Here is a 61,394-nt window from a genome sequence, read left to right as displayed (position 1 = left end):
CAGAGACTTTCTACTCCTCTAGTTTACACTTTAGACCAGATTCCTTTTCTTGTTTCTCTTTCCTTTGTTTTGTATTTCCTGTAAAACATTTTGTGTCGCCTTGTTGCTGAAAATGTGCAATAGAAATAAAATGACCTTTAACTAACGAGGGGTCAGCACTGAGGTACAGGTGGAGACTAACAGTGACCTTTACTGGTGACCTTTACTGGTGACAAGGGGTCACCAGTAAACTGTAAATAAATGTAAATAAATGTATCATTTAACCAATGAAGAACCCTCCAAGTGTTTGTGAATGTGTGTGTGAGTGTGTGTGAGTGTGTGTGAGTGTGTGTGTTTGTGTGAGTGTGTTTGTGTGAGTGTGTGTTTGTGTGAGTGTTTGTGTGTGTGTGTGTTTGTGTGAGTGTGTTGAGATGTCCTTGTGTCGACATTTTGCATCATTTTCTATTACAGTTGATTCATCCTGAAGTTCATCTTAATCTACAGAAATATTAAATAATTATTTATTAGTTTATCCTTAGAATTATTTTATGAAAACGTTTTTATATTAAATCTGTAAATGAAACTAAAATCTATAAAGAGATTTTTGAACAGAGCTTGGGGATTTTAAAACTTGTTCTTCAGGGTAACTTCACCTTCTTCCGTCATAAGCTGTAATATTTGGGTGCGATCTGTTTCAGGCAGGGTGACCTTTGACCTGCAGGGAGGATTTTTTGATACTACAGCAGTTTGTTCATTAAAAGTGTTTCGGTTCAATTCTCTGTTTGTATTTTGTGAGCAGTAAACTAAAGACTAAATGAGGTTTGGTGTCACTGAGGACAGACTTTCAGTCCCACCGTGTTTTATTACCAGGTGACGGCACAACAACGACACATTACTGCTCCTCCACACCAACAACAACTCGTCTTCAGTCAACATTTACAACCGTCTGACATCATGGAAGAGTCCAAGCAGGACGTCTGGGTCCCGCCTCCAGTTTCCCCAGAGTTCCCAGTGTCTGAATCCGTCCTCCCAGACAGCGAAACAGTAGGATGTTGACATGGTTGTAGCTCAGTAGTCGTCATGGTAACCCTGCTCTAAGTTTTTTGGTTGCGTTGCCGTCGCGGCGCGACTGTCGCCTCCAGGATCCGGATGTTATTCCAGACAGCGAATGAAGTTCCAAAAGAATGAAAACCCCAGATGGAAAAGTTCTGGAGCTCGTCCAGAACCAGGAAGAGTCCAAACAGGTCGGACCCATCGCCCCAACAATTTCCAAAAGGTTCTGTGACGTTCTCCATGGGAACTCTGATGGTAACAGAAGGTGCTACATGGAGGAACCAGAACCGGCCGGGTTCTGTTCACAAAGAAGCTCCAGAAAACTGAAATCAATAATCTGTAGAAATTAATTAGAGAGAAGCAGCAACAAGAAACTAAATCTAACAGCACCTGAAAATAGGAGAGTTTATTTAAAACGGCTTAAATAAAACATGTAAGAAATGCTTCCCTCTTTCACTTCATATCTGGAACATTTTTGTACCTTTTATTAACTTCAGGCCGACATTAATGCACATTAGAAACTGTTCATAGTATTTTGCCTGGTGAAATAAAAGTTTAATTTTAGCTAATGCTTTCAAAAATATGAATAGCTCGGCATTTAAAATTTAATTTACATTTTAAATTTGAACATTTTCCAAAATCAAAGTGCTGAAAATGTAAAGAATCGGCTGAACAGGTTCTGAACAGGTTCTGAACAGGTTCTGAACAGGTTCTGAACAGGTTCTGAACAGGTTCTGAACAGGTTCTGAACAGGTTCTGAACAGGTTCTCCTCCACAGAGGCTCCGCCCCCTTCACACCTGCAGTCTGAGCCAAACGCAGCAGGAGAGAAAAAGCTTCCTGATGTCGGTTTCACTCAGAGGTTCGTTAATATTAATAATCCAGCATAGAGACAAACAGCAGGTCAGACATGAGCTGCAGGTTTAAACCCAAACTTCTTCCTCTGGTTCTGGTTCTGGTTCTGACATCTTCCTCAGGGTCGTCTTCCTCTTTAAGCCCCGCCCACTTTCAGATGCTGTAATCCGGTTCCTCTCATCAGAACCATCAAACCTAATAGCAGAAATAAACTAAACTTCAGGTTAGGACGTGAACACCTGACCTGCTTCCTCAGGTCTTTGAGTTTAAAGCTGCAGTTCATTGATTCAGAAAAATATCCGGAAATTTCTTTTCACAGCAGAAAAGTCTGAAAATTACTTATGTAATTAAAGATTTTAAAAGTTGAATGATGATTGGCTGATTATCAGAGCAGCTGATCAACATATGGTACCGCCGAACAGCGCCCCCTGCTGAGGCTCCAGCAGAAAGGGAAGTAAACATATGATCCGTGTGGAACCGACAGAACCCTCCTGGTTCCGGACGTCGAGCTCCGCAGCATTTTGTTGGGATCCTGGAGGCGACTGACAGTCCCTCTCCTTCCCGACAGCGACGCCACGCTCGCTTCAGTCCAGCTGGTCAGTGATGACATCAAAAAGGAGGCGGAGTCTCCTCATCCCCTGTCCCTCGCCTGGCGACTCCCTGCGAGCCAATCAGAGGAGGCAGGATCATCTGAAACCCGCCCGGATACCGGACTGAGCGGAGGGAGCCCATTGGCCGCAGTCAGAGTCCAGATTGACAGTTTGAACGTCCTTCAGTGTTCGAGTCCAGAGAAAGAAAAGACCTGCAGGAAGAAAACAGCATTAGAACAGACAGTGGACACTTCCAGAACCAGAACCAGAACCAGAACCAGGACCACAACCAGAACCAGGACCAGGACCAGGACCAGGACCAGACCCAGGACCAGAACCAGAACCAGAACCAGAACCAGAACCAGAACCAGAACCGGGACCAGGACCAGGACCAGGACCAGGACCAGAACCGGGACCAGGACCAGAACCAGAACCGGGACCAGAACCAGAACCAGAACCGGGACCAGAACCAGAACCAGAACCAGAACCAGGACCAGGACCAGAACCAGAACCAGGACCAGGACCACAACCAGAACCAGAACCGGGACCAGGACCAGAACCAGAACCAGAACCAGGACCAGAACCAGAACCAGAACCGGAACCAGGACCAGAACCAGAACCGGGACCAGAACCAGAACCGGGACCAGAACCAGAACCGGAACCAGGACCAGAACCAGAACCGGGACCAGAACCAGAACCGGGACCAGAACCAGAACCAGGACCAGGACCAGAACCAGGACCAGAACCAGAAGAACCAGAACCAGAACCGGAACCGGGACCAGGACCAGGACCAGAACCAGAACCAGACCCAGAAGAACCAGAACCAGAACCAGAACCAGACCCAGAACCAGAACCAGAACCGGGACCAGGACCAGGACCAGGACCAGAACCAGAACCAGATCCAGAACCAGAACCAGGACCAGGACCAGGACCAGAACCAGAACCAGACCCAGAAGAACCAGAACCAGAACCAGAACCGGGACCAGGACCAGAACCAGGACCAGAACCAGAACCAGAACCGGGACCAGGACCAGGACCAGAACCAGATCCAGACCCAGAACCAGAACCAGAACCGGGACCAGGACCAGAACCACATCCAGAACCAGAACCAGAACCAGGACCAGGACCAGGACCAGGACCAGAACCAGGACCAGAACCAGAACCAGACCCAGAAGAACCAGAACCAGAACCAGACCCAGAACCGGGACCAGGACCAGAACCAGAACCAGACCCAGGACCAGAACCAGAACCAGACCCAGAACCAGGACCAGAACCAGACCCAGAACCAGGACCAGGACCAGAACCAGACCCAGAACCAGACCCAGAACCAGAACCGGGACCAGGACCAGGACCAGAACCAGATCCAGACCCAGAACCAGAACCAGAACCGGGACCAGGACCAGAACCACATCCAGAACCAGAACCAGAACCAGGACCAGGACCAGGACCAGAACCAGGACCAGAACCAGAACCAGACCCAGAAGAACCAGAACCAGAACCAGATCCAGAACCAGAACCAGAACCAGAACCAGACCCAGGACCAGAACCAGAACCAGAACCAGACCCAGGACCAGAACCAGAACCAGACCCAGAACCAGGACCAGAACCAGACCCAGGACCAGAACCAGGACCAGAACCAGACCCAGAACCAGGACCAGGACCAGGACCAGACCCAGGACCAGAACCAGGACCAGAACCAGACCCAGAACCAGGACCAGAACCAGACCCAGAACCAGAACCAGAACCAGACCCAGGACCAGAACCAGACCCAGAACCAGAACCAGAACCAGACCCAGGACCAGAACCAGACCCAGGACCAGAACCAGGACCAGAACCAGACCCAGAACCAGAACCAGGACCAGGACCAGGACCAGAACCAGACCCAGAACCAGAACCAGGACCAGGACCAGAACCAGGACCAGGACCAGAACCAGGACCAGACCCAGAACCAGAACCAGGACCAGGACCAGAACCAGACCCAGGACCAGGACCAGAACCAGGACCAGAACCAGACCCAGAACCAGGACCAGGACCAGGACCAGAACCAGACCCAGACCCAGGACCAGAACCAGGACCAGAACCAGACCCAGAACCAGGACCAGAACCAGACCCAGAACCAGAACCAGACCCAGGACCAGAACCAGACCCAGAACCAGGACCAGGACCAGAACCAGACCCAGAACCAGAACCAGACCCAGGACCAGACCCAGGACCAGAACCAGGACCAGAACCAGACCCAGAACCAGGACCAGGACCAGAACCAGACCCAGGACCAGAACCAGGACCAGGACCAGAACCAGGACCAGAACCAGACCCAGAACCAGGACCAGGACCAGAACCAGACCCAGGACCAGACCCAGAACCAGGACCAGAACCAGAACCAGGACCAGGACCAGAACCAGGACCAGGACCAGAACCAGAACCAGGACCAGGACCAGAACCAGAACCAGAACCAGGACCAGAACCAGAACCAGGACCAGACCCAGAACCAGGACCAGAACCAGGACCAGGACCAGAACCAGGACCAGACCCAGAACCAGAACCAGGACCAGGACCAGAACCAGACCCAGGACCCGGACCAGAACCAGGACCAGAACCAGACCCAGAACCAGGACCAGGACCAGGACCAGGACCAGAACCAGACCCAGACCCAGGACCAGAACCAGGACCAGAACCAGACCCAGAACCAGGACCAGAACCAGACCCAGAACCAGAACCAGAACCAGACCCAGGACCAGAACCAGACCCAGAACCAGGACCAGGACCAGAACCAGACCCAGAACCAGAACCAGAACCAGACCCAGGACCAGAACCAGACCCAGGACCAGAACCAGGACCAGAACCAGAACCAGGACCAGAACCAGGACCAGGACCAGGACCAGAACCAGGACCAGAACCAGACCCAGAACCAGGACCAGGACCAGAACCAGAACCAGGACCAGAACCAGGACCAGGACCAGAACCAGAACCAGGACCAGGACCAGAACCAGAACCAGGACCAGGACCAGAACCAGAACCAGAACCAGGACCAGAACCAGAACCAGGACCAGAACCAGAACCAGGACCAGAACCAGGACCAGGACCAGAACCAGGACCAGACCCAGAACCAGAACCAGAACCAGGACCAGGACCAGAACCAGACCCAGGACCCGGACCAGAACCAGGACCAGAACCAGGACCAGGACCAGAACCAGAACCAGGACCAGAACCAGAACCAGAACCAGGACCAGAACCAGAACCAGAACCAGAACCAGACCCAGGACCAGAACCAGGACCAGAACCAGGACCAGAACCAGAACCAGGACCAGAACCAGAACCAGGACCAGACCCAGAACCAGGACCAGAACCAGACCCAGAACCAGAACCAGGACCAGGACCAGAACCAGACCCAGGACCCGGACCAGAACCAGGACCAGAACCAGGACCAGAACCAGAACCAGAACCAGGACCAGACCCAGAACCAGGAGCAGAACCAGAACCAGGACCAGGACCAGAACCAGGACCAGGACCAGAACCAGGACCAGGACCAGAACCAGAACCAGAACCAGGACCAGAACCAGAACCAGGACCAGACCCAGAACCAGGACCAGAACCAGGACCAGGACCAGAACCAGGACCAGACCCAGAACCAGAACCAGGACCAGGACCAGAACCAGACCCAGGACCCGGACCAGGACCAGGACCAGGACCAGAACCAGACCCAGACCCAGGACCAGGACCAGAACCAGACCCAGAACCAGGACCAGAACCAGACCCAGAACCAGGACCAGAACCAGACCCAGAACCAGAACCAGAACCAGACCCAGGACCAGAACCAGACCCAGAACCAGGACCAGGACCAGAACCAGACCCAGAACCAGAACCAGAACCAGACCCAGGACCAGAACCAGACCCAGGACCAGAACCAGACCCAGAACCAGGACCAGGACCAGGACCAGAACCAGGACCAGGACCAGGACCAGAACCAGGACCAGAACCAGGACCAGAACCAGACCCAGAACCAGGACCAGGACCAGAACCAGACCCAGGACCAGACCCAGAACCAGGACCAGAACCAGAACCAGGACCAGAACCAGGACCAGGACCAGAACCAGGACCAGGACCAGAACCAGAACCAGAACCAGGACCAGAACCAGAACCAGGACCAGACCCAGAACCAGGACCAGAACCAGGACCAGACCCAGAACCAGGACCAGGACCAGAACCAGACCCAGGACCCGGACCAGAACCAGGACCAGAACCAGGACCAGGACCAGAACCAGAAACAGGACCAGAACCAGAACCAGAAACAGGACCAGAACCAGAACCAGAAACAGGACCAGACCCAGAACCAGAACCAGGACCAGAACCAGAACCAGGACCAGAACCAGAACCAGGACCAGAACCAGAACCAGGACCAGACCCAGAACCAGGACCAGAACCAGGACCAGACCCAGAACCAGAACCAGGACCAGGACCAGAACCAGACCCAGGACCCGGACCAGAACCAGGACCAGAACCAGGACCAGAACCAGAACCAGGACCAGAACCAGGACCAGACCCAGAACCAGGATCAGAACCAGAACCAGAACCAGGACCAGAACCAGAACCAGGACCAGACCCAGAACCAGGACCAGAACCAGGACCAGACCCAGAACCAGAACCAGGACCAGGACCAGAACCAGACCCAGGACCCGGACCAGAACCAGGACCAGAACCAGGACCAGAACCAGAACCAGAAACAGGACCAGAACCAGAAACAGGACCAGAACCAGAACCAGGACCAGAACCAGAACCAGAAACAGGACCAGGACCAGAACCAGAAACAGGACCAGACCCAGAACCAGAACCAGGACCAGAACCAGAACCAGGACCAGAACCAGAACCAGGACCAGGACCAGAACCAGGACCAGACCCAGGATCAGAACCAGAACCAGAACCAGGACCAGACCCAGGACCAGACCCAGAACCAGAACCAGAACCAGAACCAGGACCAGAACCAGAACCAGGACCAGAACCAGGACCAGGACCAGGACCAGAACCAGGACCAGACCCAGGACCAGGACCAAGACCAGAACCAGGACCAGACCCAGGACCAGACCCAGAACCAGAACCAGAACCAGGACCAGAACCAGGACCAGACCCAGACCCAGGACCAGAACCAGGACCAGGACCAGAACCAGGACCAGAACCAGACCCAGGACCCGGACCAGAACCAGGACCAGAACCAGGACCAGGACCAGAACCAGGACCAGAACCAGGACCAGGACCAGGACCAGAACCAGAACCGTCTGCTCTCCTGCTGGACCCACAGAATAGTTCTGGTCTCATCATGACGACCTGCAGGATGTTCAGTTCACCTGCAGCCGCCGTTAATCTGAGGCGCTGTGACATCACAGAGGAAGGACTGCTGTGATTGGCCAACCTCAGACTCCTGTCAGCTCATTGGCTGATTGAAGTTTATTTAATGTGTGAGAGAAAAAAGGTCTGCAGAGATAAAAACTGTGATTTTCATCTCTAACTAGAACTTAGTAATAATTTCTTTTTGCCTTTTCTTCACTTTCATGTTCCTGCAGCTCATTTTGCTGTTTGCTGCATGTTTGGCCCGTCAGCCTCCGTTCCTCTGGCTCTTTCTCAGCGGTTACATCTCCAAACAGACTCAACGTCACGCCAAGCTGCAGCAAAAACGCTGCATCGACTGAAGTTTGGTAAAGGATGTGCGTCTGGACAGAGGAGCGTCCAGCTGCTGCTCTCAGGCCGTTTCTCTTTCTGCTCTGATGGGAAACTTTTCACACGTTGATCAACCAACCAGTTTCCCCAAGATGGCTGCTGAAATTCAGAGGAGACCCTCTGAGACTGTTAGTCTGAGATTCTTCTATAATGAGAGTTTATGGAATATATTTGCATTTGTTTTAACCTCACACTTAAATGTCTTTTCTTCTTCTTCTTCCTTTGCTTCACTTTACTGAACGGCGGAGCCTCCTGTTCTTATGTCCTTTAGGCTGAGGTGAGGAAGTGAAGGTCATGTTGTGACCTTCAGGCATCCTGCAGGTGGACCACCTGACCCTGTGAGTGAGGTGTGCATGGTCAGAGCCCCCCCTGGTGGTCAGCAGAAGGTCATGCAGTCAGTGCCCAGCATCTGTTTCAGTGCAGTGAATAAATCGCAGTGACTTCGGGTCGTGCTGCTGTTCTGAACACGTCAGGCTCCTCTGTTGCTCAACCTGAACGGCTCCCAGTGAAACCAGTAGAAAACCTGAAACCAGGTTTTCTCAACAGCAGCAGCGTTTGAGGAGCCTGAAAATAATCCACATTCCTGGAAGCTTCATCTCTGTTTCAACCCCTGGAAAGGAAACAGGAAGTGCAGACGGACTCTGGGTCGGGCTCTACCTGCGGGTGGGCTCCAGGTGCGTCCCGGTCCGGCCCGGTTCCGGTGCTACGTTTGGGACCGGACCCCCGGCTGGCCGCTGGGCTCCCTGGCCTCCTTCCCGTCCGGCAGCGCCGCACTGATCTCCTCCTCCGGGTCGTAGTAGTAGAACTTCCTCAGGTAGGCGATGAGCGGCCTGGAGGACAGAGGGAAACGCCTTTTACCTGCAGCACAGGTAACGATCCCACCAGCCAATCAGCAGCTCTCTGAGCTGAGCTGCTGCCGATTGGACGATTTGACTTCCTGCCTCCCCTGAGTCCGGGCCGGGGGCGGGGCTTCTGCAGGTACGTACGTCGGTAGCGGCAGCTCCTGGATGTGGTCGATGCGAACCAGCTGCCTGATGCAGAAGCGACAGAGATGCTGCAGAGATTTAACGCTGCTGAACCTGGAGACCGGATACAGGAGCTGGACCGGAGTGGGAGGCAGACCTGGACACACACACACACACACACACACACAGGTAAACACACCCATTCAATAAAGGAAACAGGAACTTATTGTGTCTCCATGGCAACAGAGAGAGGCAGCATCCAGTTCAAACAAGCTGGCTGAGTGTTTTTGCTTGGAGTTTGGAGAATAAATGTTAAAAATCACCAGAGAAACATCTGGAGTCCAGAAATCCACCGACCCAGAACCGGGCCGAAGGACAGTCTGCACTCATCAGAGTGAAAACTGAGACTGAGAAACTTGGATTCAGGATTCATCGTCAGTTTTTCTGGTTCTGGTTCTGAGGCTGAAACCGACCCAATACTTCCATCTATCGAAGCTCAGATAGAAACCCAAATCCCTTCATTATTCTAATTAAAGGATATTTTACCGGGTCAGCAGTATTTTGGATTTCCTCCAAATGCTTCTAAATTTTGAAGTTAAAAAATCCCAGAAACGATCCTGAAATCCTGCAGGAAGCCACGGGAGCAGCTGCAGGCCGACGGGTCCGGTTCTGGATGGGAAACGTCTTTGGAGGTTCTGCGGGTGACGGGTTGGTTCCTACCTGGGACTCGGGAGCGCAGGAAGTAGAGGAACTTTCCGTTCTTGGAGTGCATGATGGCTCTCTCGATGAACTCCACCACGGAGTGGCAGCGGTCCTCGAACTTGGGGTGGCACCACAGACTGAAGGTTCCTGCCGGACAGACGTCAGCGGGTCACAGGTGACCGGCGGGGTCCTGGTGTGTGTGTGTGTGTGTGTGTGTGGTACCTCTGTAGTGCTCCATGCGTGTGTGGTGTGTGACTCCCTGCGACCGGAAGCTCAGACTCAGGATGTATCGTGGATCCGAACTGTCCCGCACCAGAAACGACCCGTCCGGTTTCCCCTTCAGCTTCATCTCTGCGTCTTCCCAGTTCATCGGACCCCAGTACCAGCCGCACTGCAAACACGCCCCAAACTGTTAGGCTCCGCCCCCTTCCTCACCACCAGCGTCCAATCAGAGTGCAGGAAGACGCCCCTACCTTCTCCAGCTCCCTGAGGCTGGTGGCGGCTGCTGAGGGGGCAGCGTGTCTGGGCAGAGAAACAGACCCGAGTTACAATGGGACCAGATCGGGTTGATTAATATGATCAATCGATTATTTATTAATCACAATCAATAGGATTGATTGGTCAGAGATCAGCTGATTATAAATATAATAGTATTCTTTAGTACCAATTAATTTTTTTACAATCAATTATTCCTGATTAATTTAATTAACGGATCATGATTAATCGATTCTAAAAATAACTGTTGATTATTTTTATTAATCGATTAATCAGCAACTGGAGACCAAAGACAGATTGTTTCCTGGAACCACAGAGCAGTAATGAAGTCAAAACTGGACAAAAATACAAACACTTTGGATTCCAATAATAAATAATAATATTAGTTTTCTGTAAATCTGACCAACGAGTTCTGACTGCCAATAAAATCTTTACCTCACTTTTAACAATTACTCAATTATTTGTTTTCACTTTTCCAAAGTTTCCACGTTTTTCATCCATTTTTAGCTGGCAGGGTGTCATTCCGGACTCGGATTCCGGACTCGGATTCCGGACTCGGATTCCGGACTCGGATTCCGGACTCGGATTCCGGACTCGGATTCCGGACTCGGATTCCGGACTCGGATTCCGGACTCGGATTCCGGACTCGGATTCCGGACTCGGATTCCGGACTCGGATTCCGGACTCGGATTCCGGACTCGGATTCCGGACTCGGATTCCGGACTCGGATTCCGGACTCGGATTCCGGACTCGGTCCCGGTCCGGTTCAAGTGAACTCTTAAAATGTTGAAAACGAATCTGAAAGCAACCCGACTAGAAACGCTCCAAAAGCAGGAAGTGAGCTACAGCGCAGGGCATTCTGGGTAAATACAAACACACATTTCCACCATTAGAGGAAGAAATGGTTTGTGGTCAGAAGTGGAGTAAAGGAGGTAAAAGAAGAAAATATATGGCAGCTGCTTGTATCCACTCACATAAACTAAGTTTTCAGGCTAATCGGTGTGAAACTGGAGGAACTGAAGCTTCTGGATCACAGAAACATCAAGACTAAAAGGCTTCAGGAACAGAAACATGCTGAGTTTCCTTTTCCTAGGTCTGAAGAACTACAAGCTGGTCTTGGGACTCGACCAGCAGCAGCCTGCAAAACGATCCTCCGCTCTGTCTTCTTCTGAGGCCTTTGATTCCTTCAGTAGGTCTTGGTGCAGCGCCCCCACAGGTGACGGGAGGAACAGCTTTTTCAGTTAGTTTCAGTCGTTTGACTCGGTGCAGCGTGAATGCAAACTACAGTCCTGAAAATGTAACAAATGTTGCAATTTTGATCCCCAATCGAACCGAATCTGTTGGACGATCCGGTGGGAAAAGAACCATAAACTAAACTTTAGGACTGCAGAACAGTTTCTCCTTATGAAGGAAAAACTCCTGGATTTATTTCCTGGCTCTGGTGGATAAAAGCCTCTGCAGAGGTTCTGAACTGATCCGGGTCAGTTGGGCTTTGGACTCAAACCAGTGGGCCCATTATGATTGGACCGCTGGTTCTGGTTCTTCTTTGGTTGTAGAGCTGCTGGAAGTAGAAGTGCAACAGAACCAGGGGGCGGAGGCGGAACCGGGGGGGCGCAGTGGTCCGGGTCTCACCGTTGAGGCTCAGGCTGTGCTGGATGGTGCTCAGGGTCGGGTGCAGCGCCAGCGGCCGGGGGGGCAGAGACTGCATGGAGGCCCCCGCGCTGCGCTCTGTGAACGGCCCCTGGAGCTGTGGAGGGCCCCCGAAATCATCTGCAGGTCAGAGACAGACAGCTGTGAGAGGAGGCATCCGGACCGCCAGGTTGGTCCAGATGGAAACATTCCAGACTTTCACTATCGGAGCCTGATGGCAGCATTCCCATCTCCCTGATTAGCATCCATCACTTCCTGAAATTCACACGGAAATAGTCAGAAGAACTGGAGCTAAAGGCGGTAAAAATATTTCTCGTGTCCCTCAGAGAGGAACAGGAAGTTCAGAGATGAAAAACGATCCAATCACCTCAGATCTTCCTGCTGCTCCACAGGTTTTTGATTCAACGTAAGGCTGTTTAACACATTTATCAACTAAATGTCGGACCTGCATCACGACAGAAATGGACAGAAGAAAATGTTCAATTTTAGACTCTATTAGCGCTGATCGATTAGCACAGGATGGACGTAGCATCACGGAAACATCGTCCAGCAAACTGACGATAAATTTACACATTTCCATGAGTGACACAAAAAATGTCAGCTAGCTAGCTGGCTGGTTAGCTAAGGTACATTAGCAGCTAGTTAGCAGTAGCCTCAACCGCCTTGAGTCACAGAACAGACTGAAGAGTCTGAGACCAAAACTCTGTCTGACTGAAAATCGACGTGAGATGAAATAGTGACAGTTAAACTCAACGCTCATGTTCTGTAATAAAATGTGAATAATTTTAGGCCTTAATTGTGAACAAATGAATTTAAGTTTTTCTAAGAGTTTCAAGGATGTGTGACGGTGCGACAATGAGAGCAACCCGATCAGAGAGGAAGAGGAGGAAGAGGAAGAGGAGGAAGAGGAAGTACCGAGCAGGCTGAGGCTCCGCCTGGGAGGGGGGGGCGGCGTGGGGGGGTGCTGAGTGCCCCCCCCCCTGCGAGAAATGTCCACATCGACCAGAGAGACCGTCTCACCTGGACAGAGGAGGGGTTAGTGAGCAGAGAGGAAGAGCTGAGTGATGAAGATGAGGACAGGTGATGAAGATGAAGCTGCTGAGGGCCCTTCATCCCCAGTTCCTACCTGCGGTTCTAAAGGAGAACCTTGTGGAACCACAAACAGCCCAGACGTGTTTAACCCATCTACCCTTCATGGGGTCGTTGTCATGGCAACTCAACCTCCTACAAAACCGACTCAGCATCGGTACCAAACGTCCAGACCCCAGCGACGGCTGGACGTTTCAGAACCAGCTAAGCGACAGAACCGAGCCGCCGTGGGGTTCCTCAGGGCCGCGGCCCATGTTGGAAATCTCCATGGTTACCAGGCTGCAACACAAACCGCTTTATAACTTCATGAGCCTCATCATAGCCACTAAAACGTGTAAAAACAAACCACAAAGTGGACCAGGAAGTAAAATCTGACCAATCAGCTAACAGCTCCAGGGTTCGAGTTGCCATGGCGATCCACTAGCAGTCCTCCATGTTTCTGAGTTATAAAATGTTGAACATTATCAGGAAATGTGAAAGCATGAAGAGGAAATGATGCGTTATTGAAAGACATGAACTGCAGATCAACTAGGAGGAAAATAAAATGTAACTAAAATAAACGGTTAAAAAACTAAACTCTGTTTTTAGACAAACTGATGGGAGAGAGAGAGGATGAGACTGACAGAAGGTAAATACATCAGCCCCGCCCAGGAAACAGTCATCAATATAATAAGAATCATTAATCACAGAAATATTTCACCTCTTGCTTTGGTCATTTCTTCCTGGGTGTAAAGTTAAAACACTGGAACAAATGAATCCACCAGTGGATCTGAAGACCAGCCACTTGCTGCTGGACACCGAGTCAAAAGGAACTTGGAAGGAAAATCTAAACTGGACGATGACGAGTCGGCAGAAATGTTTAAATCATGAAAATGAAAGGATTGACTGTTTGAGGTTTTCTGGTGTTTTGGTGCCGTTCTTTCATCTGGTTGTTATTTATTCAAGCGGATTCAGTTGTTTGCTAGGAGTGCTCTGATTGGATGGAAAGGCCAAGTAAAGCCTGGCGGTCCGCCATGTCTACAGAAACCGGAGAACCCTGATCTGCAGCACCGCCTCCAACCAATCAGCTGCAGCGGCTCGTTAACGTCTCACAAACACTCGGCCCACCAGAAACCCCAGGATGACTCCACGGCTGAGCGACAGGCTGTAACACCGACAGGCTGTAACACCGACACCTGGGCAGGTGAACTCACCGGTGAAAGCAGGAGTGAACGGCAGCGGGGCGAAGGCACTGAGAGGCCTGGAGAGCTGCAGCCTGCAGACACAGAACACACAGCATCAACCCTCCACGTTTCCACACCACGAAGCCTTCGGCCTGACGGCTGCTCAGATCAATCAGCCACTCTCAGGCCGCCATCTTGGAAATCTCCATGGTTACCAGGCTGTGACATCAGTCATACCTGACCCAAACCCTCCCTGGTGGGAACCCCAAACTGCTGCCATGGAGACAAGCTTTATCTGAGGTCTGAGAGAAGGATGCTGTCGCCATGGTTACCTCCCTTCTCTCTCTCTCTGTCTCTCTCTCTCTGTTGAGCAGTGAGACTGCTGGTCACCATGGCAACAGCTGCAGGGAAAAGTTGCGCGGGAGCCGAATGAAGTTGGGTCGGATCTGAGAGCAGAAATAGAAACGGAGACGAACCATCAAGGTCCGGTTTCAGGCAGAACATCTGGGTCTCAACTGATGAACAGAACCTTGGACCGGACTCTGTTACTAAACAGAACCAGATAAGTCCAGAATCAGATGAGCAAAAAGATTTTAGAAAGCTAAAACTAGAACAAGCAGAGTCAGAGTCCAGATTCAGACCCAGAACCAGCAGAACCAGCAGAACCTCCAGAACCAGCAGAACCTCCAGAACCAGTCAGCAGTCCTTACTTCAGTTTCTGGAAGTTGCAGCTGGACTCCCTGAAGGTCCAGACCAGAACCGGTCCGGTTCTCTGGAACGAGGCGACGGTTTGTGGTGAGGTTCTGCAGGTTTAACGACCCAAATAAACCAAACGGACCCGTTCAGAACTGCTGCTCAGATGGCTGAAACAAAGAGATGTTTAGAAACAACTCCAGTCATCAAAAACACCAGTTGGTGTGGAAACTAAAGGACTTTGACTAGACCACTGAGGCCGGTGGTTGGGCTGAGTACAGTCCACCAGAACCACCCTGGTTCTGGATCGAAAAATGTTCAGTTACTAAAGTTTGGAGGCAGGTGATGGATTTGGAAGTAAAACCAGTCGATCTGTTTTCTGTTACTGGTGAATAACAACATTCAGCCTGGCGGGCCGAACCGGACCGGTTTGGACTTTGGTTTGTTCCAAAGGTCTCGTCTCTCCTTCTTCCAAGAAGCCGGACTGATACGGTGCCCTGACCTTTGACCTTTAACCTGTTACCCGACTCCTGACGCGTCAGGCCTTGAGAGGAACAGCGATTAGTTTGGAGAAATCAGATCGGCCTCCACGAGGCTCTGGAAGGGACCGTCGTCATGGCGACAGAGGGATCTTACCTGTCCTGGTCGGTGCTGCTGCAGGTGGACCCCCACACGTCCAGCAGGCTCCCCCCCGACGAGGTGGAGGACGCCAGCGACGGTCGCTTGTCCAGCAGGCCGCCCGACCCGCCGCTGGAGCTCTTGGTTCTGAACAGCTTGCTGAGCCGGACCTTCAGGGACCCCCCCTTCCTCGACTTCCTGCGTGGCGTCCTGTCGCCCCCCCCCTCCAGGACCGTCAGGGGGGAGGCAGCGCGCCCGGAGCCACCGGCCGCCACTCCGAGCTTCGGGGTGGCGGCGCGGCTCTGCGGCTGGGACCGGGACCGGTGCTGCGGGCACGGGCCCGGGTCAAGGGGAGCGGCACCGGTGGCCGGGGGGCCCTGAGGGGCCGCAGGGGGGGCGGCGGCAGCGCGGCACGCCGGCTCGGTGCAGACGCCCGCCTCCTCGGCCAGTCTGTGGACCTGTCGCATCAGGCCGCTCAGCGTCCCGCCGCCAAACACGGTTCCGGTTCCCCCCGGCCGCCCCCCGACGTCGCCACCCCCGGGCTCCTCCTCGCCGTCTCGGCCCCCCCCCTGCGCCAGCTCTCCGACCTGATCGGACCCCAGGCCTTCCAGAACCAGCAGAGCATCGCTGGTGTCGCTGGGGTCGTCTCCGGGGGCAACCGGACCCGCTGCCAGGATGCCATGACAGGAGCAGCGAGGGGGGGGCGGCACCCCATCTCCCCCGCCCACTCCCTCCCTGCCCTCGCCCAGCTGACCCAGCTTCTGGGCCAGCACCAGAACCGGGTCCTCAGCCCCAGACGGGCAGGTTCTCCTGAGCTCCAGCAGGCCCAGGCGCAGGGCCTGGTCCAGCAGACCCGGGGGCCACTTGGCCAGGCGGTGTCGGATGGACTCCGGATCCAGGGCAGGGACCGGCGGGGGGTTCTGAGGCCCGTCGGACCCTTTGGATAGTCTGACCACCGGGTGCCACTGCAGGTTCTCCTCCGGGGATGGGACACAGCCAGAGTTCTGCTCCTTCCCGCCTCCAGGTCGGGAACCAGCTGTGCTAGCAGAACCCGAACCTGGACCCGGCTCCAGCTTCTGTCTCTCCGGTTCCTCCTGCAGGAACCCAGCTGGCGGCGGCTGCTGCTCCAATCCGGACCGCAGCAGGTTCTGTAACACCATCAGCTGTGCCCTGGATCCGTGTCCGCCCGAACCGTCCACGAACCGCTGCGCCGCTGCGGCAAAGTCCTCAGGCGGCGGGGACAGCGGCGCCTCGGAGCTCGGCGGGCCCTGCGACAACCCCAGACCGCCATCCAGCTCTCCTTTCCCGGGGAGCGGCGAACTGTAGTGCGGGGATGCGGATCCGAGGCCTGCTGAGGGGCCGCTGGGGTCCACATCGAACCCGCCGCCGCGGTGTCCCAGCGCGGCCTTCACCGGTCCGAACCCGCCGCCTCCGGACCGGATCAGGTCGTCGGGCTCGTCCAGCCGGTCGTACTCCGCGGCCGAGACGAGCCGCATCAGGACGAAGTCCGGAGACATTTCTTGCTGCGCGTCATTCATGGCGGCGGGCTAACGTTAGCGGCTCCGCTCTTACATAACAGCTGCTGCATCTCCGCGCCGAGCTCCGGGCCGCTCCGGGCGGCGCACTCCTGCGGTCCGGACCGGGTTGGGACGGGGACGGCTCCACGGGACCACCACGGAACAACAAGGGGCATGAGAAACCCGCCCTGTTAGCCGCTAGCCTCCAACCGAGTCATCCTCCAGCGAGACAACGGGATGTGATGAAGAGGAGGGCGGGGAGCGGAGCTGCGCAGGCGGCTTCGGTGATCGATCAGAGCCGATCGATCCGCCGGGCTGGAGAGCCGATCAGCTGCTATTATTATTATTATTGAACAATTGAACAAGAACTTACTTTTGTTTTTAAATAGGTTTTCAAGATTATTTAAAATGTTAGGTAATATAATATTATGTATTTATAAACAGAAGGAAATTAATTTTATTTTATTTTTTACTCTTTTATTCATTTATTTTTTCAGTGTTTTTTTAGTGAAATAATTTCTGTTTCTTTCTTGCTTGTTTATTTGACAGAAGTTAAACTGTCTTTATTGATGGTTTGGTTTATTTGGAGGGCATAAATAATTTACCAGTAAACAGAAGTTGATGAAGCGGAAAAACTTACAGCCAGGTTCACTGGGATCCTCCAGGATGAGCTGTGTGCAGGAATTTCTAAAATATGTTTAAGGTTTTCTGTTTATTAATTTAGTCCATTTGTGATGGTACTACACTCTAAACCAGAGGGGCCCAAGGTGGGCCCTCGAGGGCCGGCATCCTGCATGTTTTAGTTCTGCCCCTGGTTTAACTCACCTGGATCCAATGATGGCTGTTAGAGGCCTAAGAAGAGCACTGACCTGCTGAAAAGGGTTTGCGGGTTGAGACAGGTTTTCATTGGAATTAAATTAAACACAGACAAAAATAGATCACTGTGACTTTTTTTTGCGTATTAATCTGCTGCATGACAGACTTTATTAAATGCAGCAACAATGTGACACCAAACTGCACAGGTCATTGAAATGACAGGATATGATTCACAATCTTACACGGCTATCACTGCTTCAATCCCACATTGTATCACTACCATCTATTTAGCAAAGTTTAATAAAAAAGAGTATATTGAAACTAAAATATTTTAAAGTATAGGGACAAAAAAACAAAACAAAAAACAACGTATTTTGTCCAGATTAACCGCCAAATAACTTATTTACAGTAGACAGTGTTGGTGCTGCACTGCTTCCCCCTCCTGAGACGCCGGATGGTGGACCAGAATCGCCTTGAAGCCGTATGGAAGTCTTTCTCCATGGCCTCTCCAAACTCCTCCCACGCCCGAGTTTTTGCCTCAGCAACCACCCGAGCCGCTTCGCCCGCCGGTACCCATCAGCTGCTTCCGGAGTCCCACAGGCCAAAAAGGCCCGATAGGACTCCTTCTTCAGCCTGACAGCTTCCCTCACCGAAGGTGTCCACCAACGGGTTCGAGGGTTGCCGCCACGACAGGCACCGACAACCTTGCGGCCACAGCTCAGATGAGCCGCCTCGACAATGGAGGCAGGAACACGGTCCACTCAGACTCCATGTCCCCCACCTCCCCCGGGACGTGTTCGAAGTTCTGCCAGACATGGGAGTTAAAGCTCCGTCTCACAGGGGATTCTGCCAGACGTTCCCAGCAGACCCTCACAACACGTTTGGGCTGCCAGGTCTGACCGGCATCCTCCCCCACCAGCGGAGCCAACTCACCACCAGGTAGTGGTCAGTGGACAGAACCTCTCTTCACCCGAGTGTCCAAGACATACGGCCACAGATCCGATGAAACGATGACAAAGTCGATCATCGAACTGCAGCCTAGGGTGTCCTGGTGCCAAGTGCACATATGGACACCCTTATGCTTGAACATGGTGTTCGTTATGGACAATCCATGACCAGCACAGAAGTCCAGCTACAGAACACCACTCCAGTTCAGATGGGGGGCCGTTCCTCCCAACCACGCCCCTCCAGGCCTCACTGTCATTGCCCACGTGAGCGTTGAAATCCCTCAGCAGAACAAGGGAGTCCCCAGGTGGAGCACTCTCCAGTACCCCCTCTAGGGACTCCAAAAAGGGTGGGTAATCTGAACTGTCGTTCGGCCCGTAAGCACAAACGACAGTCAGGACCCGTCCCCCCACCCGTAGGCGGAGGGAGGCTACCCTCTCGTTCACCAGGGTAAACCCCAACGTACAGGCGCCGAGATGGGGAGCAACAAGTATGCCCACTCCTGCCCGACACCTCTCACCTTGGGCAACTCCAGAGTGGAAGTATGTCCAGCCCCTCTCAAGGAGACTGGTTCCAGAACCAGAGCCATGCGTCCAGGTGAGACCGACTATTTCTAGCCGGAACCTCTCAACCTCTCACACACTAGCTCTGGCTTCTTCCCCACCAGAGAGGTGACATTCGACGTTCCAAGAGCTTCTGCAACCGAGGATCGGACCGCCAGGGCCCCCTCCCTCGGCCGCCACCCATCACACATTGCACCCGACCCCTTTGGCCCCTCTCACGGGTGGTGGGTCCATGGGAGGGGGGCCATGTTTCCTCTTCGGGCTGGGCACGGCCGGGCTCCATGGGTAAAAGCCTGGCCACCGCCGTCGTGACCCCCTCCAGGCCTGGCTGCAGAGTGGGGCCCCGGTGACCCACGTCTGGGGGAGGGAACACCAAGTCCAAAGTTCTTTCTCATCATTGGGGTCTTCAGGCTGCACTCTGTCTGGCCCTTCACCTGGACCTGTCTGCCTTGGGTGACCCTACCAGGGGCATGAAGCCCCAGACAGCAGAGCTCCTGGGATCATTGGGGCCCTCAAACCCCCCCACCACGATACGGTGCTGCCACCACCTTATTGGGGCTTTATGTCTCATAAAGTGTGACACACTTTATGTAATAATTTTAAAAGGCAGTATTTTTATGATAGTATCAGACCAGCCCAATTATTAAAGTCATGTAATTATAATCTTATATTAAATATGTCCATCATAAATACTTGGTCTGTAATGTCTTGTTATTTAGTGTATTTTTCTAAAATATTTCCAATTTAGAGCAAGAGTTGCTTTACAATGTAGCGGTTTTCCAATAGTGCATATTATATATTCAGTGTAGTTGTGTCCAGTCAAAACTCATTTTAATATATGTGAAATATTAATCAGAAGAAAAAATAAAAGATTTTATGGTATAACAACTTGCCATAAACAGCCTTAAGACCCAAACCAGATAGAGAAATCAGGCCCAGTGGAAAATGTTCCAGTTCTCCCAGTTAGCCAACCCAGGCCTGACAGCCTCTCATTAGAAGACAATATTTCAAAAATACTGAGTATCTTTACCTCAACTGAAACCTCATTATGACGGGACACCGGACTCGGAAGAAATCCAGGACAGGATTCAGTGTTCCTGGATCTGGAACGACCTTCAGCCCAGAAAGTAAATATGGAATAAAAAGCTGCAGAGTTCTCCTGTAGGTTCTGTCCAGGACCCGTTTTGGTCCATCAAACAGCCGGAAGTTCTGAGCGGGTTCTTACCTCTGCAGCAGGTTCTGCTGCTCATCGTCGCTGTGCAGCTGCTCTCAGACCAACTTCAGCATCAGAACAGGCAGCAGGAGGTTCAGTACAATATAGACTTTATTAGCTCACTAAAGTTTAATATGAAATAAAAAGCAGATTGGCTTTAAATCATTCACAATTCAGTAATCGAGTTTCCAGGATCATCATGTCGACACAGGAAGTCCATCCTGCCTGCAGCGGCTGCAGGTTTACAAAATAAGAGCTGGAGAGCGACCTTCAGCGTCGGACGGCACTGAGCGCGCTCACAAACCCAGAGGAGCGCGCCTCAAACCGTGAAGTTACAAAAAACCCCAAAAACAAAAACGAGTGAAATCATGGTTCTTTGTGGCGTTGAGTAAACAGACCGACAGCAGGAGGCGCCAGAGTTCAGCTTCCAATCAGAGTCCAGAACGATCGAGTCCAGAAGAAGAGCGAAATCACCAGAACTGCTCGGGGAATGTTTCATAGCATTTTATTGTTTTTAACTGTATTTTCTCATCATAGCAATGGAAAAATAGAACCTTTTACAAACGTCTTCAATTTTCTGAAATCTTTGAAACAAGCAAAAACCGGTGAGTGACCCGATCCCGACCCAGTGCAGCGGGGCAATCAACGTGAAGCAGCTCACAGCACGCGCTTCCAGGCCTGCAGCTAAAACTATTCCCATTTGGCACTCGCTCCGCAGCACCGGGCTTTTACTCTGAAGGGCTCCAGTGCTGCTGTCGCCAGGTAAGAGCGCGGAACGCCGGAGTGGGCGGAGCCATTCGGCCCGGGTCGCTGTTTTAGTGCTCAGAAGAAGAAAAATAAGAGCAACAAAAATCTAAAGTTTTCCACAGAAGAAGTCCACAAAGTCGCTCGTTAATCTGATTCCACAAAAGTTTCTCCCTCCCCCCCCTCCCCCAGCGTGGGGGCGGTGGCGGGTCTGTGACGTCATCATGATGTCATTCGAGGGGCCAGCTACACGGCGAGAGGGCGAAGGAGGGGCTTGTTTCTTTAAGGGGGAGGAGTCAAAGTCCAGTCCACAGGCCGTCCAGGAGGAAGAGGAGGAAGAGGACGGGGCAGGGGGGGAGTCGCCAGCTGGAACTGAAGGTGGTGTGATGTCATCATCTCTCGCGCTCACACAGACACTCATCTCACTTCATCTCACGTCACTTCCTCTGCTGCAGCCAGCGCTGCCACAGACGAGTTCATTCCAGACGAGTCACTGACCTCACGTCGCTCCGAGTCCGGACCGCAGCCATCTGAGGGGAGAGCCAAAAGACCACAGCCAATCAGAACAGAGCTCCAACATAAACAGTTTCTACATCACTTCCTGTTTGTTCTCCTTGGATTAAATTAGGGCTGAAACGATTCCTGGAATGACTCGAGTACCTCGGTTGTTAAGGAAAGCTAAATTTCCATAAACAGCCATATTTAGCCACCGTGTTCCAACCAGGACATTATTTGCGTTGCGCGGAGCTCTGACTTCCTCCTCTGAGTTGTCGACCAAAGCTAAGTGTTAGCAGCATAACGTCCAGTGTTCAAGTTCGGCCCGAGGGGATTTTACTGACTGGTGATGACGCCCGGGGGTTTCATGGTTTTTGGGGACCAATAAGCATCTTTACACTGACCGGCTCCATGCCTGGAGAACGGCAGCCTTTCTCCTCCAGAGCTGCAGGTTCAGAGCTGCAGGTATTTACACAGGTGAGCCGATGGACTGAACACGGCGGGCGGCCGATGGTTACAGTGGAAGTGCAGCTTTACGGACGAACCGCACAATAAGTTCATATGATCCCGGTGTGAAGAAACGGCCGGCAGAGCCTGGTGGCGGTTCGTGGCTGTAGACGAGTTCCTGACTGTGAGGAACTAAAGTATCATCAACATCCCGTATCGATCCCCCAGCTCTTACCTTCGTCCTCTGCTCTACCCGTCGTGTCTCTGTCCTAACCAACATTAAGTTTGTTCGTTCGTTTTTCTCCCCCTGACTTACGCCTCTAATCTGTTACTTGATTACTAAAAGATTCGTTTACAACAGCCCTAGATTAGACTGTTTATTTTTCTACCACTAAAAGCCTCCCTACAGACTGAGTTTGGGTCGGTCCTGACCCGGTTTCAACCAGAACTCAACTGCTGGATTTTAGATTGACCAACAGATTCTTCCTCTGATTGGCTCCCCCTTGTGGTGACAGTACTGAACCACAGCCAGGAGGCGGTAAAAGACAAACTAAAATGAACTTTATTAAACCAATAGTTGGAAAAAGGTTATCTATATCAGAAAGGTCAAAGGTCATATCAATGCATTTCTGGTTGAATTTTAACATTGTGTTATTTTTAACTATTTAATTAAATATTCCTGTTTGAACTTCAATTTAACTCCTAGAGCAACAAGAATAAGTTCAGTACTTGAGTCACTAACCGGATCAGCGCTACGGAGGGCTGATGCTTGAGACAAAGAAGGAGAGAAAAAACAAAACAACAAATAAAATAAAAAATGCAAAAAAATAAATAAATAACAAAAAGTAGAAAGAATAACCTCCATAAATATACAAATATATGCAATTTTTTGTTCCCACATTCATTTATGAGTGCATGATTTACATTTTATTTCCTTAGTAATTTTTAATTTGGCATGCTCAGGCCTCCATACGTTGCTGCTAACTGAACTCTGAAATCAGCAGGTTCTGCTTGGCAGAACCTGCTGATTTGGGTCGAGTGGTTCTGCTGTAATCGGGTCGATCCGTTTAACATCAAACAACAAAGCTGGAGAAAATCCAGTTGAAGACGTTCGGTTCTGCTCCGCGCTGCCCGCAGACAGGACGGGTCAGAACTCTAGAACCGGCTCCCGGGCCTCAGAACCTCACCAGGCTTGGCTCTTGAGCTTGCGCAGCTCCTTGGTGGCCCAGGTGGCCAGCGTCTTGGTCTTGACAATTTTGGAGCGCCGGCCCTCCGTCAGCAGGTCGTTGATCAGCGGACGCATCTCCACCAGCTTCATCATGTCCTTCCCGAAGGCCGTGCAGAGGTCACTAAGGTCACACACACACAGATGAACACACACACGTTTCCATGGCTCTTTGTGGGGACTTTCCATTGACTTCCATTCATTTCTACAGTCTAACCCCAACCCAACCCTTTACATCCCCAACACTAACCAACCAAAACTCAGTTCACGCCTTAGTCCTAAATCTGACCCCTGACCCAAAAACAGTGTTTCCCCTTGTGGGGCCCAGGCTTCGGTCCTCACAACGTGGTCAGGAAAATGGTCCCCACAAGGTATTAGAGACAAACGCACCACACACACACACACACACAGCAGCCCAGAGGTTCTGACTGCAGCGGGTCTCAGATGTTGTGGTCTGGTTGTGCATCACACCATCAGCGTGGTGCATGATTTCTCCTCACAGACCCGATCGGTTCTGGTTCTGGTCCCGGTTCCGGGTCTTACCCGATGAGTCCGGCGGCGTTGGCCACCACGCCGTCAGAATGGTCCTCGTCCTCGGCGATGTGGTGGATGAAGGACAGGATGAACTCCACGCGTGGCTGAACTAGCATCACGTCGGCTGAAGGGGGGAGCAGAGGTCAAAGGTCACACAAAGGTCAACGGTCAAACTCAGGTCCAATTTAGCTTGTTGGGTCCCGCAAAACCGGGAAGCTGTTGGGTTTGGGCCAGAGCCCGGAGCTTCCCGGGTGAAAACGACCCAGTTTCTCTGCGCCGGCGTAAATCCTCCTGCTGGGCTGCAAACAGGAAGAGGAACCGCCGGCGCCAGACAGGAAGTGCGGGCCTTACGGTGGACGTTCTCCTGGTCGCCCTTCAGGCCCTGGATGATGCCGGTGTAGGCCTCCAGGCAGCCCTCCCTCAGCTCGTTCAGGTAGTCCACCATGTCGTAGTCCGTCTGGAACAGAACCCGATCAGAACCTCAGCAAAAATCAAGAAACCTTTCCAGCATGAAAAATTATAAATAAACTAAAGATTAAATAACTAAAGACTCAAGAACAAAACTAATAAAAATCCACTAATGTTGTTTAATATAAACTACAAACAAAGTTTTGATTCAGTTTCACAGATCGATACGATTTAATAGTGATAATCAATATTCCTCACATTCATCCAAACAAATCTGTAAAAACCGTTCCTGCCAAGTTTCCTGGGATTCAGCAAATAGAAATATAATTCCTTTATAATTTCTATCATCATTCTAACGACCAGAACCAAGAAACGTTTCATCAAAATATCTGGTTTCAACCGTAAATAATGTTTTTCAAATTCAGCCTTTTACTCCAATGTTAGGATTTATTACCAAAATGAGCAGCTTGAAAATCAAGAACTTTCAAGGACTTTACACAGAAATCAAGGACTTGCCAGACCTTGAAAACCCTAAATGAAATTCAAGCATTTTCAAGGACTTCAGTGACTCATGGTGGGCTGAGCCCACAGCCAGGTGAGCTTACCTTGTCCACCTGAGCCTGGCTGGCCTGCTGCAGCGTGTCCAGGACGATGTCCAGGTACTTCTTGAACTCTCCTCCGATGGCCAGAGCGATGTCTCCGAACGCAGAGAGGATCTGCGGCTTCACCGAGCGATGGACGTTCTCGTTCTGCAGACACAGACGGAGCGATCAGACGGTTCTGCCGCACGCTGGAGGCTTGGCAGCGTTGCCACGGCGACGTCGGTCTCAGATAGATGTGGAGGGTGTGCATCACGATCAGAGTGGTGCATGAAGTGTCATCACAGACCGAACAGAAACCGGGCCGGCCCGGCGCCGCTCACCCCCAGGTTCTCCAGCAGCAGCTGCATGATCTCGTCGCAGTAAGGCAGGATGTTGGACTGCAGCGCTCGGCACAGGTCGCACACCAGGCCCACCGCCGCCAGACACACCTGCAGCACAGGACAGGTAGCTGAGAACGAGCCCTGCAGCGCCGCCACAACGTTGGAGGAAACATTTAACTTCTACATTTTCTGATGGATTTCAAACTAAACCTGATTAAACATCTTTTCATGTCTACATTAATACATTTTCAGCAACAAAAATGTATTTAGTTTGAACTGCAAGAGCAGTCTATAAATGTCTTGGAAGCTGATTGGCTGCTGACCAATCACAGCTCAGCAGTAGAAACTCATTACTGGGGAGAAAAACACAAATATACCCGTCCCTAATTCACATGAATTATTATTTTTAGATTTGATCATATTTAATCCTTATTTTTTCATTATTTAATTATTTTCTAATTCTCTGAGGTTGTCCTAATTTATTTGGTTTTGAAATAAATTGTTGAATTTTCTCCTATATTTATTTATTCGTCAAGTTAATTTTGGCAGGATCAGTCCTCCATACTGATCAGCAAATTAATTCTGGAATAAATAAATAAACTAAGAGATGTGAAGCCAACAGCGTTGAGTTCAGTGGAGAAGCTCTGGAGGATAAATCTGGTGACTCTTTTTATTCCAATTAAAAATACATCATTTATGTTTAGTTTACATTTTTATTAAAAATTATATTTTATATAAAAGATAAACGTCAAAGGAATCCCGAGAGCGTTCTGACAAAGGATGAAATTATAAATCTTAGGAAATAAAAACGCACTGATGCCTGACGTAAGCAGGAGTAGCGCCTGAAGCTAACGGCCGTGCAGAGGCTCCGCCCCCTTCCTACCTGGTACTCGGCGTAGTTCTTCAGTCCGATGGCCAGGAATGGCTTGAAGGCATCCATGTATTTCTGGAAGTCGCTCCCCAGAACTGAAGTGAGCAGCAGAGAGAGTGACGTGTGTGTGTAGGAGGGTTATCGCTAGCGTTAGCATTAGCATGAGCAGCGTCTTCTGCCTACCTTCCACCAGCGTGGACACGGCCATCAGCGCGTCCTCCTGCACGCCGCCGGAGCCCGCCGTGCTCTGGAACATCCTGAGCAGAGACGCCATCACCACGTCGGAGATCTGCAGCGCGTCCTGATGCTGCACCTTCCGCAGGACGTTCTGCAGAGACAGGAAGCGCTCAGCACTCCTTCACAATAAAAGCGGCAGCGGCCGAGCTCAAGCGGCGAGACTCACCTGCAGAGTGGCGCAGAGCAGCGACTGCAGGTCGTTGAACTGGATCCGGTCCGAGGTGCTCTGGATGTGAGACTGCACAGGAAGGCAGCGTCAGGCGGGCCGTCCTTTCACAGTAAAAGCCTGGCCGGCGGTACTCACCTCCATCTGCAGGACCTGCTGCAGCCGCTCCATGATGACCAGCGTGGTTTTCTGCACCGCCGGATAGCAGTCCTTAGCGCTGTTCTTCACGATCTCCATCAGAGCTTCGTAGGCGGCCGAGCGCAGGTTGTTCTGGTGGCCGTCGGGTCTGGAGAGGAACCAGAACGCAGCGGACATGTTTCCTCACGCCAAAGACACCGCAACACACTCAGTGCAAAGGGTCAAAGGGTCGGATTTAATTTGATTCACTATCGTATAATATTTATTACTGTTAACTTCTTCCTGTTTTCTACAGAAGCTGATAAAACATTTTCTGTTCAATCCGCTTCCACACGACTGATCTGACAACTAAACACTAAAAAACCTTCAATTTCAATAACCGTCTGACATACAAAACATAAACAAACACTAAAAAACACTCAGTTTTATATAATTTAGGGAATTTAACTGAAATTAAATCAGACCGAACTTTTCATATTTTAAGTCAAATCTTTTTGTTGTATGAAAATATCTGGCTTACACTGTAAATAATGTTTCCCAATTTAGGCCTTTAATAAAATGTTACACTTTATTACCAAACCGTGCAGCTTGAAGATCAAAACTTTCCAGACCTTGGAAACAAACCATTGAAATTTAAGAGCCAGAGGTAGGACCCGGTAGAACCTGGTAGAACCTGTAGAACCTGGTAGAACCCGGTAGGCTGCACTCCTACCTGTCGGTGGTCTCCAGCAGCTTCTGGACGATGATCTCGAAGGACGAGGACAGGCAGTAGGTGCTGGGCTCCTCCTGATCCTCCGCGGCGTCCGTGGCTTCGTACGCCGCCTCGGCCAGAGACGAGAAGGCCTGGAGGAGAGCAGAGGACCCGTTAGCCTCAAAGCGGTCCGGTCCAAACCAGAACACGGACCGGATCTGAAACGATCTGCTTCTGTTAACAACTGCAGCCATTATTCTTTTATACATCAAGCTAACATTTAAGCTTTAGCGCATAATGCTGACAACAGTTAAAACCAATGCTAGTCATTGTTAGCGAGCAACTTTTGCCCCCCAGCAGGGAGGGGGCGGGGTCTTGCACATGTGACATCACACAGCAGTGGGTCCATGTGAACACGGTACGTATCAGAAGCTAACGCTAAATTTCTGTTCTGGCTTGATATTTAGCAGAAGTGCTATCACAACAGGGTGTTTCCAAGAAGCTAACGCTAATTAACCCTGAGCCAATCAGAAGCTGAGGATGCTGAAGGCCAGGGCTGAAATCTGCCTCATGACACAAACACATAAAAACAGTAAATTAAACTCCATCAATCCATCGTCTCAGGAGAGTTGCTGGTTCCTCTCCAGGGCGAGAGGCGGGGTCACGGGGTCACCCTGGACAGATCACCAGTCTGTTGCTGGGCAACACAGAGACACACAACCATTCACACACACTCACACCCAGGGAGAATTTAGAGAGACCAATTAACCTGACAGTCATGTTGTTGGACTGTGGGAGGAAGCCGGAGAACCCAGAGAGAACCCACCATGCACAGGGAGAACATGCAAACTCCATGCAGAAAGACCCCGGGCCGGGAATCGAACCCAGGACCTTCTTGCTGCAAGGCAACAGCTCTACCAACTGCACCACTGTGCAGCCCTAAATGAAACTCTATTGACTTATTTTATATGCAAATATCCATCAGTTGCAGCAAAAATATTAAAGAGAGAGAAAACCTGATGCAGTTTCTGACACTGGGAGATTCTGACACTGGGAGCAGCTCACTGGGTTCAGCAGCTGGTGTCAGTCGGTTATGGCAGATCTGAACTTTGGACTGAAACACGAGGAACTTCAGAGCTCCGTTCGGCTGAAGACCATCTTGTGAAGTTTATTTCTGCTCCAACAGGATCCAGAGGAATCAAATGTTGGACTGGAATTTATTTCATTTGTGAATGTTGCTCCTCATTTCCAACAGTGGAGCTGTTGGAAATGGTCACTAGTCCAAGTTATTTGTTTCTTGAATGTTCAGAAACTCCAGCGGCTGACCAGCTGTAAACCATGACGACCTTTTCACTCTCTGTCATTTTAGCACACCTGTTGCCATGGTAACCGCCTGCAGCCCGCAAGCCGAGCAGAGATTACGTTAAAACATACCATCCAGTCCGTTACCATGTCAGGTTTCCAGGCTTGATGTTTGTCTAGTGATTATTAATAATGGCTCCCTGACGGTCAGTCGGTCAGTGAGTCCATTTTCCTTAGCAGAACCAAAACGCACAGATTTGCAGAACACCTCATCGAAACTGAAACTACTGAGATCATTGACTTACTGAGTCGTTACTATGAGCAGGTTTTGCTCTGGTCCCCCCTACCCCTCCCCCGCTGTGGAGGAAGTGATGTCATAGCTCACCCAGCAGACGTTGGAGGCCACCCTGGGCTCGGCCCCCAGGCCCTCGATCAGACACTGCAGCAGCGGCGCCAGGTAAACCTCGTGGATGGCGGCTTCGGGCTGCAGCTCGCAGATGCGTCCGACGGTCCAGGCCGTGGTGTCCCTCACCACCACGCTGGGGTCCTTCATCAGCTCGATCAGGGTGGGCATGGCCTGCGGGGGGCAGCGCGGTCAGACCCGGCTCCACGGAACCGGGCCGACCCGCGGCGGCGGCTCACCTGGATGACGAGCGGTTTGAGCTGGTTCAGGTCGGGCCCCTCCAGGATGGAGCCGAACGCCATGATGGAGGCGTCCCGGTACCGCCAGTCCGGGTTCTTGATGTTCTCCTTGATGAAGGGCAGAACGTGGGGAACCACGTCGTCCTCACAGCAGGTGGCCAGCAGCATCAGACACACGCCCGCCGCCTTGCAGGGGTTCCAGTCGTCGTCGTCGTCGTTCTCGTCCTGCGGACACACGACGCACCGTCAGCGGGCGGACTCGCACCGAGCGCGTGCAGACGGGCGACGGGGCGGCACCTGCTTGGCCAGCGTCTGGGTCAGGATGGGGACCAGGTACTGCAGCGCTCCTTTGGCGTAGAACTTACTGGTGTGCTCAGGGGGCCGGCCCTGCTCCGAGGCCTGCAGTCGGACGAGGAGGCAGGAAGAGGCGGTCAGCGACACGGAACCGCACGGCGGGCCGACGACGACCAGAACAAACGCACCTCTGAGGCCTCGATGGCCAGGTCCATCTCCTCGTCGCAGACGTTGGACCAGAACTCGATGCCCTGCAGCGCCACCTCGTCGATGTCGCTCTTCATCGCCTCGATGGTGATCTGGACCAGAACACAGCGTCAGGGTTTCCACCTGAGGGGGGCGCCGTCGCTCTCAGGACGCCGACCTCCAGGCTACATCCACGACCAGAACCTGTCGGGTTCTTCAGCACCTCAACGCCACGTTTAGCAGGACATTAAAGAACTTCCTGAGAATATTCAGCAGGAAGTTCTGGTTCTGCAGGCAGTAGAACCGGAACCGGAACACACCTTTAATGAAGCCTACCAGCAGGGGTCAGTAGTGAGCCAGTGACAGGAACACATGAACCTGGAGTTATCTGCCTGTACAGAGGCCCGGTTCCTGATCCGGTCCGGTTCTGAGGCTGGCCCCAAACCCGTCTTCATCGTTTCCTGTTTGAAGAAGGAGCAGCACTTCCTGTTTCTTACCGCGAACAGGGCGGGGCCCATGTAGGTCTCCATGTACTGGTAGTACAGCGACATGATCTTCACCAGGTTCTGCAGCGCCGCCACGCGTACCTGAGCACAGGTAGAGCAGAGGGGCGGAGTTACAGGCGGCTCAGCAGAGGGGCGGAGCTTCAGCGGCTCGGTCCGATCGGACTCACTCTGGTGTCGGGACACTGCGTGGCTTCACACACCACCTGCATGATGAAATGTCTCTCCGTCTGAAAACACACACACAGGTCAATCTGCCGCTCACACACCTCAAGAGCAGCGACCGGTACCGGTTCTGGTTCTGGACCTCCTTGTCGAAGTTGGCTCTGGTGAACTCCAGCGAGTTGAGCAGCGCGTTGGTGGCGGCCAGCTTCACGTTGTTGCTGGGCTCCTCCTTCCTCATGCCCTGGATGATGGCCGTCAGGATCTGGTTGGCCGTCTCCTGCAGCTGCTCCGGGTCCTGCGGGTCAGAACCAGAACCGTCAGGCACAAACGGAACCGGGCAGAACAGGCGGCCGGTTCTGACTTCAGGTCTTTATGCTGAAAAACTTTCATTAGGAAACTTTGTTTAAATATAAAAACAGAATCAGTTTCCTTCCTGGAAACATCTGGATGGACGTTTTTTAGTTTTTTTTTTAGGTTTTTGTTGAAATTAAGCAAAATCAGAACTGAAAGAACAACCATATGAACGGCAATATGAACAGAAATTAGTTAGAATTTAAGTGAAAAATATTTGAAAAAAATAATAAATATAATTACAAGTCAGCTGAAAAATAAAAACTGAATTTCTTATCAACCTGTCTGCATGTTTACAAATCATTTTATTGAAAAAGCAAAAACTAATTATTTTAAATGGGATCTTTTAGCTTTGGTGAAATGAGCCAATCAAAAGCTGCCGTTGGCATCATGTGACAGGAAGTAGAATTCAGAACCGTTGAGAAAATTTTATTCATTAAAAATATCCAATTTGAAAAAAAAAACTGAACAAAAATCTGAAAATAAAGGAAACCAGAATCAGACCAAAGCAAACGATCGGTCCGGTTCGTTTTGGTTCCGATTCCAAATGATTTACGGGTCAGATCGGTCCTGGAGACTGGTTCTGATGGGTCCAGTCGGTTCTGGACCCATCAGAAGCAGCTGGACTCACAATGTCCTGGCAGATGTATCCGATGGCCTCCAGCGTGGACTCCTTCATGTGCTCGGTGCTGGACGGGTCCGTTACGTTGGCCACCAGCTGTGGGATCAGCTCGGGCCACTGGGTCACCGGGATCTCGGCGCAGGCGATGCCGGCCACGCACTGCGACGCAGAGCTGGGCCGGTACGTCTCCGTGCCCAGCGTCTGTAGAACCTGCAGAGACGAGCCGGGTCAGAACCGGGTCGGAGCCGAGTCACAGCAGAGCGGAACCGGGCCGGGTCCTTACGTAGTTCTTGATCTCGCGGCGAGCGTTGGCGTCGATGGCCAGCCATCGCTGCTGGTACTGCGTCTTCACGTCCGGGTCTTTGGAGGTGAGCGAGTTCTTGACCTGCAGCCCCGCCGCGACCCGCGCCACCTGCGTGTTTCCAGGGTTGGCCAGAACCTTGGACAGCTCCACCAGGAAGGTGGGCTGGGGACAGAACCGGGTCAGAACCAGAACCCAACACATGTTCAGCATCTCTAATCTGTTCACCAGGCCCACATCATGATGCCTCCACCGCACTAATCAGTTTCTCTCCAGCCTCCTCCCTGGCTACGGCAGGCAGTTTGAACATAAAATCAGTTCTGATGTCTGAACCAGTTCATTCAGATTCCTCTGATCACATTCAGTTCATCGTCAATAAGTTAGTGCAACCTGCTAAACATGTTTCACATCCTGACTCATCGCTGAATAATTATTCTGTTAAAAACAGAAGCTTCAATAAATAAACTGTGAAAGTGGCTCAGCAGCTCTTCAGATACAATCCGAGACTCATGAGAAGGAATCCTGCTGGCTTTTATTCTGCATGGACAGCTCAGCAGGGAGCTTACCAATAATTTACTAATTCAGAATCTGAAACTGGGGCTTTGATGACGTCCCCTCCAGTCATCAATCCATCCGTTTACCAGCGATCCACTGGGACGCAGCGTCTGGCTGTCGGAGCCGACTGCTCGCCCAGCTCTGCTTTCCAGGCCGATTCTTTCTTTTCTTTTCTTCTGCAGGACTCCCTGCTCAGACCGCCTGCACTTGGCAATGAACTCGGCCACAGGAGCCGCCTGCTTATTTGCTTTAGTTTTCTTGTTTTTATATCATTTTTGGTACTCAATAAAAAACCTAATAATTGTTGAGGTTCGTGTCTCGCTGGTTTTGTTACGACTCAACGAGCCAGGTTGTAATGGTGAGTCAATTATGTTTCAGATATCTTGACTGTGTGGCAGATCACGCTAGTCTGTCACAACGTAAATACAGAAATCTTATCTTATAATTCAGCATGAATTATAACTCAGACTTTTGGAATGTGATTACAGAAAAACAGATTTTTTGTTAAAACAGCTTGCCATACCCTGATAGTCAACTAAAACTATTGAAACATTAAAACTGTCTGGGCTGCTGAAGTTTCATTTTTGCTACTTTTTAGCTCTGATATTTTATTTATGGATTCTCATGAATAAAATCTGGACAGCAGAAACAGATTCCATGTTGTAGGAACTGGTTTAACTGGGAGGAGAGAGACTGGGATGAAAAGCAACTAATCATCAGCTTGAAGAAGATGAGGTGGAAGAAAGACGCAGCTCCCTGTGTGTGACTGGGCTCTCTGCTGCTGAATGTGTGTGTGTGTGTGTGAGAGCTGCTCTCTGTCCACTAACCAGGTTCTCTATGGCCGCCTGCTCCAGGAACTTCTGCGCCGCCTCGAGTTCATTCCGATCTGAGGACAGAGAGGGAGACGAGTCACTCTGGAGCGCCGGATCAGATCAGAACCAAACAGAACCAGATCCGGATTCACGCCGTTCGCTGGATTCCTGCAGCTCGTTTCCTTTGATTCACTTCATGTGATGAAGAAAAACAGCAGCAACATGTTCATGTTTTTCACATCTGGGGCTTCTTCCTCGACCTTTGACCCTGCCTTCTACAGGGGGCAGTGTAGAATATTCCAGAACCTCTGAGACAGTCATGCAATAATGACGCAACTTACAGTAAACAGAGTTAAAGTCTTCCTGCTTTGCATTGGTTTCAGACAGACCCCAGATCAGATCATCCTGGTGGGAAACGCATCCCAGCTGATGTTTATCACTGATGCTGCAATAACCATAAGATCATGACGGGTGTTGTAAGGAATGATCCGGTCCAGGTTAGGTCAGTTTTACTGTGTAGTGTGGAGGGAGGAGCTCTCTTAAATCACACATTCTGCAAAAAGGATGAAATGATAAAATAACAAACAAACAGCTTTTAAAAAAAAATAATAATAATAATTTATAATAATAAAAAATAAAAAATCTGCAGTAGCTGATTTTTAACTTTTGTGTTTGCTTGGGGTGGAACTGCATGTTTTACTCCTGCTCTGATCTCAGGTGATCAGGATGAGAACAATCCCAGTTATTTCCTGATTTTATTAGCAGAGTAAAACAACTGAACTTGTTTTTATTGTAGAGAAACTCGGTCCAGATTGTGTTCGTTCAGGTATTTTATATTTTGCCTTAAAAACACCCAAACAGCCATTTATCCTGCAGCTGAGACCTGAAGTGTGTTGCTAAGAGGCTCATCGGTGGATCCACGCTGAGCTCTGCTCACAGTGGGTCTATTTCCACGCAGGAACAGCCCGCTCTGCGGCAGGAACCCGCCGACGAACCAACATGTGTGTTAGCTGCTAATGCTAGCCGCTGACCGGAACAAGAGCGATTCTGGTGACGGGAGTTAGTAAAACCGGAACAAAGTTTAGCGATAACAACCCCAACTATCCGATTCTGTAACCTGGAAGAGTTTTTGGGTCTGGGTAAAGAACCGGGGGGAGGGCAGGCCGACGGTGCAAATGAGCCGCGCTTACAGGCTAACCGAGCAGCTGCACTGGGTATGGGCAGGGTCGGCGTCCGGTGTAGCCTCCTCCAGCGGCCACCTCATCCGCTGACTGACCTGAACCCCTCGGTTACGCTCTCCTATTGAGTTCCGACTGGATCAGAGCATTGTGGTTGGTGTAGATTCCCCTGAAATAATGCCTGAAGTCCGGACAGAGTGCGGAGTCACTCATCACGGCAGGCCTCGGTTAGCTTACTTAGCATGAGGAGCTAGCAGCTCCCTCCGCCCAAAGATACACCTTCTCCGGGTCCTCTACCACCACTCCATCCGTACCGAACATAGCGCCCCAGATTCAGCTGGAGGAACCGGTTCCGCCCTGGTACTCACCTGGAGAGACGGTTTTTTCTAGGATAGTGATGAGCTCCATCCTGTGGCCCGGCTGCTCCTACTACCGCCGCCGCCGCTCTTTACTTGGTCGGGTTCGATAACAGTGGATGATGTGGTTCCCTGGAGCCCGGTCTGAGGCGGCCACAGGGCGGATTCGGCTGGGCTCTGTTAGATTCGTTTGGGATTTACTCGGACGGTGCAGGAAATGTTAACGGCCGCAGCTCGCAGAAACGCCGCCCGTTCGCGAGGGAAAGGAGCGCGCGGTTCTCTCACGCGGAGGGATATCACGCACTGACGCACGTACGACGTCACCATGCCTTTTTTAATCGCAGAACCATCCGGGAGGAAAGCACAATTACCGCCACCTCCTGTTGCGGAGGGTGTATTACCCCACAGAACCGAAAGCAAATGCGCTGTATGGTGATTAGAGAAATAACAGATAATTTGAGTAAATACATAAATACTATTAAGGGGATAACTTCATCTAAAAACTTATCCGACCAACCTGCCTCTCCGTGAAAAAATACTTTCTCCCTAAACATAATTGGTACAAAGTCTACAGCATCATTGTGGAGCAACTTTGACCTAGTCAGTCATGTTGGAGGGTTTCCCAGTTAAAACGACCCGTTTAAGGTTATGCCAGAGAATTAAGTCCAGACTTTAATTATTCCACTCCAAATTATTCAGTTTTTGTGAATTTGTTCACCAGTGAGTAAAACAGGAGTCTGTTCAGTTAGACTTGATTCCGATGAAACATAACCCAGAATGAAGTGGAGCGCCCCCTGCAGGTATGGAGTCCTCTGGACGGGTTGGGTCTCCTGTCTGAACCTGAATGATGACGAAGATAATGCTGACAGCCTTCATCTCGTGGAGCTGAAGTAAAGCGACTGCTCCTGGATCATCTGATCCAGAGCCAGTACTCTGATGGATTCTCCAGGCAGAACCGGAAGTGCTGTTGGTTCTCTTCAATGATGATGGAGGAACTGAGATCTCCTGTTTTTAATCATTTTAAGGCTAAACCAGCAAATAATGAGGAAAAAAGCACACCGAGACAGGAGTAAAAACGAACCCATCGCTTCTTTATTCATCATTGTACAGTAGTCATTCATACGTAGCTGCCTTGAGTTGGTCTTTTTTGTCTGTTTTCACTGTTTGTTCCACCTTCTTCCTCCTTTCCCATCAACACATTGGAAGAGTAGTGGACAAAATAGAAAAACAAACCGAACAGAAAAAGAAACAGGAAATGCCCCTTTTTCCACAACAAAAACTACATTTGGCAAAAAAAAAAAAAAAAAAAGAGGAGCAGGGAACGTCGGGTTGATCCAGTGCATGGAGAATATACTAAGATCCAAAACTGATATTTTCGACCAATCAGCTTCGATCTGCTCACCTGTTGCTAGGTGAAGCCCACAAAATCACCCCCCACCCCCACACTGTAAAAAACTTAAAACGTATAAAAAGCTGAGCTGCTGCTGTTTATGGCACAACGAGGGTGGAGGCGCCGCAACATTCAGCCCACCAGCAAACACTCTGCAGAACCGAACCGGGCCAAACCGGGTCGGTTCCAAATTAATACACAGAGAGGAGCAGCAGAACCAGAACCAGAAGCCATCAGTGATAAACCGCTTATCATTTTTTCTCAGGAATAAAGTTCAGTTCTCCGTCCTCTGATCCAGTTTCTGAACTGGTTCTGATCCGACCCGTCCTGAAGTCTTCCTGGGTTTGGCAGCTTTTTACTCAGCTTCAGTTGAGAAACGATCAGAAAATGTCTGAATTATTTTTATTCCTTTATGCATCTGGGCAGAAAACGTCTTAGGAACCGGATCAGAACCAGGAACCGGGTCAGAACCAAGAATCAGTTCAGTTTGAGAATCTGGTTTTAGGTCGGGAATCTGTTCAAAGCCGGAATCATGTTTGAAATTCTGTTGATTAGGTCATTTTGAATCAGAACCAGTTTTCGGGTCAGAACCAGTTTTCGGGTGTCTGCCTGGTTGATCCTCTCTTCCTTCTGACAGTTTTATTTGTTTTGATACTGAAAATGAATTGAAATAGAAAATAAAGACATGAAGGCTCTGATATGATCGAAAGGAGATGAACAACATTTTCCAGAATAAATCCAGGACCAGAACCGGACCGGACCTCCACTCCTCAGAGATCAGTGACCCAAACCCGAGCAGCGATATGAAGATCCTCTAAAAACCAAGATGAGTCACTCTGTGGAGTTTCTCCGTCCCCTTTCCTCCAACCGGACCGAGCTGCAGCAGAACCCTGAACCAGACCAGAACCGGCTCGGCTCAGACCGCAGGGGGAAGTGCTGTTGTGGCACCGAATAAATTAAAGTCAACAAAAAAATACTCCTGAGAAATAACACGGGATCAAGATCCGATCGGACCGGAACCAAGGAGGAGGGGCTGACGAGGCTCAGTTTAAACACCCACACACACACAGGGGCGGGGTAGAGGGTCGGCCCAAACACCCGGCGCCGGAACAGACTGGAGGCCTGCGCTGGGGTCGGAACCGATCCAAACGGACCCACAGAGGTTCTGATGGGAATGTGGAGGAACGCTGAGCTGGAACGTTTCAGGAAGCAGCTCAGGGTGTGTGTGTGTGTGTGTGTGTGTGTGTGGCTGAATCAGCAGCTGACGAGGGGTGCCTTGATTGGTTGAAGGGAGGGAGTGTTCAGGGAGGTCAAAGGTCATTTACAGTAAACTACAGGTATATACACACACCCATAAATGTACAGAGAACGAATATGTACATGCTCAGGGTTGCTAAGTTTTACCAAGTCTCCTCTGAGGAAGAGCTGCTCCTCCTCTTCCTCACCTGCTTGTAGTGTAACACGGGTGGAGGCGGAGCTTAAAGAGTCACATGACTTAGCTGTTCTTCAGCAGCGTTCTGTCGTCAGGAAGAGCCGAGGAGGACAAGTTAGCAGCAACGGCGGCGGCGCCGGCCGAGGAAGAGGAGGAGGCGGCGACGGAGGAGGTGGTGGAGGAAGAGGAGGACAGGAAGGGGAAGGAGAGCAGCTGTCCCGACTCGATGGAGAGGAGGGAGCAGGAGCGCAGGTCGACTGTCTGCAGGGCGGAGCAGCACTGGAGCAGCTGGACGCACTGTTCAGTTAGCTTCACACAGCCTGCACACACACACACACACATACACACATACACACACACAAAATGAGCCTGACGAAGAGCGAGGATGAGGAGGAGGAGTGCTGGCCCCGCCTACCTGCCAGGTTGAGGTGAGTGAGGCTCTCCCTCAGCGGCGACACGGTGAGGTTGCGGACAGTCTGGTCGCTGACGTTCAGGCAGTGGCTCAGGTCCAGCCGGGTCAGCTGGGGGGTGTGGCGAACCAGGAGGCGGGACGACGCATCCGTCAGGTCCAAACCGGCCAATCGCAGCTCTGTCACATTCTGGAACCGGCCCACTCTGCTCTCGTTGGGAGCTGAGGACCAATCAGAGCGCAGGACACTCAGAGCCGCTCTGGGCCGAACAACAGAAGGTTAGAGAGGAGGGGAGGGACTCACCTGTCCGGGACTCAGGTGGGGGGGCCAGCAGCTCCCTCAGGTGAGAGTCTTTCAGATCTTCCACTCTGCTGAGGTCCAAAAACTTCAGACACGGACAGACGGCCTGACAGAGAGCCGAGACGGCCGGCCAGGCGCAGCCAGAGACGTTCAGCTCCAGAAGACCTGGAGGAGAAGATACGAGAGATATACAAGACCAATCCGAGAGAGCGACACGGAGAGACACGGAGCGACACGGAGGTGTGAGTGAGAGCGTCACCTGGTAAGCGGTTGATGAGCCACATCAGCTGCTTCTTGGAGATGTTGGTGCAGCCCAGGTTGAGGGAGACCGGCTGCCGCCTGATGATGCCGCTCAGCATCGGGGGGGTGATGGAGCGCTGGCGGCTCAGGTCGATCTGCGTCCACAGCCTCTTGTCGCAGCACCTGGCCGGGTCAACGGGTCAACAGGTTAATGGGTGACCGGCTGGCGAGCCGCCCAGCAGGAAACAGGAAGTGACTCACCAGCGGCTCCAGGTGCGACACACCCTCATGCAGACGCAGAGCTCCCTCTGGCTCAGGTAGGTGAAGACTCGCAGCCAGACGTCACGCGTCATGATGTGGGCGGAGCCGCAGTCCAGCAGCAGGCAGCTGGGCTCAGGGCAGGCGGGGGGCGGCCGCACCAGGTGTCGCTCCATCTGGACGGGTCGGGGGGGCGAGGGCACGGCGGGGGGGCTGCGTTTCATCACCTGGGAGCGCGGCGCCAGGCGGGACGGCTGCGAGCACGGCGACGCCGCCATGGCTGACATCAGCAGGCCGCTGCTGGCCACGCCCCCCCCATTGGAGGTGGGGATGGAGGACGACACACCGCTCCTCTGGCTCGGCGTCTTGCTGTTGTTGCGGATCTTGTTGCCACGGCTGCCTTTGGCTCCACCCCCTCCGCCGCCGTGTCTGTGATTGGTCAGAACGCCGCTGGCGTTCTCCTTCTCCCCACCCCCCGCCCCGCCCCGGGTCCGCCCATTGCGCGCTTCCTGTCCGTTGCTGCGCTGCTTCGCCGCGAAGCCGTCGTGCAGCGATGACGGAGGGATCTGATTGGACGAGAGCGGCGAGGGGGGGGGCAGGGAGGCAGAGTTCTTCCTGCTCCGCTCCGGAACGTCGTCCTCCTCCGGATCCATCAGACCGGGCTTCCGTCCCCTTGACTGCACATCGGCACCGCCCCCTCCTCGCCGGCGGGCCTTGTCCCCGCCCCCCCGTGCAGGCTCCTCCTCTCTCTCCTCCTCACCCCGCCTCCCCTCGCTCTCCGACTCGTCGCTGGCGCTGAAGCCGAGTTCGGCCAGCCGCCGCGCCCGCTCCCGCTCGCTGCGGCTCCGCTCCACACGGCTCCCTCCGCTGTTGCCGTAGACGACGGGAGGGGGAGGGGCCGGGGAAGACGACGAGGACCCACCCCCCTGCTCGTCCCGGAGCGAGTCGTCCGAGTCGGACTCGGAGTCGGACTCGGAGCTGGAGGACGAGGAGGAGGAGGACTCGGGGCGGCGCTCCAGCAGGCACATCCTGCGGAAACGCTCCAGCTTCTCGCGGTGATGCGAACGCTGCTCTGCGCTGGACGCCGCTCCGGCCGCCGCGCTGCCCCCTGCTGGCTGGGAGGAGGACGCGCTCTGCTGGCCTCCCGCCGCCGCCACAGAGGAAGAACCAGGTCCGTTCGACTCACCCACTTCCTGTTTGGGTTTCTGACCAAAGAACAGAAAGAAACTTCTGTTTAAATTCACATCAACCGAAACGCCGCTTCCTGTCTGTGACATCAGAACCAAACTTGAGCTCAGAACCGTTTCCCTTTGCTAAAAGATTCAATGATGGATTACAATCTGTCATATTATTTATCAATGTCTTCATGTTTCCGTTTGATCCCTTTTAGCAAACAGAAATCATTTTAGCGATTCTGAAACTAGAGAAGTTTGGTTCTGATCCAACTTCAGATAGGAAACTGAAGGGCGTGGCTTCACTGGGTGTATGTAAACTTCTGGTCTTCACGGTTTTTTATTGATAAACTATTGAAACGTTTCAGAGCTGGTCAGACAAATGAAAAGCTTCATACCTTTTTGAGGCGTTTCTCATGCGCGCCTTTAATCTGAAGGGCAACAGGAAACAGAGCGGATCAGAGCAGATCCAGACCAGAACCAGAACCACACAGAACGGACTGGGCTCACCTTCTTCTTGGGCCCGCTGTCCATTGGCTGCTCCTTCTCCTTCTTCCTCTTGTGCCCGCCCTCCGGCCGGGCCGCCTCCTCCAATGGGGGCGGAGCTTTCTTCTTGGGGGGCGGGTCATCCGTCAGCTTCCAGCGCCCCGCCTCCCCGTTATCCAGCCGCCGCTTCCCTGACCCGTCCGCCTGGTCCTGGACCCGAGAGACGGACCCGATCAGAACTCACTTCCAACATGGCGGCGGACCGAACCGGGCCGGACCGACTCACCTTGCTGGTCTTCCCCTCCTTGTGGCACTTGGGACACTCCCAGCAGTTTGGGATCTCGTCGTTGATGATCCCGTCCGCCTTTCCCATCTGCAGAGAGACGGAAACACAGACGGCATCAGCAGGTTCTGCTTTCCAGAACCAGTCCGGCTGCAGAACCTGTCCAGGTTCATCTCCATCAAACTGAAGCCAATGAGCAGCTCAGAGTCTCATGGACTAAATCAGACAGAAAGAGAGAAAAGTTTGGTTCTGGACCGGACAGATGAGGTCAGAACCTGGTCCAGACATTAAAGGGCCGGTGTTCTGTGTTTTCCTCCACCTGTCATTAAAATCCTTCATAAATATGAATTCAATACATTTTACTTGACATTGGGCCTCTGTCTCTTTAAGAAGCTCCTGCTCTTTCTGAGGCTCCGCCTCCAGGAAGTCGTCCCAACATGGCTCCTCTATTAACCCTTTAACATTTCTACCAGCGTTGCTCTGAGCAGCAGCTTCTATAATGAGCTCAGCAGCTGTTTGCTAATTGCTGCTGGCTAGTCTGAAGGAGCTGGGTGAGGAAGGGGCCCTGGAGGCGGGGCTAGGTCCATCCAGGCGTTATGCAGCCAAATGGGTGCTATAGAGATGAAAGGATTTCTCAAACATGAGCAACTGCTGCTGCTGGTTCCGGTCCGGTCCGACTCACCTTCAGGCAGCTGGGGTGGATGATCTCGTTGCAGATGGTGCACTCCATCAGGCAGAGGCTGAACTTCTCCTCCTCAGAGTCCACCGTGTCTTCCTTCCCCGCCTCGCCGCACGCAAAACACACTGCGGTGTGAGGCAACACGGGCTACACACACACACACACACACACACACACACACACACACACACACACACACACACACACACACACACACACACACACACACACACACACACACACACACACACACACACACACACACACACACAAGTTTGTATTTCTGTCCATATCAGGACTTTGTATTGACTTCATTAATTTTAGTAACTGTATTTATTCCACACCCAGACATTTTCCCTAACCAGAACCCAAGTCACACATCACCTCTAAACTTGACCTCTGACCCCACTACATGTATAAGGATTCAACACAAAAAACACTCAAACATTTCCCACGAACAGAGCATTCAGTCTGTTAGAGCTTCATGTTTGTTTTGTGATTCTTTTTAAGTGATTGCAATGGTAGATTAGCTACCGCTGCTATTAGCTAAGCTAACACTGCGGCGTTAACATGGAATTGAAATTTGACTAAATATTTAAAGTTAAATGTTTTACATCACTATTTTTATAGTTCAGCATCATTACAGATGTTATCATTTCTTTTATAACATTTCTTCTCAGTTTATTATATGAATTTAATTTGTATCTTTGAGTTCATGTGACTGAAGTGGATTCAATTCAAAAATACTGCATTGATCCCAAAGAAAAATGTAATTGTAATTTAGAATATTTTGTAACTAATGAGGGTTTGGAATCTGAACCAAGACAAGAGGAAGAGTAAAAGTGTGTGTGTGTGTGTGTCTCACCGCTGTGCACTGTCTCTGCAGGCAGGACTGCTTCATCCTCCCCGGTCCGCCGAACTTCTTCATGTCCTTACAGAAGTGACACTCTCCGCACTCGGTCCTCATGCAGGCCTGGCAGCGCCGGCACCGGGTCCGTCTGCGCCGCGCCCCGCTGCCCGCCCCCCCGCCCAGCGCCTTACTGCCCGACATCCCCCAACAAGTCAACTGCACACAGAGAGAGAGAGGGACAGAGAAACGGGTCAGAACCAGACTCCAGTCGGGCCCGGCCTGCAGTCTTCCAGAACCTCTCCAGAACCTCAGGACTCCTGCAGCTGGCTGCATGTCAGGAAAACATAAAACAGGTTAAAATTGTGACGGGTCTGCAGAGACAGGAGGCGACATGCACTCAGAGTTTGATTTAATATTTAGTGCTATTATAAATATTATAATGGAAAACATATTTTTAGGAAAATAGTTTGACAGTTACACTTTCATCTGACCCAGAATTTATACCAGCAACCTGCATTTAGTCAGATTTCACTTTACTGACATTTATTGATGCTTTGTGGAACAAAAAGTGGAGAAAATATAAAAAAATTATATTTTTGATCTGCTGCTGATTGGCTACTGTAACTAAAATGCATCATAACAACAAATCCAATTCTTATAAGAAATATTTCATGATAAACGAGAAACGATGCGATAAATAACATCCTGCCGCTCCGATTGGGCCGGTTAGAACCAGACGCTAACAGAGAAGCAATTGGAATCCAGCAGAACCTCATGGACGTGTAAAACCCAAACAGATCCCAAGCTGGCTGCTGAGTCCATCCAATCACTGTTGTCATGGCAACCGCAGCAGACCAACCCGGCCGGGACGGTTTTATACGTCCACCAGCATGAGCTCGGGTTCTGGATCTGAATGGTTCCGGTTCTGTTGGACTGCCATCAATGATGAAGGGAGAAACCTGGGTCAATCAGAACCGGGGCGCTTTTCTGGTTCTGAAGGCTTTAAAACACTTCAGGTCAGAACCAAAACTAATATTCAAGATCCAGTTTCCATGAGAGATCAGTGTGCCAGAAAAGATTTGATTGATTGGTTAGTCCTGCAGCTGATTGGTTAGTCCTGCTCACTCGCATATTAAAGATGAATCTAGATTTTCCTTTCAAAGCACTTAACAACTGCAAGCCCCTCATCATGACAACTCCTCCTCCATGCTGCATTCAGAGGAGAAACAACCCGAGTCAGCACAGTTATGGTTTGGATCAGACCGGCTCTGATTGGGGCTCATACTGCTCCAGGTCTCTTCTTCTATGGTTTTCACTTCCTGCTGATCGTCTTCCTCAGCCCGAGAGCTTCAGAGTTCACTGAGCTGAACTCTGAGGAAATGATCCGGCAGCCATGTTGGTCAGGGCAGCAGTCTGGTGTGTACCAATCAGTTCCAACTCCATTCTATTGGACGCTGCTGCAGGTGACAGGAGGACTGAAGACTGGTTTCCTTTGGTTCTGGTTCTGACAGACTATAATGATCCAGCACCAGCACCCGGCGAGCATTGGGGGGTATTGTCCACCCACAGAGTCAGCGGTGCCCCCCCTGGACTGGAAGTTGTTTTTATTTTTACCTCAGAGTGGCCAACTCTCTGTTATTCCTATCTTTATTTGATACAGTAGGGGCTTCCGCACTTCCCATATCTGTGCCTTCTGTCACTTTTTTCAGCCGTTAAAACTGTTTAACCTGTTGTTTTGTTGTCGTAACCTGTTTTTCCGAGCCACAACATGAGCGCTAAGACGCTCGTTGGGTTTAAACCTGTGGCAGCGAAGGAGACCTGCTACTGCTACGCAGAGCTGCTCAGGTGTGTTAGAATCATGGCACCAAACCAGCAAAACACAAAAACTTTGCAGTTTTCCTCCCAAACTAACAGAGTGAGTTCGGTTTAGCTAACATTACATGGCGGTAATGTTAGCTAAAAGCCAACACCAATACAGCACCTTAAGCTTGTTAACTACTAGCCTTTAGGCTACTGGTGGTGTTTATGTTGAAAAGTTACTCATTCACTGGAGTAACTTTTTGGGAAAACATTTTTACAGTTTTTCGTCACTGTATTGTTGTAATTTACTTGAGTAATCTTATTATTGCTACATAGATTCATTTTGCATTTAAAGAAATAAACGTCAGAGATTGGAAACATTAGATTTTTGCAACATATGAGCTAATGTTTTAAACATAAAACTTGAACATTTTATACATGTCACTGTTCACATCAATTGCGTATTTTTTTGTATTAGTAAACATGGTTATTTATCTGAAAGCTTACATAAAGGTTTGTTTATGTATTTACATTAAAGTAAAAGCTGGTTTGCCATGGCCCCTCAAAATAAGCAGATTATTGATCAGAACCTGTAGCAAAACCCGGTCTGGAAGACCTCGGAGCCCAGAGTCTGCGTTTCCCCCTGGTGAACCAAGCCTGGTCCTGAAACCAGACCCGGTAGAACCAGCTGGGGTCTACCAGGGAGTCCAGGTCTTTACCCATCCCGGCCAGCTGGACCCTCCAGTAGAACCAGCTGCAGCAGGAACCATAGAGGAACATAAGGCTTTATAGCCGACTCGTTTCCTGGCGCTTAACCGCTGCAGAACAGAACAGTCCGCAGACCCAAACCCAGAAGCCAGTCTGCTTGGTCCGTTGTACAACAATCTGCTTGTGCAGCAGCAAAGTGATCCGAACACACCAGCAGGTTTCTCCCTTAATAAGCAACACTTTGTTTAAAATGTATTTTTAGGTTACTTGTGTTTCTTTGGTATTTAATTTGGTTTGATATTCTGAAACACTGAAGTGAAACAAACATGAAATAAGAAATCAGGAAGGAGGAACATTATATAACACCATTCTAATATTTATCCATAGTTTTTTGTATAAATATTTGACCTCCAAATGTTTCATAGGTTCAGCAGATTAAAAAAAATTCAAACAAAGCTTTTATAGAAACAAGAGGTCTCACTTTAACAGAAACTGCAGGTTTAAACATGTTTGTTGTTCATTTAGTGAAGTTACTCACAGTGGCTTGAAGAACCTGATATGTTACTCAAATACAAGTACAGTGTAGTAAAACTACTCCTAAAAATACATTTGATCCAAAAGGTATCTCCAGTTAAAGTAAGCAGTTATTATCATGCTGGTTTTTATTCTGACAGTAAAACCCAGATTCACTGCAGATTCACAGCGACTGTGTGTAAAACCCAGCAGGTGTTAAATCAATTCCTATAAAGCCATCTAAATACAGCGTTAATGATTACCGCAATAGATCCAATAACAGCAATATTGATCATCTGGAAGCCTGTTAGCTTCATGTTGGCAGCCAGGAATAATAAGGATCTGCTAATGGCTAACAGCTAGCGGGCTATAGCCGCCTCTATTCAGGCATCTGTACAGCCGCGCGAGTTATTGTTGTTTTAATTGAATAATCACACACCTGTACGGACACCCAGTCCCTGCCCATAGCCCCCATCCACACCTGCAGGAAAACACGACGGCAGGTATGCTAACGTGTTAGCAGGCTATTTACCCCCTGCGGTTGCTTCCTCATTCAGGATCCCAATATTGATCAGCTGCAGCCGGGAAGGCAGAAGGAGACGAGCCCCCGGCTGCGGACACACAGACACACAGACACAAGGCGGCCTCTCACCTCTTCCTGCTAGCTCGCATGCTCCTCGCTGGCTCATTAGAATCGATATTAGCCAACAGTTAGCCGTTAGCTTCAGCTATTAGCTGTTAGCTTCAGCTCAGCGCTTCCTTGTTTGTTCCTCCGCGGGGCTGCTGCAGCCGCTCTGTGCTCCAGGCTGCTCCCTCACTCGTGTCCCATTACGCTGGTTCCGCCGCTCAGCCGAGCTCCTGGGCCGGGCCAGCCTCACGGACCCGCGCGGGGGTCGAAACGTCTCAGTTGGTGAATCGATCGCTGTGGATAACGTGAAGGGCGCACCGCCGCTGAGGAGCTGGCGGAGTCGTGCCCATTCACTCCTCTCTCTCGGTCTCTCTTTCTCTGCAGTCAGAGTCTAACTCGCTCTGCTCTTCTTTCTCCTGCGAGGCTTCAAAAAACACAAAAACACACTAACGCCTCGGTCTCACCAGCGCTGCTTCATCATCCCCGTGTAACCCTCCGCTAAAAAACTAGTCCTCGCGCATTAACATGAATCAGTTAAAGCGCTGCGCGCGGCTTTTGTTCTCGTGTCTATTGTGTGTGGCGCCTGCTTGTTGCGTGTTGTGCGTAGTTTGGATCACCGCTGTTGTCAGCCAGCTTGTCACCTGTGACACGTTTCTAACCTCCGCATTGATTACATCACACAGGTGACCGCAGATGCCGCGTGCCGCTTCACCCTCGGAGCGTAACGACAAAATATATAAATAAATAGTGGAGCAAATGTAGTAAATAAAATATGGGCAGGAAAACTGCGCACGCTCAACCCCTGCACGATGACGTCATATCTCAAGCAAGCAGTTTTGGGGTGTGTAGTTTTTTTTAACTTTACCCCAAACTATATACTATAGCTATATACATTAGTAAATCAAAACACGGAACAATCCAACTTGGAAATAAATTGGTTTTATATTCTTCCTCTTATTATTATTATTGTTATTATTATTATTATTATTATTATTTTTTTTTTTTATTTTTTTTTTTTATGAAATAACATCCTTCAAAACACCCAAAAATACTTACTTTTACTTGTACTCAAGTACAAAATACGTGTACTTATTACTGTTACAAATCTGTGCTAATATGTTTGTCTCAAGATGTTATGTATTCTATCATTAAAGGAACATATATTTTTGTGTCATCTTACACAAACTACAAGGAATGCAGATAACCAGTTATTACATCTAATGCGACTGTACTTGATTTAAGATTTGAACTGGTGCAAAAACTGTTACTGTTTATAATTCTGAGTTCAGAAACCTTTCTAGAAATTTGTAAAAACATCGAGTTTAGAAATCTTTACTTTTTTTTTTTTTTTTACGAAGTACCAACTAATCACTAAAATAAATGTACTTATTCTTAATCCTCGCTGAAATTGGAAGGGATGTGTAGCTAATACATCCAAGAATGTTGAGAACAAAGTAAAAGCCCTTTTTTAGTTAAGACGGGTGGTATATACTGGGTTTTTACTGAAATTTAATTTGGCTGAATGAAATTTCAGCCAAATGAAATTCTTTTTCATTTGGCTGGATGAAAAAGAATTTAATTTTGCCAAAACTGCAGCTACCTTTTTCCTTTGAAGGCTTTTCCAGTTAGCGTTTCACCCTACCAATATGGTGGTCGCGCTGACGAGTCGCATCAGCGCCCATGGCTCCTCCCTGCCCGGCCTCTGCGCAGCTAACAAGCTAAGCTGGCTCGGCGGCTCGCAGCTTCTCTCGGTGTGGTTAGTTAGTTTGAGACGCACCGGCTCCATCCACAGTACGGTGCTGCTCACAGCGACCTGGTGGAACATTCACACCCGGCATAGGGACACCGAGTTCGGACATCAGCTTACAAACAGGTGAAAATGATTAAGCTGTTCTCCCTGAAGCAGCAGAAGAAAGACGAGGAATCTGCTGGAGGAAACAGAGCCGGAGCCGGGGGGAAGAAAGCCAGTGCGGCCCAGCTCCGAATACAGAAAGGTGGGTCAGTAACCCGACCGGGGCCCGCTTAGCTGCCTCGGCCCCCAGCGGGTCTTCCTGGTCGGGTACCGAGCAGTAAACACCGGGTAAAAACAACCGCTCTGGAGGAGGATCAGTAATACGTCCAGGCCGGCTGTTGTTACCCAGGCAGGCTAACAGTTAGCCTGCCTGGGTTACCAGGAGCTAACGACTGCTAGCTCCCCCTGTCATAGTTAAAAACAAACTGAGTCGGAGGAAAAACGTTCACACCTTACTATAACTAAACCCAACACCTGCCTAATCCCAGGTACCATGGAAACCTGGTTTAATCACAGGTTTTTACCTGTTTAAATTTTTTAATCACAGGTTTTTACCTGTTAAATTTTTTTAATCACAGGTTTTTACCTGTTCAAATGGTTTAATCGCAGGTTTTAACCAACTAGCCTGGTTTAATCAGAACTTTTAAACCAACTAACCTTATTTAATCAAAAAACTGTTAGTTGTGATCAAACCAACTAACCTAAACCAGGTTTAACTTATGATTAAGCCAGCTGTAATAAGAGGTTTTAACCAACTGTTGGAGGTTAAGGGGGTGTTTTGGTGAATCCTGACTGGACCAACATGTCTGCTCAGCCCGGTTCCACCGGGTTCTGACCGCCTGCTGGTTCTTCCTAAACATTATCACCTTTAATTCTGATGCTGTAACCATGGCGATGGTAAAACTCCAGATCTGTTCCTCCTGCTAACCTCCATGTTGTCTGTCGTGAGCTGAAGCGACGGGTTCAGAATGTTGATGATGATGTTTGTGTTGCAGACATCAATGAGTTAAACTTGCCAAAGACGTGTGAAATCAGCTTCCCCGATGACGACGACCTCCTCAACTTTAGGCTCATCATCTCGCCAGACGAGGTGAGTTCAGGAACTCTAACAGGATTAAAAACATGGACGATAACGTTTTGCTTTCTCATGATTTGATAAAATTATTTTGTTAATAATCACGTTTTCTTGTTGCATCTGTAGTTTTTTCCAGTTCTTTATATATTTTTTATGTTTCAGCCTTTTTTCCTAACTGGATTAAATTTTGATTTTCCCTCTAATTCTTCATCCAGGATCCCATAATAATAATAATGAGCCATGATGATGATGATGATGATGATGATGATGACGTTAAAAATGTTTTTCTCATTCCTCAAGCGTCTTGCCGGGTCTCTGATGATCTTTAACAAGCTTTTTGGTGAAATTCAGTCAGGAGACCATTTTGGTCTGATCTCAGTCTCTCTGCTGCGTTCAGGGCACATCGGGACGTTAGAGTGTGCTGCATTAAATGTTCAGGGTTCCTACTGAGTCCAGCAAAGTAGAGAATATCTTCCTGATCTTCACCTGGTTTAGACGGGTGCTGGTCCCAAACTGGTCTAAACTGGTCTAAACTGGTCTAAACTTCACTGACTGTTCATCCAAAACTTGTATTTTGGTTTTGAATCTGTTCCAGTAGAAGCTCAGCTGTGGTCCAGTTGTAAGTTTTATTGTAAAAACAGATCAGAACCATGAGGTTCTAGATGGGTTCAGAAGTGAGACGTGGTGATGAAGACAAGTTTTTCTTCATCATGCACATTAAATGATTTGTTTCTCTTTCAGGGTTTTTACAAAGGAGGAAAGTTTGTCTTCAGCTTTAAGGTAAAATTTTTGTTTGAATTTTGGCAGAAATTCTTCCTCACACTGGATCCAGTTCAGATCATTAGAACGTCATTTATTACATATAATTATCACACATAAAGTGAAATATTTCAGGTTTAAGATCAGTCTCAGACCCGGTGTTCCGACCCGGTCTGTGTGTTCCAGGTAGGACAGGGCTACCCCCATGACCCCCCCAAGGTGAAGTGTGAGACGATGGTTTATCACCCCAACATCGACCTGGAGGGAAACGTCTGCCTAAATATTTTAAGGTCAGTTTACAGAACCAGACCGGACCAGGAGGTTCTGTTGTGTCCAGTCTGTCAGTCATCTTTAGATAGATTTTATTGAATAAATTGGGTTAAAACTGTCTAAGTCCTAAATAACAAAGTATTCTGACATATTTAGATAATGATAGATGTTTGCTCAGGTCAGTAATAAACTGACTTGTTTTCTGTTGTGATAAGTGAAGATGTTGCTAACGGCTGGCTCTGCTCTTCATCCACAGAGAGGACTGGAAGCCGGTTCTGACAATAAACTCCATCATCTACGGTCTACAGTATCTATTTCTAGTGAGTTCAATCTGACAGTAAAAAACATTTCAGTTCCTTTTTGAAAAGAATAAATGAATAAAGCATTTTATTAGTCCAGTTCAGTCCACTTCTACCCAACTCCAGTCCATCTACCTAGTCAAAGTCCAGTCTGGTTGGTGAGTTGTGAACGCTAGTTGACCTCTGACCTCTGGTCCTCCAAACATCGATCTGGGTTCAGTTGAAGTGAACTCTGGTTCAGTTTGAATCCATATGTAGACGTCAGAAAGTGCTCCAAAAGCAGGACGTGAACTACAGCACCCTTCAGGGCATTCTGGGTAAATCCAACCAAAGCTAACATGTTAGCCTAGCGCTAGCAGCAGAAATGTCTCCTGGTCTTCAGCCAAAGACTAAACAGAAATCCTCCAACACTAAAATCTGACGCCTCCATCTTGTTTGTCAAAGCTTCCAGCGACAAACATTTAGGTTCTGGTTCCAGGTGGTTTTCTTAAGTTCAGCTAATGTTCCTGACCCCAGCTGATAATGTGACCTCTGACCCCCAGGAGCCAAACCCGGAGGACCCACTGAACAAGGAGGCAGCGGAGGTCCTGCAGACGAACCGGCGGCTCTTCGAGCAGAACGTCCACCGCTCGCTGCGGGGCGGCTACGTCGGCGCCACCTACTTTGAGAGATGTCTGAAGTAGCCCCGCCCTGTCCCGCCGTCCTCCAAGCTCCTCCCGCTCTCCCTCTCCCACTGTCTGCCTGACCCCTCCTTCCTCCTTGGCTCCTCTTCGGTCGCCATGGCGACGGGAAGCAGCACGACGCAACAAGCTTTCCAGTTTTACCACAGAAGAAGAAGTTGCACCTCCCTCTCCTCCTCTTCCTCACCTGTCCCCCCCCCCCCCTCCTCCTCCTCCTCCTTCTCCTTCATTTCTGTTTCATTTCAGCCATTATACGCCACAGTGGGGGGGTGAGGGGGGCACCAACAACGACACATCTGAGCGGACTCTGCTGAGGAGGAGGAGGAGGAGGATGAAGGTGGGGTGCTGAGGATGGACAGATGTGGGGGGAGGGGTGATTGTGAATGTTGCTCTGGTCAACGTCACAACACCCATGATAATGATGCTCACCAGATTGATTCCTGTTTTTATTTTGCGTGCGTGGCGAAGATGCCTGATATCACACAGGTGGTCTGTAGGACACGCCCCTTCCTGTCACCGCCTTCATTCATTGGCTACAGATCAGAGGGAAAGCAGCAAACTCCAAACAGCTTCCTGCATCCAGGAAGTCTAGCAAAGGGGGCGGGGCTTCTCACTTCCTTCCTGCAGGAAGTTTCTGATTGGATGGCTTCTTGTTCTTGAAAGGGGTGGAGCTTCTCTCTTTGATCCTACAGAGTCACAGAGGGGGTGGAGCTTTGTCCTAATGTTTTTGCACAAAGTTTATAAAAGAGTCGGAGCTTTTCATGCAGGAAGTATAAAAGATGGGTGGAGCTTTTTGCTTTCTATCTGGGAATTTCTTCACTTGTTTTTGTTCAGGAAGTCTCTGATTGGATGATTTTGTCTTAAAGGGGGCAAAGCTTATCTCTTTGTTCCACAGGAAGTCTAGCAGGGGGGCGGGGCTTCTCACAACCCTCTGGGTAGATCTTGGATTGAGGGTTAGGTTTCTCGTTCTCAAAAGTGGGCGGAGCTTTCTCCTAACATTTTTGCACAAAGTTTGAAAAAGGGGCGGAGCTTTTCCGAGTGTTCCTGCAGGAAGTGTACCAGATTTGTGGCGCTTTTTGCGTTCTTAAAGTAGGCGGGGCTTCTCACTGCACTCTCGCAGGAAGTGTAACAGAGGGGCGGAGCTTCTAATCAGAGGGAGCAGATTCGCCTTAATTTTTTTCTTAAACAATTTTAGTTTTTTTTAGCTTAAAGTGGCCACAACGCCCCCTGTTGGGGTGCTGAGGGAGGTCAGGGGTCTGAGTAAAGAGGAGGAGCTAGTTTTAAGGGGAGGGTCTAGGACGAGTAGCAGGTGGGAGGGGTTAACTCTTGATGGAGGGAACATGCCTTAAAGTCTCTGTAGCTGTTGACTGGCGGGTCGATCGGCAAGGGCGGGGCTTATTCCTGCAGGAGCCAGCTGATAGGACAAGACGGAGTCCATCTGTTTGGAGTTTGCTGCTCAATAAAGCCCATGAAACGTTGGTGGGCGGGGCATAGTAAGATGTGGGCGGGGCATAGCTTAGTGGGGATGCTTGTTTAAATGAGTGGGGTGTGGGTGGGCTTTTGATTTTTATTTTGGGGTGGGTTTTGGGGGAGGGGCTTAAAATGTTACGATTCTATTGTGTATATTGAAACCCCAGCTGTTCACTTTGACTGCAATATGATTTATGTTAAATAAAATATGAACTTGAATGACGAGAAAACTGTTGACCTCTGGCTTCGGACGACACTAACGCGAAAACCAGGAGTCACCTCAACGCTGAAACAAGCGTGTGAATTCACACTAACAATTATTTTGTAAATTAAATGTTAGTGAAAAGATGGGATCAGAAGTTTACATACACCTTTTTTCTCACTGACATTAAATGAGACCAAACTGCTCTAGGTCCAGGTCAAAATTACTGAAATTATTTCTATTTGCTAAAAGCCTAAATGATGATAAAAACTTACAGATGTATTTATTACCTTAAAATCTGAAGTTAACATACACCTCAGGTCACAAATTCTCATCCATACGTGATAGAACCAGTAGAAATGGGTCAGGCTTGTAATAAATCAATGTTATGTAGTGCAGTGTTTCCCAGTTCCAGACCTCAGGTCCCCCTGCCTGCATGTTTTAGATGTGCCTCTACAGCAGAACAGCTGATTCAACAGCATGACATCTTCTGCAGCCACCAAGTCCTGCAGGAGCCTGTTAATCACCCAAAGATTCAATCCAGGTGTGTGGCAGAAGGGAAACACCTAAAACATGCAGACAGGGGGCCTGAGGACTGGAATTGAGAAACACTGATGTAGTGCACCAGATCCCCCTGGAGCAAAACAGCCCCACAGCATGATGCTGCCTCTCCCATACTTCAGTTAGGATGGTGGTCATGTCCAAACACTCTCTTTAGTCTCCAGAAACGGTTTGTGTCCCCTCATGGCTTCGTCCCTTCAGCCTGTTGGTACAGGACAGTTTGACTGGATGACCGTGTAATTCTGGCCTCCGTCCGCAGGGGGCAGTGTTTCTCCTCAAACCAATGATCTAATGAATGTGTAAAGCAGGTTTCATCAACGGTGCAGTTTAAAGTGTTTTTACATAATAAAAACTTTATAGTGGCAAAATAAAAAGAAGCAATAAAAAATATAATTCAGACTAGAATTAATCTATAATCCAGTTACTAACCAAACCAACTCTAAACGGTTTAGTCTGGATTTAAAGGGACTCTGGGTTTCGGCTGTTTTGTTTACAATTTTCTGGAAGTTTGTTCCAGATCTGTGGTTCATAGAAGCTGAATGCTGCTTCTCCATATTTGGTTCTGGTTCTGATGCAGAGCAGAACCAGAACCAGGACCTGAGCGGTCTGAAGGTTGATCTTTGATTTCTAAATTAAAATATTTTAAAGTTTATTCTCTGAGCCACAGGGAAATCCTTCCAGCCTTTTCCAACTCAGATCTGCTGTAAGAACTGCTTCCTTATGCAAATAACGACAAAACCAAATCAATTCATTTACAAAACTAGAGCTCTAAAACAACTGATTATTCTGTATCTTATAAAGACATATTGTTTATTGCCACAGGTTTTTTCTCCCATATTTTATTATTAAAGTAAGAAAAACTCCACATTTCCACCATAATACCATCCAAGTATTTCCATTAGAATCTTAAGATCTTCACAGATTGGCTTCATAAACTACAAACTCTGTGCCTCTACATGTCAAACTCCAGTCCTCCAGTCGCCGCCCTGCAGGTTTTAGATAAACCACTGGAATGAAACGGCTTCATGACCTTCTGGTGTGGATCAGTTCTCAGAGCCTTAATGACCTCATTATTCTGTTCAGGTGCTGCAGCAGAGGAACATCTAAAAGCTGCAGGACAGCAGCCCTCCAGGACTGGAGTTTGACAGCTGTGCCTCTACATAACTATGTACATAACTCATTCGTTTTAACTTATAAATCACTACATCTAATATATTATTACATAATCGTCTTAAAGGAGGAAACGGCTCCTCTATCTGAGAATCCTGTCGGTTCATCTGCGGTAAACCTCCAAATCCTGCAGGAGATCTAGCTCTTCCTTCACCCATCCCTAAAGTCAGAGCCCGATTCTGGTCCAGGCCCGGTTCCCCTCAGGCGGGGTGATGCTGGGCGGTGGCCAGGATCAGAGGAACCTCCTTGTCTCCGGTGCCGAGCAGAGGAAACATTCTCTCGGTGAACTCTGTGTTTGTGTGGAAGCTGTAAATCTCCGTTCCTGACTTGACGTTGTAGAAGGAGACCTGACCCTCATCCACGTCCAGGAAGATGCCCACCTGTCGCAGCTTCGGGTGGTGACCTTTCACCTGCAGGGCGGAGACAGCGTGAGTTTCTGTTGTCAGCTTTCAAACATTCATTCTCAGTTGGATTCAGGTATTCAAAGTTTCAGTCAAATATAACAGCAATATTTGGGTTTACTAGCCTGTCATAAGAGGAGAATGGGTGTTCAGATTTCAAAGTCATATTTTCACCATGTTTACTCATTTATAAATGTCAGTGTCAAGCTAGTTTAGCTTGCTAATGCTTCATTAGCAATCTATATATTTACTGATTATTTTCCTTCTTGGCAAATATTTAATTTCCAGACCATGTTTAGAGTAGAAGCTAAACATCTAGCTTTCTAACTAATTTTTGACTGTTTAACTTCAGAAATGGCGCTATCATAGACCTTGGTCAGAGGCGGGGCAGTGAGCGCCCTCAGCTGGCTGCCGCACCACCAGATGGCGTAGTATCCGTTTGTGGGACTCATGTCAAACAGGCCTTTTCTCTGGGCCGACTCACTGACCACACCCAGTTTCCAGTCCTTGTTCTCCCCCACAGAAACCTGCAAGACAAAAAGCAGGGTCTATTAAAGCAAGTTCTGGTTCTGTTGACCAACCCTGTGAAGAAACCTTGACTTTCCACCAGGTCCTGATCCTTGGCCTCCCACCAGGGATCATCAGATCCAGAGATTCCTTGATTCCAAATAAGAAAAACCCCTGAAAGAAACTCAGATCCTCAACCAGATCTCCACAACATCAGCAGACTGAGGACTCCTCTACAAAACCCAGACTTACAAACAGATCCATTAGAAGATGCCACTAGTTCTCAACGAGAGCTGGACCTGCAAAACAGCGTAACTATCACCTTGATTTTAAGACCACCAAGATCTCACATTATTTAAGAGCCCAACCCTTTGACCTCCAAAAAGGTAAGATCCTGACCCTCATCCTGTCACAGAACAAGACTTTAACCCTCAACAAGACTCTCATCCTCAACCAGATCAATGCAGAACTAGAACAGACTCAAATGTTTGTGTTTCTTTGATAAAATCCTGACCTCTATGAAGAGACAGACCAAACAGAGGACCATCACCCTCACCTTGGCCACCTGTTAATCCGCATCCTGATCCCATCCACATTTAACACCTGACCAGGATCCCCTACAAAGTAAGAGTCATAAACATTGAAATCCTGACCTTCCTCCTGAAGGAGGAGAAGAAGCCTGATCCTCATCTAGATCCTTTATCTCCAAACATCTCAAACCATGAAAAAATTCCAAACATAAGAAAAGCTTTAAACTTGGATCTTCCAGTGGCCTCTACAACATCCTGATAGTTGTTTTTTTTTCCCCACCAGGGGGTCTTTTTGTGGGCTCTAGTGTCCCTTATACAACAGGAAAGGGGGAAGGAGAGGGGGGAAGACATGCGGCAAATGTCGTCGGGTCCGGGAATCGAACCCGCGACGGCCGCGTTGAGGACCGAGGGCCTCCAAGCGTGGGGCGCGCTACCCTCTACGCCACCAGAGCACGCCCCCAACATCCTGATAGTTTGCCTTGTTTTCACTGCGCGGTACTGGTCAATGCAGTCCAGTACGCTATTTTACAGTCCACCATGTTCAGGAGAGTGTTTCCACCACTAGCAGGACTCTCACTGGACAGACGTGGTTAAACCCAAACACCTAACATGATGCCATCAGTACCAGTACAATAACAAACATGATGCACTGCTGTGTTGTTTTTCCCATCCCCCAATCAATGGACTGTGCTGTGCGACTAACTGTACTGTACCATTGTCCTTTGGACCTACAACTGAAGGGAGCCCAGGAATTCCCATTACAAAAACAGGCAAAATAGCGTACCGAAAGTCACCGAACTGTGCCACACCAGTCAATGGAAACGAGCCACCCAACATCTACCTCATTGTCAGCAACAACTAAATCAGTAAAATGAATGTAAGCGCCACTCCGATGCCAAACAAAACAAGATCCTGACTAACCTCCCAGTAGTGACGCCCAGAGCTAAACCCTTCCTTGGCGATGACACAAGACCAGACGTCAAATCGGTGATGGCTGTTCCTGAAAAACTGCAGCTTCTCTCCTCTCTTCAGCTGCTTCCTGTCTTCTGACAGGATCAGGAATGGGTACGCTGTCACCGGGTTCAGCGTCACATCCTCTGAAGAAGCACAGGATGATATGTGGAAATACATTCAGGTTTCAGCTGGCTGACGTCCAGCAGCAATGTTCAGACTGAACAGAAAGGAACAGTTCTGTCTCGGAGAACATCTCTGCCTTTCAGCCATAAGATCAAACAGAGGTCAATGATCTGAGGTACAGCTCACCTATGTAGGCCCGGGCTTTCTTCAGTCCTAAAACAGAACAAAGAAGAACATTGAGAAGAAAAACTCCAATGCAGAAATGACCTTCCTTTATTCTCCAGAGCACTGATTGGAGCACCGGATGATTTGGTGACCAAAACAACTCATGTGGACTGAGAACCTGCAGAGGACAGTTTGATCAATTTGTCTCTTAAAATAGAACAGCTTGAGGAGTTTTAGGTCAAGCTGATATTTCCTGGTGGTGGAGCAGTCGTCTTCTCCATTGGCGTACAGCAAGAAGGTCCTGGGTTTGAATCCCAACCAGAGCCTCATCCGGGTCTGGATCTAAAAACCCTTGAGGTCTGCATGGCTGTTTCAGCTCAGACTGATGAACCGACACACAGTCGATTTCTCATGTTCTCTAAAGTTCAAATCAAGGATTATTAGCTGTAATCCGTGTATTGCAGTAATAATCCAACAATCTCAGTGGGATGACTGTCAACAGATTTTCTGGATGTCAAGATGAAGTCCAACTTGAACAAATGTAAAACGGTTGAATCTACGTACCTGTAACATGCTTACTCTTCTTTATGTCTGAGGGGGGAAACAGAACAAAACTGAAACATCTCCAGTAATATAAGGACTTTATTTGTGCAGCCACTGCAGGAAGGTCAGGCCTGACCCTGACCTATGACACTTGTCTCTGGTCTCACCTTTCAGAGACCACTGACTCATCCTCAGAGTCGACTTGCTTCCTCTCAGACTCATCATGCTCTCGGCCGCCATCAGGTCACCTGGTGGAACTGGAACAGAGGCCGTTCAGACTCTGACCTCTCACCTGGAGGTCCATTCTTCATGAATGTTTGACTTACAGGAGTCTTTGGAGTCTCTGGAGCCTCTAGAACCCCTGGAGGCCCTCGGGCGGATCTCTCCCATCCAGATTTCGTCTACCTTGATCTTGACGTCGGACAGACTGCTCTTCACGTCATCCAGGTGGAAGTGAAGGGACAACTCGGCCTCTTCATCGGCCTCATCGTGTTTCTTTTCATCCAGTGGAGCCACGGCCTCCTCAAAGCTCTGAGACGAGGAGAAGAAGAGAAGAAGGCAAAGAAGTCTTTTACTTGTGACACCTCCAACGCCGGCCGATCAACTGTTACCTGTAGGAAGCTGATGTGATCCTGACTGATGGCCTGGACCTCCAGCGTGGCCCTTCTGTCAGTCAGCTGGCTAAGCTCCGCCTCCAGGCGGTGCACCATGGCCTCCCCCTTCGACGTCACAGCCTCCAGCTGGTTTTGGATCCCACCCACCACTTGAGTCCGGATCCGGACCAGCGAGGCGGACACTTCATCCAGAAGGTGCTCGACATCGCCTCGCTCTTTGTCTGCATAGTTCTGAGACCAAAACAGACAGAACCTTTTCACTGACTGAACTTCACTAGGATGTTCTGACCCGGTCCAGAGTAAGCAGAAAAGACCTTCAGAAAGTCTGAAGAACTGCTGATGCTGAGCATCAAAGTTGTGCCGCATATTACCGTAAAAATCTCTCAACCCAGATAAAAGCATAAACATTAGCATGTTCCCATTAGCCACTTGAATTTCAGGATGAGTCTTTTAAACCAATTATTGTCATAAAATGTTCCCAATGTTCATGACTTGGATGAACTTTGTTGCATCAGATGTTTTCAACTTTGGTCATTGTATTCACTTTAAAATAATAATATGTAGAAAAATTGCAAACTGAACTTTGCTGTTAACGAGTCTCACACCAGTGGCTAACAGGAAGGAGATGAAAACGTGACACAGACTGAGACACTTGCCTTAATGGTTAATGTTAGTTTCCACCATTTTTTTCTGTGTTAAGCAGTTTAGCAGCATAGCATTAGCTTAAACCAATTGCTTATGTGTTTAGCGTCTAGCGTTAGCTTCTACTAAGTTTCTGTGTTTAGCGGTTTAGCGGAAGCAGAGCTAAGATTCTTATTTATTGAATTAGTGAAACAAACGTTTTGGTTAGCTGTGCTCACCGCTGGCTATACCTACTGAAGATCTTAGTATAAACAAATTCTCCATAGCAACCATTTTGAAAAATGTCCAACAGAAAAAGGAAACAAGATCACACAAGAAAATAAATCTTATTTCTATGGTCTCTGATTGACACCAAACACTTTCATCTAATTGACAATTGTAGAACAAAACTTCTATGACAACAATAGAGGCCATCTTGAAAAATGGCTGCCATCTTAAATTTTGGCATGCAGTTCTTCAATAAAGATTTTGCTGAAATGTTCAATTATTTGCTGCACTATGGGAGAGTTCAACTGCTTGATGGGAACCATGGAGAATGGAGGAATGGACCAGAATCATTAGAGCTGAATAATGTGAGGCGAACCGGACCTGCACGGACTCCAGCTTCCTCTTCAGGTCGCTCAGAAGGATCTCCTTCTCTTTGATGCGGTTCAGGATCTCCTGCTCTGTCCTCGCCACCAGTTTCTGAACACAAACACTGACATGATGAAGAACCTGCAGAGCTAGCCGGACTCTAGCAGGAGGCAAGTTCTGTCCTCTCTACCTGTTTGCTGAGTCTCTCAGTCTGGACAGAGACAGTTTTGTGAGTGCGATGATCCTGCAGGACACAGATGGCGCAGATGCAGCGCTGACATGTCTTACAGTAGACCTGGAGACAAAGAGACAGTGAGGTTGAATGTCCTCCAGTCTCCACCCAAAGACATTCAGCAGGACAACATGGAGACAAGACACTGCAGACAGACACGGACAGTCAGTGAAGGCAAGTGAACATTGAGGAGAAAGAATTACCGTTACAGGAAATCAGTTTATCCCCGTCAGCGGTGGCTATGCTAACTAGTCTAAGCATTAACGACAGGCTATGCTAGCTGCAGCTCGGTAGAATGATTTAAACTTTTTGTAACATCTTTTATAAAAGTTCTCTTCAGCTTCAACTTATTGAGGCTAAAATGATCCACTTCAGCATTTCAGGCTGGAACAATTCCTGGAAGCAAAGTCTGGAAACACAGGAGATCTAATTGTGCCCAGCAGACCAGTATGAACCCAGTATGAACCCAGTATGAACCCAGTGTGATCCCAGTATGATCCCAGTGTGATACCAGTATGATCCCAGTGTGATCCCAGTATGATCCCAGTATGAACCCAGTATGATCCCAGTATGAACCCAGTGTGATCCCAGTGTGATCCCAGTATGATCCCAGTATGATCCCAGTGTGATCCCAGTGTGATCCCAGTATGATCCAGTGTGATCCCAGTATGATCCCAGTATGAACCCAGTGTGAACCCAGTGTGATCCCAGTGTGATCCCAGTATGATCCCAGTGTGATCCCAGTGTGATCCCAGTATGAACCCAGTGTGATCCCAGTGTGATCCCAGTATGAACCCAGTGTGATCCCAGTGTGATCCCAGTATGATCCCAGTATGATCCAGTGTGATCCCAGTATGATCCCAGTATGATCCCAGTATGAACCCAGTGTGATCCCAGTGTGATCCCAGTATGAACCCAGTGTGAACCCAGTGTGATCCCAGTGTGATCCCAGTATGATCCCAGTATGATCCCAGTGTGATCCCAGTGTGATCCCAGTATGATCCCAGTGTGATCCCAGTGTGATCCCAGTATGATCCCAGTGTGATCCCAGTATGAACCCAGTGTGATCCCAGTATGAACCCAGTGTGATCCCAGTGTGATCCCAGTATGATCCCAGTGTGATCCCAGTATGATCCCAGCGTGATCCCAGTATGATCCCAGCGTGAACCCAGTGTGATCCCAGTGATCCCAGTATGATCCCAGTGTGATCCCAGTATGAACCCAGTGTGATCCCAGTGTGATCCCAGTATGATCCCAGTATGAACCCAGTGTGATCCCAGTATGATCCCAGTGTGATCCCAATGTGATCCCAGTGTGATCCCAGTATGATCCCAGTGTGATCCCAATGTGATCCCAGTATGAACCCAGCTGGTCTGGAGCATCTGGATCGCCCTGATCCTGAAGGTTAGGTTTGCTGCTTGCCTCCATCAGGCGGCGGTGTGTGGAGCAGGTGCGGCCCCTGAGGGCCTCCTGGGGGTCCAGCAGCGGGTGCTTGGCGTAGAAGGCGGTGTTGTAGTGCGGCTGCAGGTGTTCGCTGCAGTAGGATGCGGTGCAGGTGAGGCAGGAGCTGACGGCCGGCTGCTTCACCCCAGAGCAGACGTCACACCACACCATGTCTTCCGGGGCCGCCGGCGCCGGGAGCGGCGACAGGAACGGGTTGGTGCTCCGGCCGTCCTCCATGGCGTCCAGCGAGCCGTTCCCCACTGGCGCCGAGAACCCCGTGGCGCCGTAACGCGTCTGCTTGAATTTATCGGCTATCAGAGCAAAGACCTTGTTGATGCTGAGCTGGGGACGCTCGTCAAACTGCCGCTTACACAGAGGACAGGTGCAGACCGAGCTGGACGCCCAGTACCCGCCGATGCACGCCTGCAGGGACACAGAGGTCAAAGGTCAGTCAGACAGTGGCGCCCTGAGGGCATCAGGAG

General features: G+C 49.8%; 5 protein-coding genes and 1 non-coding gene across 7 annotated transcripts in view; 1 reads left to right on the top strand and 5 right to left on the bottom strand.

The window, feature by feature from the left end:
* Positions 1-794: 794 nt before the first annotated feature.
* Positions 795-17,437, bottom strand: LOC122822014 (suppressor of cytokine signaling 7-like). Its single transcript, XM_044100337.1, has 11 exons — positions 15,578-17,437; positions 14,279-14,340; positions 12,912-13,016; positions 11,851-12,116; positions 10,876-11,123; positions 10,325-10,373; positions 10,074-10,242; positions 9,870-9,998; positions 9,171-9,306; positions 8,842-9,014; positions 795-2,687 (listed from the first exon to the last, which is right to left on the bottom strand). The coding sequence occupies exons 1-10, from the start codon at positions 17,095-17,097 to the stop codon at positions 8,888-8,890; spliced, it is 2,811 nt and encodes a 936-aa protein (XP_043956272.1). The 5' UTR covers positions 17,098-17,437; the 3' UTR covers positions 795-2,687; positions 8,842-8,887.
* Positions 17,438-21,102: 3,665 nt separating this feature from the next.
* On the bottom strand, positions 21,103-35,069 carry kpnb1 (karyopherin (importin) beta 1). 2 transcript variants are annotated; one of them, XM_044099710.1, is made up of 22 exons: positions 34,771-35,069; positions 33,240-33,298; positions 31,840-32,022; positions 31,566-31,766; positions 30,726-30,878; positions 30,589-30,648; positions 30,413-30,502; positions 29,918-30,028; positions 29,733-29,834; positions 29,436-29,660; positions 29,179-29,370; positions 27,513-27,643; positions 26,801-26,948; positions 26,663-26,734; positions 26,443-26,587; positions 26,272-26,354; positions 25,389-25,496; positions 25,072-25,215; positions 24,410-24,515; positions 24,068-24,182; positions 23,487-23,648; positions 21,103-21,887 (listed from the first exon to the last, which is right to left on the bottom strand). In XM_044099710.1, coding segments are annotated over exons 1-22 (2,631 nt in total). In that variant the 5' UTR covers positions 34,811-35,069; the 3' UTR covers positions 21,103-21,886. The 2 variants fall into 2 exon arrangements, with proteins under 2 accessions (XP_043955645.1, XP_043955644.1); XM_044099709.1 differs by lacking the exons at positions 33,240-33,298; positions 34,771-35,069 and having other exon boundaries at positions 21,103-21,729; positions 21,856-21,887; positions 31,840-32,039.
* On the bottom strand, positions 24,247-24,385 carry LOC122822658. Its single transcript, XR_006369190.1, has one exon. It is a non-coding gene; the product is annotated as a small nucleolar RNA SNORA79 (small nucleolar RNA).
* A 759-nt stretch (positions 35,070-35,828) lies between the features above and the next one.
* zgc:158376 (uncharacterized protein LOC100101643 homolog) lies at positions 35,829-46,647 on the bottom strand. The gene is made up of 11 exons (XM_044099706.1): positions 45,932-46,647; positions 42,274-42,474; positions 41,412-41,555; positions 40,733-40,819; positions 40,471-40,656; positions 40,359-40,391; positions 38,792-39,993; positions 38,550-38,713; positions 38,294-38,455; positions 37,996-38,211; positions 35,829-37,900 (listed from the first exon to the last, which is right to left on the bottom strand). Exons 2-11 carry the CDS (start codon positions 42,457-42,459, stop codon positions 37,644-37,646), a joined length of 2,637 nt encoding a protein of 878 aa, XP_043955641.1. The 5' UTR covers positions 42,460-42,474; positions 45,932-46,647; the 3' UTR covers positions 35,829-37,643.
* A 933-nt stretch (positions 46,648-47,580) lies between these two features.
* Positions 47,581-51,001, top strand: ube2m (ubiquitin conjugating enzyme E2 M). The gene is made up of 6 exons (XM_044099707.1): positions 47,581-47,901; positions 48,695-48,789; positions 49,516-49,554; positions 49,720-49,823; positions 50,060-50,123; positions 50,645-51,001. Exons 1-6 carry the CDS (start codon positions 47,787-47,789, stop codon positions 50,783-50,785), a joined length of 558 nt encoding a protein of 185 aa, XP_043955642.1. The 5' UTR covers positions 47,581-47,786; the 3' UTR covers positions 50,786-51,001.
* Positions 51,002-53,812: 2,811 nt separating this feature from the next.
* Positions 53,813-61,394, bottom strand: part of LOC122821615 (E3 ubiquitin-protein ligase TRIM39-like) — a 13,072-nt gene continuing 5,490 nt past the window's right edge. The window contains exons 3-13 of the mRNA XM_044099700.1: positions 60,892-61,335; positions 59,428-59,532; positions 59,253-59,348; positions 58,020-58,253; positions 57,735-57,939; positions 57,576-57,665; positions 57,430-57,456; positions 56,887-56,913; positions 56,545-56,720; positions 54,958-55,113; positions 53,813-54,595 (exon numbers count right to left, since the gene is read on the bottom strand). Of these exons, the coding sequence (XP_043955635.1) occupies positions 54,386-54,595; positions 54,958-55,113; positions 56,545-56,720; positions 56,887-56,913; positions 57,430-57,456; positions 57,576-57,665; positions 57,735-57,939; positions 58,020-58,253; positions 59,253-59,348; positions 59,428-59,532; positions 60,892-61,335 (1,770 nt within the window). The 3' untranslated portion in view covers positions 53,813-54,385. The remainder of the gene's footprint in view (positions 54,596-54,957; positions 55,114-56,544; positions 56,721-56,886; positions 56,914-57,429; positions 57,457-57,575; positions 57,666-57,734; positions 57,940-58,019; positions 58,254-59,252; positions 59,349-59,427; positions 59,533-60,891; positions 61,336-61,394) is intronic.

Source organism: Gambusia affinis, linkage group LG19 (assembly GCF_019740435.1).
Source record: "Gambusia affinis linkage group LG19, SWU_Gaff_1.0, whole genome shotgun sequence".
NCBI lineage: Eukaryota > Metazoa > Chordata > Actinopteri > Cyprinodontiformes > Poeciliidae > Gambusia > Gambusia affinis.
This window is presented reverse-complemented; position numbering and strand designations above follow the sequence as displayed.

What these genes read in the sequence shown, in the direction of transcription:
- LOC122822014 (XM_044100337.1), bottom strand. Translation starts at nt 17,097, where the DNA reads ATGAATGACGCGCAGCAAGAAATGTCTCCGGACTTCGTCCTGATGCGG. An exon ending in GCGGAGCCTCAGCCTGCTCG is followed by an intron (nt 12,117 to 12,911) that starts GTACTTCCTCTT and finishes TCTGACCTGCAG; the next exon opens with ATGATTTCGGGGGCCCTCCA. An exon ending in ACGCATGGAGCACTACAGAG is followed by an intron (nt 9,999 to 10,073) that starts GTACCACACACA and finishes TCTGTCCGGCAG; the next exon opens with GAACCTTCAGTCTGTGGTGC.
- kpnb1 (XM_044099710.1), bottom strand. Translation starts at nt 34,810, where the DNA reads ATGGAGCTCATCACTATCCTAGAAAAAACCGTCTCTCCAG. An exon ending in GCCGCGAGATCAAGAACTAC is followed by an intron (nt 31,767 to 31,839) that starts GTAAGGACCCGG and finishes TCGTCTCTGCAG; the next exon opens with GTTCTACAGACGCTGGGCAC. An exon ending in TGGCCTCCAACGTCTGCTGG is followed by an intron (nt 27,644 to 29,178) that starts GTGAGCTATGAC and finishes GCTCTCCTCCAG; the next exon opens with GCCTTCTCGTCTCTGGCCGA.
- zgc:158376 (XM_044099706.1), bottom strand. Translation starts at nt 42,459, where the DNA reads ATGTCGGGCAGTAAGGCGCTGGGCGGGGGGGCGGGCAGCGGGGCGCGG. An exon ending in ACAGCGGGCCCAAGAAGAAG is followed by an intron (nt 40,392 to 40,470) that starts GTGAGCCCAGTC and finishes GTTGCCCTTCAG; the next exon opens with ATTAAAGGCGCGCATGAGAA. An exon ending in GCTCATCAACCGCTTACCAG is followed by an intron (nt 38,456 to 38,549) that starts GTGACGCTCTCA and finishes CTTCTCCTCCAG; the next exon opens with GTCTTCTGGAGCTGAACGTC.
- ube2m (XM_044099707.1), top strand. Translation starts at nt 47,787, where the DNA reads ATGATTAAGCTGTTCTCCCTGAAGCAGCAGAAGAAAGACGAGGAATCT. An exon ending in GTCTGCCTAAATATTTTAAG is followed by an intron (nt 49,824 to 50,059) that starts GTCAGTTTACAG and finishes CTTCATCCACAG; the next exon opens with AGAGGACTGGAAGCCGGTTC. An exon ending in GTCTACAGTATCTATTTCTA is followed by an intron (nt 50,124 to 50,644) that starts GTGAGTTCAATC and finishes TCTGACCCCCAG; the next exon opens with GAGCCAAACCCGGAGGACCC.